This window comes from Salvia hispanica, chromosome 4 (assembly GCF_029641045.1).
Source record: "Salvia hispanica isolate PSC_SH4W2 chromosome 4, Shi_PSC_v1, whole genome shotgun sequence".
Classification (NCBI taxonomy): Eukaryota; Viridiplantae; Streptophyta; class Magnoliopsida; order Lamiales; family Lamiaceae; genus Salvia; species Salvia hispanica.
In genome coordinates, this window is record NC_142695.1 from 49,860,790 (window position 1) to 49,930,044 (window position 69,255).

General features: G+C 36.1%; 9 protein-coding genes, 1 non-coding gene and 3 pseudogenes across 15 annotated transcripts in view; 5 read left to right on the forward strand and 8 right to left on the reverse strand.

Annotated features, from left to right (window-relative positions):
• LOC125190400 (Protein kinase superfamily protein) overlaps window positions 1–1,088 on the reverse strand; it is a 4,492-nt gene extending 3,404 nt beyond the window's left edge. Inside the window, exons 1-3 of one of the 2 annotated variants that reach the window (XM_089057559.1) lie at window positions 919–1,088; window positions 130–198; window positions 1–13 (exon numbers count right to left, since the gene is read on the reverse strand). The exon at window positions 1–13 is cut by the window's left edge and continues 483 nt beyond it. The gene's annotated coding sequence lies outside the window, so the exon portion shown is untranslated. The remainder of the gene's footprint in view (window positions 14–129; window positions 199–918) is intronic. The other variant, XM_048087709.2, reaches the window with a different exon arrangement.
• Window positions 1,089–5,671: 4,583 nt separating this feature from the next.
• Window positions 5,672–5,745, reverse strand: TRNAI-UAU (transfer RNA isoleucine (anticodon UAU)). The gene has a single exon. It is a non-coding gene; the product is annotated as a tRNA-Ile (tRNA).
• A 9,211-nt stretch (window positions 5,746–14,956) lies between these two features.
• On the forward strand, window positions 14,957–15,833 carry LOC125195325 (mitogen-activated protein kinase kinase kinase 20 pseudogene; annotated as a pseudogene).
• A 2,373-nt stretch (window positions 15,834–18,206) lies between these two features.
• Window positions 18,207–19,137, forward strand: LOC125195326 (mitogen-activated protein kinase kinase kinase 20 pseudogene; annotated as a pseudogene).
• A 1,371-nt stretch (window positions 19,138–20,508) lies between these two features.
• LOC125196002 (chaperone protein dnaJ GFA2, mitochondrial-like) lies at window positions 20,509–26,652 on the forward strand. 2 transcript variants are annotated; one of them, XM_089057636.1, is made up of 18 exons: window positions 20,509–20,790; window positions 20,853–20,946; window positions 21,034–21,108; window positions 21,649–21,731; window positions 21,840–21,923; window positions 22,022–22,060; window positions 22,686–22,793; window positions 23,375–23,419; window positions 23,530–23,617; window positions 23,747–23,811; window positions 23,882–23,956; window positions 24,624–24,696; window positions 25,173–25,264; window positions 25,358–25,429; window positions 25,680–25,736; window positions 25,879–25,927; window positions 26,075–26,141; window positions 26,320–26,652. In XM_089057636.1, the coding sequence occupies exons 1-18, from the start codon at window positions 20,725–20,727 to the stop codon at window positions 26,414–26,416; spliced, it is 1,329 nt and encodes a 442-aa protein (XP_088913762.1). In that variant the 5' UTR covers window positions 20,509–20,724; the 3' UTR covers window positions 26,417–26,652. The 2 variants fall into 2 exon arrangements, with proteins under 2 accessions (XP_088913762.1, XP_047950293.2); XM_048094336.2 differs by having other exon boundaries at window positions 20,512–20,790; window positions 20,874–20,946.
• A 2,524-nt stretch (window positions 26,653–29,176) lies between these two features.
• On the forward strand, window positions 29,177–32,383 carry LOC125193112 (uncharacterized). Its single transcript, XM_048090855.2, has 7 exons — window positions 29,177–29,490; window positions 30,617–30,790; window positions 30,862–30,954; window positions 31,038–31,106; window positions 31,298–31,504; window positions 31,840–31,965; window positions 32,063–32,383. Exons 1-7 carry the CDS (start codon window positions 29,236–29,238, stop codon window positions 32,219–32,221), a joined length of 1,083 nt encoding a protein of 360 aa, XP_047946812.2. The 5' UTR covers window positions 29,177–29,235; the 3' UTR covers window positions 32,222–32,383.
• LOC125193113 (ras-related protein RGP1-like) lies at window positions 32,349–33,614 on the reverse strand. Its single transcript, XM_089070051.1, has 2 exons — window positions 33,228–33,614; window positions 32,349–32,896 (listed from the first exon to the last, which is right to left on the reverse strand). The coding sequence occupies exons 1-2, from the start codon at window positions 33,496–33,498 to the stop codon at window positions 32,442–32,444; spliced, it is 726 nt and encodes a 241-aa protein (XP_088926177.1). The 5' UTR covers window positions 33,499–33,614; the 3' UTR covers window positions 32,349–32,441.
• An 896-nt stretch (window positions 33,615–34,510) lies between these two features.
• On the reverse strand, window positions 34,511–36,601 carry LOC125193110 (transcription factor bHLH130-like). Its single transcript, XM_048090854.2, has 6 exons — window positions 36,002–36,601; window positions 35,436–35,776; window positions 35,176–35,349; window positions 35,023–35,088; window positions 34,868–34,936; window positions 34,511–34,780 (listed from the first exon to the last, which is right to left on the reverse strand). The coding sequence occupies exons 1-6, from the start codon at window positions 36,417–36,419 to the stop codon at window positions 34,721–34,723; spliced, it is 1,128 nt and encodes a 375-aa protein (XP_047946811.2). The 5' UTR covers window positions 36,420–36,601; the 3' UTR covers window positions 34,511–34,720.
• Window positions 36,602–45,522: 8,921 nt separating this feature from the next.
• LOC125192945 (SWAP (Suppressor-of-White-APricot)/surp domain-containing protein / D111/G-patch domain-containing protein) lies at window positions 45,523–51,245 on the reverse strand. 2 transcript variants are annotated; one of them, XM_048090626.2, is made up of 9 exons: window positions 51,087–51,245; window positions 49,372–49,833; window positions 48,381–48,507; window positions 47,753–47,859; window positions 47,304–47,456; window positions 46,646–46,780; window positions 46,285–46,461; window positions 45,897–46,075; window positions 45,523–45,793 (listed from the first exon to the last, which is right to left on the reverse strand). In XM_048090626.2, exons 2-9 carry the CDS (start codon window positions 49,790–49,792, stop codon window positions 45,767–45,769), a joined length of 1,326 nt encoding a protein of 441 aa, XP_047946583.2. In that variant the 5' UTR covers window positions 49,793–49,833; window positions 51,087–51,245; the 3' UTR covers window positions 45,523–45,766. The 2 variants fall into 2 exon arrangements, with proteins under 2 accessions (XP_047946583.2, XP_047946584.2); XM_048090627.2 differs by having other exon boundaries at window positions 49,372–51,235.
• A 3,300-nt stretch (window positions 51,246–54,545) lies between these two features.
• Window positions 54,546–57,732, reverse strand: LOC125193287 (protein gamma response 1-like). The gene is made up of 3 exons (XM_048091057.2): window positions 57,504–57,732; window positions 55,640–57,069; window positions 54,546–55,337 (listed from the first exon to the last, which is right to left on the reverse strand). The coding sequence occupies exons 2-3, from the start codon at window positions 57,036–57,038 to the stop codon at window positions 54,730–54,732; spliced, it is 2,007 nt and encodes a 668-aa protein (XP_047947014.2). The 5' UTR covers window positions 57,039–57,069; window positions 57,504–57,732; the 3' UTR covers window positions 54,546–54,729.
• An 846-nt stretch (window positions 57,733–58,578) lies between these two features.
• On the reverse strand, window positions 58,579–59,958 carry LOC125197306 (large ribosomal subunit protein eL31). Its single transcript, XM_048096033.2, has 2 exons — window positions 59,799–59,958; window positions 58,579–59,029 (listed from the first exon to the last, which is right to left on the reverse strand). Exons 1-2 carry the CDS (start codon window positions 59,882–59,884, stop codon window positions 58,750–58,752), a joined length of 366 nt encoding a protein of 121 aa, XP_047951990.1. The 5' UTR covers window positions 59,885–59,958; the 3' UTR covers window positions 58,579–58,749.
• Window positions 59,959–63,469: 3,511 nt separating this feature from the next.
• LOC125193839 (ABC transporter B family member 11-like) overlaps window positions 63,470–69,255 on the forward strand; it is a 6,237-nt gene continuing 451 nt past the window's right edge. Inside the window, exons 1-13 of one of the 3 annotated variants that reach the window (XM_048091753.2) lie at window positions 63,470–63,565; window positions 63,837–64,043; window positions 64,111–64,165; window positions 64,247–64,422; window positions 64,498–64,719; window positions 64,786–65,024; window positions 65,098–65,623; window positions 65,708–65,981; window positions 66,082–66,908; window positions 66,995–67,261; window positions 67,331–67,594; window positions 67,685–67,978; window positions 68,061–69,255. The exon at window positions 68,061–69,255 is cut by the window's right edge and continues 451 nt beyond it. In XM_048091753.2, the coding sequence (XP_047947710.1) occupies window positions 63,846–64,043; window positions 64,111–64,165; window positions 64,247–64,422; window positions 64,498–64,719; window positions 64,786–65,024; window positions 65,098–65,623; window positions 65,708–65,981; window positions 66,082–66,908; window positions 66,995–67,261; window positions 67,331–67,594; window positions 67,685–67,978; window positions 68,061–68,414 (3,696 nt within the window). In that variant the 5' untranslated portion in view covers window positions 63,470–63,565; window positions 63,837–63,845 and the 3' untranslated portion in view covers window positions 68,415–69,255. Of the gene's footprint in view, window positions 63,566–63,836; window positions 64,044–64,110; window positions 64,166–64,246; window positions 64,423–64,497; window positions 64,720–64,785; window positions 65,025–65,097; window positions 65,624–65,707; window positions 65,982–66,081; window positions 66,909–66,994; window positions 67,595–67,684; window positions 67,979–68,060 lie in introns of those variants that run through there. The other 2 variants (XM_048091752.2, XM_048091754.2) reach the window with 2 other exon arrangements.
• The window catches only part of LOC125193840 (zinc finger A20 and AN1 domain-containing stress-associated protein 5 pseudogene), a 790-nt pseudogene continuing 169 nt past the window's right edge, over window positions 68,635–69,255 (reverse strand).

Genomic DNA, 69,255 nt, shown 5'->3' on the forward strand with positions numbered 1-69,255 from the left:
CAAAAATTAACAGCTGCAAAGGGATATCATTATTATGAATGGGGAAATTCAGTAAAAAATCAACTCGCATTAAATATTAATTGCAGGGTAGGCACATATTTATAAGGAAAATGAGATTTCAAATACAATCTTTAGAAAAATCAGAACTTCCAGGTTGTTTTCGGAACTTAGTACTAGGAATTTCACCTCCACCTTGACCTTCACCAACCCACACATTTAAAATAATCGAGTTCAACAAACTGGACTTGAGAAAAGGAATGCCACATCAACAGAAAGGCATACACGCATATCTTAAGAACCTGATGACTCTTTCTTAACATAACGGTTCACTACACAAGGCCATCACCAATGATAAGATTCCCTAAAGTATAAATCAAATCAACATATACAAATACAACCACATCTGTGGCAGCAACGAGCATAACATGATTGCAAGCATTTGCCAAAAGCACATAAGGAATCCTCCTGACCAACAAGGCAAACCAACACATTCTGTATAAACACACAAATACATTCACTTTCCTATATTTGCAGATCTAAACATACACCCAGTTACAGAAAATATTATCTATGGATCCGCACAAATCTATACCAGCCCAAGTAGATTCTACCACCAAAACTAAACCTTGGATTCCGCAACAGGCCAAAAACTGAGAGATACATATAGCTTCCGATTCAATAATTTCCTATCTAGTCCGGCGATGAAGTTACAAACACAGTTACGCTTAGTGGGGAAAAAGAGCTACGGAGCGAGATTTCAGCTACATAGCTGCTGATTAATTTAGTACCAGGTAAAAATTGCAGTAAAAAAACACTAAACGAATAAATCCACAAGATCTAGAACGGAAATCAACTGATCACGAATAGCAGCTATACACCATTTTTTTCTTTGCTGGAAATCGTAACATCGCGATATACCTTAGCAGAGACAATTCGATCTGAAACAGTCCGATTAATTGGATGCGATGCAATCGGGGGAATGTGATTTGAGAATTCAATCAATGAATTGAGAGGTGCTATTTGTGAGTGCAGAGTGAATAGGGCGAAGATGTATACAATTTTTGTACGTATATACTATAACGTGGGGTGAAAGCGTTTACTGGTTTGTTCTTCGCTTTCGGCTGCTCCCTTTAAGCACAAATTCTTTTTACTGTTTGCTTGTTGATAAAAAAAGTTTAATCCCCAAATTAATTTTTAAAATGAGATAAATGGTAAGTACATTTTAAAATTGTTCATTAGTTTTTCTCTCTATTTAAGTAAAGAATGTATACAACTTTGAAATGACAAAACATAATGAAAAATCTTTATATTAGTACTCCCTCCGTCCCGCTTAAGATGACACGTTTTCCTTTTTAGTTTGTCCCAACTAAGACGACACATTTTCTTTTTTGGTAACTTTATCTCTCCAATACACTCAATCACTTTTTCTAACACCTATTAAATATTCATCTTTTTTTATCTCTCTACTTTAATACTTACATCCACCTTCTCTCTCCAATTAAACACTTTAACCAATAACTCATAAAATCTCGTGCCGGCTAAGCAATGTGTCATCTTAGCCAGAACAAAGGGAGTAATAAATATTAGTATGTCATTTAGCAAAATCAAGAAAGTGAATCACATAATTAACTGTCATTAGGAAGAAAGTGAACTCTATGATACACCCTCCTCCGTTCTTGAAAATATGTCATCTATTTCCATTTTCGTCATTTTCTTAAAATCTGTCATCTTTTACTTTTATCATTTTTGGTAATGGACCACACGTTCCACTACTCATTCTCACTCATATTTTATTATAAATCTAATATAGGAGTATAAAAATAGGACTTACATGCCACTAACTTTTTTTAATTCATTTTTTATTATATTTTTTAAAATTTGTACAGAGTAAAATTGTGACAAATTATTAAGGACGGAGAGGTAGAAAATATGAATGTAGTATAAATTGTACAGTATGATATACCAAAAGAAAAAAAAATTGTACAGCATAAGGCTTTCGAAACAAAAATGAAAGTAAGAGGTCTTAGGATGGGATATGTCAGGTGTAAATGATAATTAAAAATTTGATTTATGCATAATTAATCACCATTTCATTTGACTTCCCCAATTAGACTTAATTAATATGTTTCCTTTTGTATCATGTTAGTCACACACACGTTTACACTACAATCTTAATCTTTTAAATCGAAAAAAGAAATACTCCTAATGTTTAGTCCTTTGAATAATCATGTTAAACAGAAATGAGACAGGCCTTGGATAGACGCATGAATTATTACATTTTGTTTCAAAAGTAGAGAAGGTGGGCTGCGTATGAATTATCTGGCATTAGTTTGAGATATTTGTAAATGTTCCATTGCTTTTATCGAATCTTGAATTTGGATCGTTATAATATAATTATATCAATTGCTGGATTTTGTTTCTAAATAAGAGATGGGTGGCTGCATACAAATTTTCACATTGCAGTTTGATATCTACATACATAGATGATAAATTTTGTGTCACTTGAAGAGAATTTATAGATTCATTAGTTGCTACCATGTCAACATGAGAAACTTAAGTTAATTCAAATTCCACACTGAAAAGAAAAATAAAGAAAATATAAGCAAATTTAGTATGGAAATAATTATAATAATCAAATAATGGTGGAGTTATTGTTCATAAAGATCAAATAGAAAAAAGCATAGACCTCACCAATTATTTTCAAGAATAGTGAGAGATGTAACAGAGGTCAACTAGTTTTTTTCCTTAGCAAATAAGTAAAATCACATCATAAAATTTTCCCATTGTTCTGAGTGATTTATTTCACCTAATTGATACATTCATATATCTACCACTATTTATAAGTTAGCAAAAACACGGTAGGATAAATTGTTCATATTTTTGTTATTTTTATGTTATACTATTAAAATTATGAACCATTTATACTTATATATGGAGTATTATACAGTATGCATTTGTAGAGAGAGAGCTGATATACTGCATTATATTTGTGAGCAACTTTGGTGAGTAATTAGAGTGGCACAAACGTGTGTTTTCTTTGAAAGAATACTGAAAACAAAAGTAAATCAAAGTAGTACTTTTTCTTATTTTTCCGAATAAAGTCTATGAATCGTAAATTGAGGACTCTAATTAGTCAACATATCTACAATATTGTTGAAGCATTCACGTGCCCCAAAAACCCAACCTCAACCTTATTTTTTAAACTGTCATGTTAGCTTTTTTCATTTCAGCCCAACACTCAGCGATACAATCTGCCCCAATTTCACTTCTCATTCTTTGCATGGTTTTAGTAATTTAAATAATTGAAAGTTAATTGAAAGCTACATTCATTGCGAAAATAAAAAAATGAGTGTATAAATTTGGGTGTGAAAATGATAGAAATGGATGTATTTATAGATGGAATTGAAGTGTTTAAAATGATGAAATAGATAAAAAAGAAAAAGAAAAAAGAAGCTGCGCGGCGGTGGCTGCAATTGAGGACTACCAGCGGCCGGCAATTCAGCTGCGAGGGGGTGGGTAGTCGGGCGGCCGTGAGGTTCCGGGGAGATGCAGAATGCTCTAGCCTCTAAACATGTATCCAATGGAATGAATTTTTGAAAATTATGGAAATAACATATTTTGTTCATAAAGAAAGACTATGAATTTAATTTCGTAAGGTTATTTCTACATTGCGAATGATATTTGCTGAAATAAATTATAAACTGGTAACAAACCACAAAAACAAAAATGATCTAAGAGAGTTCTACTAAATAAAACATGCTTCTTTATGAAGGATCCAACAGCTCGCAACGTGTGAATTAGAAATATACATAAAACATACACATATACAGAATGCATGGAAATATCTAGGCCTAAAATCTATAGGCAGCTATAATTTTTTAAATCTATTAACATTGTTGTTAAATTTCCCAAAATTATTCCTATAAATCAATGTTTAATAATATTAATTATTTTACAATAACAAAACCTATAATTAGTTTTAAATACTATATGGTGTACACTTATTCCTGGACTGTTTCTCTAGACTCTACTTCTTTAGATAGCTCAACTTATTTCCTGATGAAATGATCAAGATTATATATATTATCTCCGTCCCTGAAAATTTATCTCATTTTTCCATTTTCGTTTGTTCCCCAAAATTTGTCCCATTTCATTTTTACCACCATTTTTGGTAGTGGACCTCATATTTCACTAACTCATTCTTACTCACATTTTATTATAAAACTAATATATAAAAGTAGGACTCATAATCCACTAACTTTTTCAACTCACTTTCCATTACATTTCTTAAAACCCGTGTCAGGTAAAAGTGGAACAAATTTTGGGGGACGGAGATAGTAATTAACAAGGCAAAAGGCTAAGTACTAGAGTACTATGGAGTAATACATTACTGATTTAATGAATTACTGTCGATATGTTTTACTGCTAATGATCTATAAATGAATTGATATTGATTTGACAACTATTATTGTATGAAGATTAATACAGAAAAATCGACATGAAAAATATGACGATGTAGTCCATATTCAGGAGTACAATTTACTCTCAATTACTGAATTACAGCTGTTGGTTGGCGTGCCATTATTATTAAGTCAACTATCTCTCTTGAAAAAGTGAGGTTTTCTGTTACTGTATTTCCTTTTTTAGTAAGTGAGGTGAGAAGTGTATGTGTTGAATCAATGGTGGATCCAGAGAAGAAGAAGAGCTTCGTCAGAATTAGTGGTAAGATCCCTTTGATCTTATCGATCTATGAAGTGAATATTAATCAAGTACTCCTACTATTTAATTAGTCCTCCTTTGGGATAGCAGCGGGGATGATGTGTTCGATCTTGTGCTGTGTAAGTGCAGCTTTGGTGGAGAGAAAGAGGCTTAACATTGTGATGTTAAACCAGATGAAGATGAGTATGTATTGCCTGGTTTTCCAGTTTGTTTTATTAGGAGGGATTGAATCCTTTTTGGATAAGAGTGTGAGTGCATACTACAAAACGATCAGTCGTCCGTATCAGTGCAAAAATACGTCGAAACCGGTTTGGGATACATGTGCAGTTGAGTTTGTTGTGGGGAAGATAATTGAGAGAGGAGGCAAGTCAAACTGGATTCAACATAGCTAGAACCGGAGTCGTCTGGACCGGTACTACTGGTTGCTGGCGGGTTTGAGTTTGCTGAATATGGTGCTGTTCGTGTTTGTGGCCTCGTGTTATAGAGACAAGAACCCAAAAGAAGATATGGCAGGCAGGGAAGCGCATGATGCGGGTGCCGCCTGATTACATGGATGTATGTAATGAAGGATGATCATTTTATTGTTGTACTCTATACAGTAGATGTATCACCAAATGTATTAGATGCTCTTTTCCAATCATAATGTCGTGTTCTTGCTTTTGTTAAGACTTGGATCGGTATAAACAACTCCTATGTTGTTTCTTAGCAGCAGTGCTCATATGTATAAGGATATTGTTCTTGAACTTTCAGTCACCATATTTTTCTGTTTAAGTCTACATTTACATTTACAATAGCTAAAGTTTGCAAAAAGAAAGAAAATATAGCATATTTAATTAGTTTGGCATTTAATTTAGTCCTACTATATATACCCAAACATACGGTCATACGGAGCTTACAAAAGTTCGGAATGGAATTAATTAAAAATTAAAAATATTGGTTAGAATGTGAAATCTGGTCCCGGCGGGGCTCGAACCCGCGACCTTCGGCTCATAAGACCAACGCTCTAACCAACTGAGCTACGGGACCATTGATATTTATGCGTTATGCATACTAATTTTGGCTATAAAAATACGTGATGTTCTGCTGCAGTTTAAATTCGATTTTTGATTATACGAGTCAAACGGCGAGATTAAGTCTACTAAGGTCATCTTCAATTATTTACCCCAAACTCAAACTCATTTTTGAGTATATATAATATCACACTAAAAAATAATTTCACTCCAACCATTTATATCAAATTTAAGATTTACATCATTTATGGGATTTTATCTCACAAAACTTTTGCAGTAACACCAAATATGATGTTATTCCTATTACTAAGAATAGGATTCATTTGTCTGGAAACATGTCAGGATTCTTAAATTATTTTCATTCATTCAAATAATCTTTTAAATTGAAAAAAATATACAAGATTGTAAAATAATGTATAAACATTAGATTGAGCATTAGCAGAATCATGAATGTTCATAGATATACTACAAGTAGATTAACTCAGGCATCACCTCTAACAATTGCATTATTCGATGAAAACAATTACTCCTATGAAATTACAAAATTGACGCAGTTAAGAAATAGGAGAAGAAAACAATGATGTTTCCCCAAAATTACAAAATTGATGCAGTTAGAAATTGAGAACAGTTTTCTGTCAAATTGATGCAGTTACAAAAATGGTGTTTTCACCGCCAACCCAATCAGGCGTAAAATGGATTAACAAATGTTTACATAGAACTTATTCATGTTTGATTGGCAGGAAAGTAAAGTTGGCAAGGAAAATGATTCCTGGGAAAATGATTCCCGGGAATATGATTCCTAATAACTTTACTTTCCAGTGTTTGGATAATATCAAAATTTTAAATTTATATTTAATTTAAACACCAAACTAAAAATATAGTTATATTTTTTTTATAAATAAAAAAAAATATTGTAAAATTTTTAATAATTTAATTATAAATACTAATAAATATATTATTATATTTATTATTACGATGAATAGTTTAAATATGGATTATCTATCATAATATATGCTAATATAATTAATGGGGAGTGTTATATTGCTAACTCAATACCTAGTTGCTAACTACAACTAAATAATAGCCATTAAATATTCAAATTAAGGACCTAGATCATCAACCACGAAATGTCAATACGATAAAAAAAAAACGTCAATAAAGCCATAGGATTAATTCCATAAAATATCAATAGGGGTATTAATGTCAATTAACTACATGTTTAGTTATAACTAACGTTTAAAAGAAATCCCAAAACGTTAAATTCATATAACATATATCAAATTAAAGATAATTTTATAAGGATTCTAACTATATCATACATGCTGCATATGTTCCGACGTCAAAATTTGAAAAAAAATTCAAAATTTTTTCAATTTTTTCGTAAAGCAGAAATGTCAACATACTATTTAAAATATGTCAATATAATACATGTAGAATGTCAATATAAGCAATGGGTTAACATTCTTAAAGCATCGTGTTGACATTCTCAAAGCATTGTGTTGATATTTCCGAAACACTATATTGACATTTTCATCTAAAACCCTAATTTGACGTTTTTTTTTATCTTTTTTTATTTTATTAATAAAAACGAAAATTACACATGACAAATTGTAGACCACACGTTTTCTAAATTCCTATGGCCTTAAATTAGTTGTAGTTAGCAATTAAGTGATGAGTTAGCAATTGATCACTCCCCTATAATTATAATTATAATTATAATTACATGGAGTATTATACTCATTTATTACAATAATAAATATAATTATTATTATACTATAATTATAATATTTACGGATATTATAATTGAATTAATTTTATAAATCAAAATTGCACTATGACTTTATTGATTAATTATTAATTTATAAAATATAATAATTATTATTTATTATATAATTTATAGTATATAATTATATTTTAATTATTAATTATTATTAAATTATTAATTACTATCATGAATTATTATAAAATATAATTATAATTATGATTAATTTAATTATAGTTATTTATTATAATGAAATTAAGTATGATTTATAATTTTAAATTGTTTTAAAATTATTGTAATTAATAATAATAATAATAATAATAATAATAATAATAATAATAATAATAATAATAATAATAATCCTATATTGCATAAATATGTAAGAATCCTAAAACTGGGAAAAAGAATACTTAAGAAAAGTTAGGATTCAGAATCCTGAAAAGTTGTACTAACTTTCCTTGTTCTCGGAATTTGATTACTTTCCGAGTTTGATTAAAAATCGAAACAAACACAGGAATTTAAAATTTAAGGAATCAGATTACTTTCCCATACAGAATCCTGGCAACCAAACATGAGGGATGAGAACAATTGCAGAGTACTGAGAGATGAGAACAATTGCAGAGCATTTTGTTTTGCCAATGGTTGACAAATCGAAGAAGGGGAAGAAAGGCACTATCAACAAAGATGATATGGCTGACGTCTTGCAAAGTTCTCAGTTTTCTACAAGAGGTGGATCAAGTCGCCAAAGTGAAGAACGTATATTTATAAAATCCTAAATCTAGGAAAAATAATACCTAGGTTTATATGAGGAAAAAGAATCCTGAAATTTATATATAACTTTCCCTAAATTTTGGAATCAGATTACTTTCCTTATTTTCTTATAATCTCACCAAACACAAGAATTTAACAATAGGGAATCATATTACTTTCCATATTTTAACCAAACACAGGAATTGAATAATTGGGAATCAGATTACTTTTCCAGCATAGAATCCGTGTCAAACAAACATGGCCTTTTATGTCAAGTCAAACCAGATCCATACCTTCCTTTTTAGGTATTATTATTCTTTTTACGAAACATATTTAAAAAAATATGAATTTAGTTATCACAATAACTTAGAAAAGAATTAGGAAAAACGTACTCCCTCCGTCTCATAAAAGATGTCACACTTGTGGGACAAACTAAAAAGGAAAGTGTGACAGAGACGGAGGGAGTACTTAAAAGATAAAATACGACCTCAATTATAGAAAAAAACAATCCTACAAAGTTAATTAAACATGAATATAACAGAATAAATCTGAATTAAAAAAATAAAAATATTAAAGGATAAACATGAACGGGGAAAAATTGCATAGAATATATTTAAATCTAAAAATCAAATAATATCATAATCCCAACAGAATTAGGTGACCTAAGAATCCTCTATAAATCGACACAACCCCATCACATTCACATCACAATATTGAAATCAGATGAAATCAGCCATGGCCGCTAAGGGTATAAATATCTTCTTCTCTCTCATCTTTCCGATCACCGTCGTCTTCGTGCTTTCTCTCGCGACTCAAACCGAGGGTATGGTGTTGGCCGAGATGGATGCTCATGCTCCACCCTTTGATTCCAAATCTTATCTTCAAAGATACGGTTATCTGGAATACGCCCGTCTTAATCTCAAAATTGGTGCTTCGGAAGAGCAGATTCTGAAATTAGCCATCAAAACGTATCAGGGAAAATTCGGGATCAGCCCTACCGGAAAATTGGACGTTGAGACGTTGTCATTGATGAAGATGCCGCGATGCGGCAATCCCGATATCTACGGTGCCGTCAACACCATGAAACATAGCCGCGTACAATTTGACGAGAACCGTTATGTGAAATCCCATATTCATCTTCATCCCACTTAAGATGATTGTTAGTAATAGTAGTAGTATTTCTTTATTTCGTGTTTGTTGTTAATTATTTCCAGTTTTGTGTCTATTCATTTTTTATACTTTTAATATCCAATTTATCAATAAATCATACAGTTTTGGCAGGTCTTAGAAACCAGCACGTTTTAAAGAGTTACGTTTGAGCTGTGCCAATAATCTCCCTATTAGGATATCTTTTGTATCTCATAATAATAAATACCGGTGCATTATATTTAATCAAAATTAATCAAAAAGTGCGTTATATTATTTTTAGTTAGTAGTAGTATTTCTTTATTTCGAGTTTATTGTTAATTATTTTTAGTTTTGTGTCCATTCATTATTTATACTTTTAATAATACCCAATTTATCAATAAATCATACAGTTTTGGCAGTCTTAGAAATCAGCATGTTTTAAAGAGTACGTTAATTGTGCTGTGCCAATAATCTCCCTATTAGGCTATTACTATTACTCTTTAGCTTTAGTTTACGATTTGATTTGATCGAATTTAATTAATTTAGTTTGTTTTAGTAGTATATCTTTTGTAGTATCTCATAATAATAAATAGAGGTGCGTTATATTTAATCAAAATTAATCAAAAAGTGCGTTATATTTTTGTATCTCAATATTTAATCAAAATTAAGAATGAAAATTAATTAATTTTATCGAGTATCTCACTCTGCTTCTCATGGTGGAAATATGGGGCATGGTGTGTGATAGAGAGAATTGATCTACTTTGTTGCTTAGTATTATTGTATAAACAGTAAAACAGGTGCAGCGGTCCTATACAGGAGTATGTATAGTACTAATAATTCTTTAATTTATGCTTTATGTTGCATTAAGAGACCTTCTTATACACAATACACATAATAAAAATTGAGTCCTACAAATAGGAGAGCCTGGAGTTGATTGGGAAGTAAGAAACTGGAATTGGAGCCGCTGAGGATTTCTTTTCATTCTTGGGCTTCTTACTGGAGATTTGCGAGCTCGTGTCAGATACACGCGAAGACGAAGGAACAAAACACCCTAGAATACTTGACAAGAAACCCATGCTTCAAACACTAACTCTGCTTGATTTATCTCTTTTTGTTGAATTATCAATACTAATGGTTGTGGAATGCGAGGCTGCTCTCTAGAATGGCTATTTATCCTTATAAGCTAAGGAGTGAATAAATGCAATGCTTGGTGAGCAAGGAATGATAATGACATTAAATTACAGAGATGGTTCCATGTGGTTTCTTTTGTTATTTTATATTTTCTTGTTATTAGATAGGCGAATAAGTGTAGGGCAAGTTTCTCAAAATTTCAACATCAGCCAGAGACGTGCTTGGAATCGCCTTGACTGCTCATTTTCTTTGACCGCTACACTTTTTACACCCGTGTGAATGTGATGCCCAAAAATATTTTACTACTACTATATTTAAATGTTAAATTATTGATACACAGTTTATATTAAATTAAAGTTAGAAAGAAATATACGTAGTATAAAAAAACAGTACACATCTAGTCTCATTATATTACTAGTGAAATGTGATCATCAATCAATTACAATGAATTGAGTATGTTGATCCAATAATGGAATAATAAACGCTTGAGATAAAAAATCTTAGGTTCAAGTCGTTATATCACAATTTCAAATTTGATAAAAAGAGACTTCTATTATCGAATGGCGGGAGGACTAGTTTCATTTTTTATTTGACCAACACATTTTTGAGGATGAGTTGTTGCGTTAAGAGGAGAAGAGAAACAAAATAGTGAGTTTCTTTCTATTATGATTTGGGCCAACTGTATTGGGCTTTCCAGTTTAATGTACTCGGTCTCAAATAAATACGCATATGCCTATATTCATATTATTTTTTACACAATTTCGGCCCATAATACGCAATCCATATATTTTGTAATTTAATTTGTTTCTAACTAATTTAGATTTGAATCTAATAAAGTATTTTAATAATAATTAACAACACTAGGAGATATTTCATCATCCAATATTTCCACAGATGGACAAACAGAATAAACGGGGACTGTTAGTCCCCTGCGAAAAGTACTGTAAAGTAAAAGCTTTTGAACAACATCATCTTCTTCAACACATCAACATGGAAATCAGAGTACATAACAGATCTGAAAAAGCTAAGGAAAAATAACATAAAAAAACACATAAAACTTAATCTACTCCTAAGATCTAAGCTCCGACTACGTAAAAAACAGAAAACTACCTCATATTCATGCATGAAACGAAACAGAAACTACTAGATCTAAACATATTAAGGACTCTTAAACATAAAACATCAGATCTAAGCAAATATAAACAGAATGAAACATTTCTAAGCTAAGACACGAAACAGAAAAGGGAAAGTGAAAACAGATCCGAAATATATGCACAAGACAGAATACCAAAGCTGGAAATGAAAACATACTTCAGATTTAACTACATCAAAACATCAGAATGTCGATAATACCAAAAGTAAACTGGAAATAAATAGAGAAAGCAGTAGATTGTTTCATCACCCCATCTCGGAGTGGAATACAAAACCGAAACTTGAAAATGCAGAAAACTAACACCAAACACCGATTAAACTAAACTAAACTAGAACTAAGTGCGTGCGGGCGAGAAATCAAGAACAAGAAAGTGAAATGAGCTCCAATTTCAACCCTATAAGAGAGCTGAGATCCCTAATCTACTCTAAGAAAGCTTTGGAGACCCCTTAAACTACTGGCTGAGGCTCCCTTGTTCATGTGTTGGACTTCCTTTATATAGAGAGACGTAGGGCTCCGATTCCTAGGGTATCATCCTCTCTAAAATGTCAATGATGCCCTTCACATTTTGTAGGTGGGGTCTCTCACTTATTCTTCCAATGCAAAACTCCAGTTGCTCCAATTGATTTCTGACTTGATTCGCTCAAAGCTGCAGTTTTCGCATTCTTTTCTTGATTCTTGCTTCCGCCCATCTGATTTGTTCTTTCTTCTGCAAATGACGGATTTCACACACACCTGGCTCAAAATTAGACGTTAGTTTATGGATTTGGGTACAGTTTTACTATGGAACGCATGCATGAAACGAGCCTCCTCAACCAACAATCAAATATTTAATTTCATTGCCTATTAGCAACATCAAAGCTTTGCATTGATCTATGTATTTCATCTCGAATGTTGTTTTTGCAGTGCAATTACAGAGTGAAATTTGATGTGCTTTCCCTTCGATCTTCGTAGCTTTCGTGTGCATAATGATTCTCTGGATTGTGCTCTCTCTCTTAAATTTCTGTTTGCGTCACTAGAGATCACATGCCAAATGTGAATGGGTTCGTGCAATTTTTTCTTATTCTTCCTAAAATTTTTGTTAGAAAAAATTTATGTGATTTTACTATGTTCGTAGTAGAAATTTAGATAATGGATAGAAAGCCGGAAAGAAAGTGACATACCTAATTTGAATGGACGAGGAATAGAGGAGGACTCCGACGAGGACATCTTATATTAGGTTGACTTTGTATTAAATTGGCTTTATTTCTATAATGAACATTCAAAATTTTATTTTATTAAATTCTCAAATGTGTGTAAAGGTATTAACTTTTATAATCGAGAATAGTTAGTGATATAAACTTTTCTACAACTAATTGTGAATTAATTTATTACACAAACTCCTACAATAAAGTGGATCAGCTGTAGTCTTGTATAAATTTTTATTTTCTTTTCAGGGATGATATCAGTTTGATATAGAATTTTTTTTTCGCTGAAAGCAGATTAAAATTGGAATTCCGATAATTAAGACATGATCAAGAAAACTTTGTTATAACTCTAAAATAGTAACGCACTTTTAGCCATTTATCCTATCTACCCTAAAGTTATAAAATCAATAAAATTGGAGGTGAAAATAGCTTCCTAAGGTTTTAAGAATCATTAAATCTAACTTTGTATTAAAATTAGATATCGATTACTTATATATTTAAATAATTTTTCCATTTACATTATGTATTCCAGAATTAATATAAACAATTATATACGTTTATTACTACTAAATACAATTATAATTTTAAACTCATATAATAATTAATTACTTCTATCAAATGTATAATTGTATATTTATCACTAAATACATTTTAAGTTTTAGACTCATATAATGATATTACTTCTTACTTCAAATAAATATTTCATAATTTGACATATATAAATTAATTAATAATTTGACATATTTAAATTAATTAAACCGTGCTATGAAATTTGACATATATAGATTAATTAATAATTTGACATATATAGTGTGATACTAGATTTGATTAAATATCGAGATACAAAAGATACAAAAATATAACGCACTTTTTGATTAATTTTGATTAAATATAATGCACCGGTATTTATTATTATGAGATACAAAAGATATCCTAATAGGGAGATTATTGGCACAGCTCAAACGTAACTCTTTAAAACGTGCTGGTTTCTAAGACCTGCCAAAACTGTATGATTTATTGATAAATTGGATATTAAAAGTATAAAAAATGAATAGACACAAAACTGGAAATAATTAACAACAAACACGAAATAAAGAAATACTACTACTATTACTAACAATCATCTTAAGTGGGATGAAGATGAATATGGGATTTCACATAACGGTTCTCGTCAAATTGTACGCGGCTATGTTTCATGGTGTTGACGGCACCGTAGATATCGGGATTGCCGCATCGCAGCATCTTCATCAATGACAACGTCTCAACGTCCAATTTTCCGGTAGGGCTGATCCCGAAATTTCCCTGATATGTTTTGATGGCTAATTTCAGAATCTGCTCTTCCGAAGCACCAATTTTGAGATTAAGACGGGCGTATTCCAGATAACCGTATCTTTGAAGATAAGATTTGAAATCAAAGGGTGGAGCATGAGCATCCATCTCGGCCAACACCATACCCTCGGTTTGAGTCGCGAGAGAAAGCACGAAAACGACGGCGATCGGAAAGATGAGAGAGAAGAAGATATTTATACTCTTAGTGGCCATGGCTGATTTCATCTGATTTCAATATTGTGATGTGAATGTGATGGGGTTGTGTCGATTTATAGAGGATTCTTAGGTCACCTAATTCTGTTAGGATTATGATATTATTTGATTTTTAGATTTAAATAGATTCTATGCAATTTTTCCCCGTTCATGTTGATTTTTTTTTTAAATTCAGAAATTCTTCTGTTATATCCATATTAAATTTTTTAGTACGTAGTTACCACTCAATTCATTATCAATTTTACTTATTTAGAATTAATTCAATTAAATGATACTATAAATTACTATATTTAAAATTTTAATTATTAAATAGGATTCATTATTATTCTATATATAATCTTAGTATCTACTTAGCAGCTAATATATTTAAAATTTAAATATGGAAAATTAAAATTTCTTAAAATATGTCGATGTAAAATCTATCGTTATCTAAATCCATATAGATGTAGCAGTTAAATTATCCAAATTCATATAGATCTAATCTACGCAGTTACTTATATATAGGAGCTGTGAGAAATCGAAACAGTTCAAAATTCTTGAATCCCAAATACTAGTGAGAGAGAGAGAGAGTTGGCGAATGGCGAAGATGTGGACTCGAGGCAAAACCCTAGGTTCTGGCGGTTTTGGGTTTGTGTCCATGGCCACAACCCACGGCCACAATTCCCATCTTCCGGCAGTTGTGGCCGTCAAATCCGCCGATATCTCGCAGTCCAAGTCCCTGTCTACGGAGAAGGAGCTTCTCCACAAATTCAAATCATGCCCCTGCATCCTCCGCTGCTTCGGCGACCAGATCACCACCGAAAACGGCCGCAACCTATACAACATCATCCTCGAATACGCCCCCGGTGGCTCCCTCGCCGACAAAGTCCTCTCCGGCAAAGGCCTCCCGGAGGAAATCGTCAGCCACCACGCCAAATCCATCGCCACCGCCCTCGTCCACATCCACAAACTCGGCTACGTGCACTGCGACGTGAAGCCGCACAACGTGCTCCTCGTGGGCGAACATTCAAAACTCGCCGATTTCGGAAGCTGCAAGAAAATAGGAGAGGCTGTTCAAGGGTTTAGGGGGACGGTGCTCTACGCGATATCAAGGCTGGACCACTCAGCGGCCGCGGATGTGTGGGCCCTGGGGTGCACCGTGCTGAACATGCTCACCGGAAGAGCGCCTTGACGGCGACGGATGTGTTGATGATGATTGGTGGCAGCGATGAGATTCCCGAGATTCCGAATGTGTTTTCGGAAGAGGCTAAGGATTTTTTGAGGAAGTGCTTTGTGAAGGATCCGGCGCGGAGAGTCTATTACGTCATCCTTTTTTGAAGATGGCCGACCGCCACCACCACGGCCACCACCTCCATTTGTCGTCAAAGCTGCATTCGCTTTTGCCGCAGTGTTTTCACGTCCCAAAAAATCCATGCCCATTGATGATTTCTTCATACTACATAGTACTAATATAGTAGTACTATTATTTTCCTTTGTACACCATTAATTATGTGGTAGGGATGGTTCGAATTTTTGTGAACCAGATTTTATCATTAATCAATAGTATATTATTGTGCTTCTACTAGATCCAGATCCAAAACACAATAGTGTAGTTTTTGTTTGCTAAAATCTTGTAAAAGAATCTGCGGATGATTAGCTAGCCCAAGTTATTGGAAAATTAGGCCTCCGATTGGTCTTAAATATATGCCTATAAATTAATTATGTTCATACAGATATAAATACATTGGGAGATTGGTACCAAGTAATTGCTTCATTTCTCAAACTCAATCAATATCAACAGATCGAGCTTGATGAATTTCATTAATTTCTGGTTTGAGGAGAAACTGCAAAAAGGCTTCGAATTTTTTTACACATTAGTTACTCTATTATAATTAACATGTGTTGTCTAAAATTGTTGAAGTTACTAATGTCAAATTGGTAGATACTTCATCTGTCCGCGAATTGGACTCCCGTTTAACCATTTTAGTCCGCAAATTAGACTTCCATTTTATTATTTTAGTCCATCCACAAATAGAAGCTCTGGTTCATTATTACTCCACTATAAATGGTACTCCATGAGCTTCCACTTTTCACTCACGTGATCATTAAAAACTAAAATATGCAAGTATGACTCATTTTAAACTAACTTTCTTCGACCCATTTTAATAGAAGTATTTTTAAAAACTTGTGTTTGAAAGAAATATGTACCTATTATTAGATAGAGATAGAGGGAGTATCACTTAGCTCAAACACGACCATGTGCATTATCACATCACATCATCATCAACCGTACTAGTACCACGACCGTACAAAAGTACTAAGTACTTATTAAGCTAATTAACTGCATATTGAATGATTAGACGTCACATGTTTTTGTTGTGCAGTGGTGTTATATCTATCACAAGATTGCGTCACGGTTCATATGATCGTGCCACTATATATGTATAGCTAGTTCAGTTATTTTCTTACACGATATAAACTGTAGTACTCCATTAACTAAGAATTGACAAGGTTAAGTCCACACATCTGACATCAGCCACAAGGTACTAGGTGTCAAGATTGTTACATAAGCCTAATTGGGAAGCTAATAAGAAAAGTTACTTAACTTATTGCATATGCCATTATTTTATCTTCTATGGCATGCAAAATGTTTCAAACCTATGGCATTAACATGTACAGTAGTTTCTTACTTATACTTATCTGCCCAAATTATATAAAATGCCAGACCCAAATCCAATATCACAAGATACATTCCATTAACAATGACAAACTAAAGTATTTCGTATATTAATTCTAAACAAGGAAGTGGCACAGAAAATTATTGTGATAGAGTAGTTTTTTTTATGAACATTGGAACCAAGCGGCGCAAAGACAACATGCACGAAAGCAAATATGGAGAGACTCGAAATCATCCCCAAATTAAACCTCATTACAAAACAAACACCACCTCTCTGTTTTGTAGAAGTGCTCCTTCGAAACCTGAAGTATTCATTTCGTGCGATGCCTTGGCTCCTCAACTATCACCCAAGTGGATATAGACTCTTCCCGGGTAGAAGCACAAGCACCCATTCAAAAGCCCAAAGCTAGAAACATCGCCTTTGTAATGTGCTGGAAGGAAAAATCTGTTACTCTCCTCACGGGGTAAAGAAGCAAGCGTGCTCAGATTCACGCGCGTTTGATCCTTCGAAGCTGGCAAAGAATTATACTTTATTATCAGCCTTAAGCTTCGCCATCAACTTAGTTTTTGGACGTTCAAAGCAACAAAATTACCCCGCAGCTCCTTCAAGGTTTGATCGCACCTATGATCAGCTTGATCACGCCTCTGATTGGACTCGTCGAGCCTCGTGACCAAATCGCCCATGGCTTGCGAATTGTTTCTTCCAACCGCTGAAGATCTCCCGATCGACATTGGATTGACACAGATTTTCGTTTGTACAAACACGCTAGCTTTGAGCTTAATTTTACTTATTTAGAATTAATTCATTAAATCATATAGTAAATAATATTTCAAATTTAGTGTACAATATATATATTTAAAATTTAAATATGGAAATTAAATAGTACTAATGGAGTATACCATAAAAATACTACTATATCAAAATAAGTATTAAATCTAATGTAAATCTAAAATATCTGTTAATCTTTCCTTTCCTAATGTAAATCTACGATATCTGTTAATCTTTCCTATGTAAATCTAAAATATGTGCTAATCTTTCCTAATGTAAATCTAAGATATCTGTTAATCCTAATCTGTAGCGGATCTATGCATGTATATATAGCCGTTGTGGGATGCTTGAGGATCCCTTAATCCAAAATTCAATACTCCTACAATAGAGAGAGCGGCGAAGATGCATTGGAAGAGAGTCAAAACCCTAGGATCTGGAGGGTTTGGCTTTGTGTCTATGGCCACAACCAGCGGCCACAATCATCTTCCGCCCGTTGTGGCCGTCAAATCTGCTGATATCACGCGCTCCAAATCTCTGTCCATGGAGAAGGACCTGCTCCACAAATTCAAATCGTGCCCCTGCATCCTCCGCTGCTTCGGCGACCAAATCACCACCGAAAACGGCCGCAACCTATACAACATCGTCCTCGAATACGCCCCCGGCGGCTCCCTCGCCGACAAAATCCACTCTGGCAAAGGCCTACCGGAGGACATCGTCAGCCACCATGCCAAATCCATCACCACCGCCCTCGTCCACATCCACAAACTCGGCTACGTGCACTGCGATGTGAAGCCGCACAACGTGCTCCTTGTGGGCGAACATACAAAACTCGCCGATTTCGGAAGCTGCAAGAAAATAGGAGAGGCTGTTCAAGGGTTTAGGGGGACGGTGCTCTACGCGGCCCCCGAGTCGATATCAAGGCTGGACTACTCTGCGGCCGTGGATGTGTGGGCGCTGGGGTGCACCGTGCTGAACATGCTCACCGGAAAAGCGCCGTGGGAGATCAGGAAAGACGCGACGACAACGGATGTGTTGATGATGATCGGTGGCAGCGATGAGATTCCCGAGATTCCGAACGTTTTTTCGGAAGAGGCGAAGGATTTTCTGAGGAAGTGCTTTGTGAAGAATCCGGCGGCAAGGTGTAGAGCGGAAAGTCTGCTCCGTCATCCTTTTTTGAAGATGGCCAACCGCCACCTCCATTTGTCGTCAAAGCTGCACTCGCTTTTGCCGCAGTGTTTCCACGTCCCAAAAATCCATGTCCATTGATGATTTTTTTATCGTTTGTACTTAGTTAGTTATGTGGCAGGGATGGTTCTAATATTTGTGAACCGGATTTTCCATTATAATCAATGAAATTCTATTTTTGTTACTATTGCTCCTACGTACATCCGATTAATTGTGGTATATATATGTGTGCACTCTATTGTGTTTCCGGCCGACGTTATTGGAAAGTTAGGTTAGATATGTTATATGCCAATACATTAATTATGTATACAGATATTAGATATACATCGGGAGTAATTCCTTAATTTCTCAAACTCAAAGACTCAATCAATATCAATAGATCGAGCTTGATGAATTTCATTAATTTTTGTTGAGGAGAAACGGTGAAGAAGCTTCGATATTTGTTATTAGTATATTGAAAACTCGTTGGTACTAATTCTTAATTAGCATGTGTCGTGTAAAATTGCTGAAGTTATTAATATCAAGTTGGTAGCCATTGGCCATCGCTTAGCTCATACACGACCATGTGCATTACACATCATCAACCGTACCACGATCGTACAAAATTATTAATCTAACTGCATATTGAATATGATCATGTGTCACATGTTTTTGTAATGCAATTTGGTGTCACGATTTGTATATGAAAGTTATTTTGCTTGCACGATTTGTAGTAATTCACCAAGAATTGACATGGTTAAGTCCACATCAGCCTCAAGGTACTAGGTGTCAAGATTGCTACATAAGCCTAGCTATAATTGGGAAGCAAAGAAGAAACACTAGTTATTTTGACGTTTTGATGTGTGGATTAGATGATAATAAGCACCATAGGACCGGCCATTATTGAATTGAGTGGTCTGAGGCTGGACTAGATGTTGAGAACAAGGTATACACGGGTCACGGGGTATGATTCTATGCTCCTTTCTTCTGCTCCCGGAAGGAAACTACCTACCTTAGCGCAGTTATTAACCGATAGGTGACTTTTATGGAGTTGCCTCTTCTCATGATAACCTAAGCTAACTGTTTTTATAAATTTTACTCAAGGTTATTTTACTTGGTTCTTATGTAGGAGTACTACTGTATTTGTATATAAGGAGCTAGTTTTACAGTACTGCTAACAAAACCTTGACTTGTTGTTAGCCTACATGCACTGCACATGTTTATATTTTGTGAAGTAGCCTTCGTGCGCTACTCTTTTATTAGCTTCTACTTATGTTTGAGGATTGATTGTGTTTGTTTTTCCATTGGAGATCAGATTTTCAACATATTCAATAGGGACATGGGTGGGGAAGATGTTAAGGAAATTATCAGTTTATGAAACAATTAACACCATACAACTTTTATCTTTCTTTCTTTGGCTGGAGCCTAGTCTAACCAAAATAATAGTACTACATGATTTTGTTCAGCTCTTATTTTTTTTGGTAATGAAAAGGTGTGCTATTAATTTGGAGTTTACTTTTATGAAAGGAGTAGAAGTAATGTCAGAAAGAAAAATTCTAAAAAAAAAAAGAAAAACCTAGTTTAATTTGGTGTTCAATTTAACCGTCACGACTCGAAGATTCCAAGAACTCAGCTGCTAATTTTCTCGTCTCTCTCACACCTTCTCCTCCACTCAGTTGATTCACCTCCAAACTTTATTAGGGTTTTGCTCCAATCGTTATTGCCTCTGCTTTCGCTACATTTACACGGCCTAACGATGGTCCGGTGCCATGGCCTCCGCCGCTCTCTTACATCCCTTCTGCGCCACAATACTTATTCAATTGTACGCTTTTATACTCTCTCTTTCTTGTGTAATTATCGCAGATATCTTTTAATTGATTGTAGCTTTGCGATTCCCTATTGAAGGGAGGATGCAGGGGCGTCGGCGCTGCACCCTGCAGTCAATCCAGGGGCCTTTTCTATTTAAATAATGGATATGGTACTTCGAAAACTCTGGATTGTAGATTGGAATTGCTTACTTTATGATTTCTCTCATTTAATTTTTGTCTTTGGTGGGATACGCCAGGCAATGGCAGGTATGTGTTAAAGCCAGGCTTTTGGAGTGATAATATAGGCGCCACACGGTCAATCCATGGAACTGGTAACCACTTACTCATTGATTTCTTTTTGTGGGGGTATGAAAGTTGCTTTTTAAAAAAAATAAATTGGAAGAAGGTTAACATTTGGATAATTAACATATTTATCATGCATTGTATCAATTTCTTTACAGGAGCTATGATTATTATCTCAGCTGAATGACTTCGAGGATGAATCATTAGAACACAAACTCAATATAATCAGAATTTTGAAAAAAAAGGAAATTTTCACTTAATTTTAGTGCATCATTATCTTAAGCTGATGACCTTTCTCCCCTTATAATGAGAAGTGTTTATTTCGGACTGAATTTGGCTAATGTGTTTAATTGGTCAACTATTGCTATTAGTAAAACATAGGACAGATTGAGGAACAAGGTTTTGTGTTTCTGTTTTCTTTTGCTCACTTACTTGGAACACAACTAGTTGTTTGTGACGTTTCTTATTTCATTAACTTCCATTTATGATCCAATCTGCTTTACAAGTGTGTAGCTAACTGGTTCTTGTTTTCTTTCCTCCTTATCTATTTTCCCTCTCCACCTTTCTAGCACATTTGTCAAGAGATTTCTATGATGTCCTTGGTGTTAATAAAAGTGCATCAGCATCCGAAATCAAAAAAGCTTATTATGGGGTATGATTCTCTCTTCTTTTCTTCTGATCCTGGAAGGAAACTGCAATCCTTATCCTTAGTGTGTTGAAAGGGTTTTGTTCAATGTTTCGTATGATGTGTCTGCAACAGCTTGCAAAGAAGTTGCATCCTGACACTAATAAAAATGACCCGGAAGCTGAAAAGAAATTTCAAGAAGTCCAGAAAGCATACGAGGTATATTTTCCTGGACCTTCAGGTTTACAAGAATTATTTCCCAACTATCTTCTGTCTTTATTGCGTTCATCTTATTTTATTTCCCTATCTTTCTGCAGGTTTTAAAGGATGATGAAAAGCGCCAACAGTATGATCAGGTTTGAAATATTTTATCTGTAATTAATTGGTTTAAGGAGATGTTAGGAATTACCGATGATCACTCACCTCCCACATAATCTTGCATATGCTTGTGCATATATGAGTCAGATAAAGGGACTTTCAACCTCAAATCCCCCAGCATATAAGTCTATAAGTTCTGGAAATTTTTAACCTCAAATCCCCCAGCATATGTTAGGAATTACCGATGATCACTCACCTCCCACATAATCTTGCATATGCTTGTGCATATATGAGTCAGATAAAGGGACTTAGCAATAATACACTAAGAAAGCATGGGATTTGATGGAATATTGATGTTTCCATGGATTTCAGCTATACTTACCTCAAATCCCCCAGCATATAAGTCTATAAGTTCTGGAATTATGTTTTGTCATTTTGTTTGTAGTGTCTTACTTTCATCTCAGAAACAGTAGACTTTCATGCATACAAATTCAAATCTTTAGTTCCTCAATTCTGCTAACAGATATAATTGCTGTATCTTTTGCAACTTTTGAAGCTCTCTTGTCATTTTCTTATAGATATTCTTTGAATAATGCATCACATTCACAATTTGGTTTTTGGGTCTTAACCATTCAGTTGGCTAATCTTCATTTTTTGTAACAGGTAGGGCATGAAGCATTTGAACGTGCTGGTACAGGTGAAGGTGGGTTTGATCCATTTGGAGGTGGTGGGGGCTTTAATCCTTTCCAGGACATATTCAGAAATGCTGATGTAAGCCTCTTTTTCATAATGCCTGGTTTCCTATGTTCCATTCCACGTATACCTTCTCCTTTTTTTGGGGTTTTACCTACCTAAACTACTAGTACTTCTGAATCACGTTCACCTATTGGCACAGATAGTACAATAAGATTGGATATTGTTGAAGTGAAATAAGAACACTTAGTTTCCCGAGAACTTAGGATAGATTATGCAATGGGTGCTTACTGATTATAATGCAGCTTTTTTTTCCCACAATGATGATTGGTACGGTGGGGAATAAAGAAACAAAGATGAGTTCACCTATTCCATGTCAAACTGTTCCTTCTACATTTAGTGCTTTTGAAGGACTAATCATAACAACCTAAACTAACTGTTTTTATAGATTTTAGTTTTCTTGTTGTGAAGGTTACATTACTTTGGTTCTCATTTTTATTTGTGGTAACCTTTTACTGATAGCAAAACACTGACTTGTTGTCAGCCTGCACTGCACATGTTTATATTTTGTGAAACAGCCTTTTTGCAATATTCTTTAGCTTCTACATATGTTCGATAATTAATGTGCGATTTTGTGTTTGGTTATTCTCGGAGATCAGATTTTCAACATATTCAATAGGGACATGGGTGGAGAAGATGTTAAGGTAATTATCAGTTTATCAAACAATAGCATCATGCAGCTTGTATCTTTTTTCCTTTCTTGCGAGGGTGAGGGATACGAATGTAGTCTAACTAATTTCAGTATTAACTTTAGGTCGCTGTTGAACTATCCTTTATGGAAGCTGTCCAAGGATGCACCAAGACACTGTCAATCATGACTGATTTAACTTGTGAAACTTGTGGTATGGTCACATTTTTCCCCTTATATATAATCAAAGTGCACATGCTATTCTTTCTTCAAAAGAAAAAAAATTGCCACATACCATTCTTCCCAAGTTCATTACTCAGAATCACATAATTTTCCATTTTAGGCGGAGCTGGTGTTCCTCCTGGAACAAGACCTGAAACTTGTAAACGCTGTAGAGGTTCTGGCATGGTGAGTACCTATATAGAATTACTTCTTGTAGTTGGAAACTTCACTTTAACATCATGGTTATCTTTCACAGATCATCTCACAAAATGGTCCTTTCACACTCCAAGCTACCTGTCCAAATTGTGGGGGAGCTGGAAAAATTGTTTCGGTATGATATTTACATTTCCAAAATGAGTTACTGTATAGTAGATAGTCGGATTTTGTTGCTTTGGGCCTTTGGGTGCACACTTTACTATGCCCTCTGAAGTTATTCATTGAATGTGACTGCATTCACTTATGCTGTGAAAAATAACATTCACTGGATAGGGTTTGTGATTGCTGGAATTTTTCCATTGGATAATGTTGCATGCCATTGTTTCCTCCTGAATTCTTTTTCTTCACAAAATCACTCTGACTATAATGCGTCTCTTGTTTTGTTCATGTAGAAGTGATAGTGTATAAAAGCTGAAAAGGTGCATCAGGATTTTGTATTACTGATTTGAGCTCAAACTTTATTGTATATGCAAAAAGTTTCAATGGCTGAACTCATATGATACATCAGTTATCTGTGAATGAAATAATAGATACATAAGTTTGTTGTGTTCTTACCACAAACCTGCATCAGACATCATTATGACAAGTTTTAGAGACTGTACTTTCAACTATCACAAGACCAATAAATCTGAGGGTCGAAATAGTTTCTGGAAGAAGTATTGCTGTTAACTAAAATAATACTCCTATTTGGACTGGAATAATTAAATGCTACTGTACTCTACTCAAATTGAAATTATGGTGGTTGGTTATTATAGTCTTACTTTTTGTCGTATCTGGAACAGGACTTCTGCAAGTCCTGCAGGGGTAAGCGAGTAGTAAAAGGGCCAAAGACAGTGAAGGTGAATATCATGGCAGGTGAGCTCAGAGAAACTCATAGTCAATACTCCAACATGTTTATTAATCTTACTGTTCTTACTTTGAGTTCTGTTTTGAAAGGACTTCCAATTGGATATTTTGATGTGCATAAATTGTGGTTTCTAAGTAATTACTGCAGATTAGGATGGATACTTATTTATTGCTTTTCCCTTGTAAACTATCTTAGTCTATTGAACTGCCATTGGTTGGGAGACATTGCAGTCTTGCTACATTAGCAACCACATAGCTATACTTCAACAAATATTTGATATCAGACATATGCTTTATTTTATCAATTTTTTGTTAGAAGCTTGAAGCTTCCTTCATGTTTAATATATTATTGTCTAATTTCTGAATTAGGGCCTTGGAAGCAATTTAATTGTTCTCTAGTTAATGAATTTTGGCTATATGATACTCACTATGATGATGAATGTAGTTACAAAATGACATGTTTCTGCATGGTTCTGTATCTACAGGAGTGGACAATAATGAAACCATTAAAGTCCCCAGAAGTGGTGGATCGGATCCTGATGGAAATCAACCGGGTGATCTTTTTATTGTACTTAAGGTGGCTTGATTTACTTGCTCAGTAGCTGATGTTGCAATTTCTTTTATGGGTTGACATTGACATACTTGTTAACCATGCTGTATTATTTACAAGGTCAAAGAAGACCCGGTGTTCCGAAGAGAAGGGGCTGATATCCATGTTGATACGGTTTTGAGCATCACTCAGGTATTACATGTCTAGTAAGTTGGAGGTTCAAGTTCCACCTTTGGATTTGATAACTTTAGATCACAATGAGTTCATAAATTGACCTTCATCCTACTTTGACTTCTTCAATGTAAGCTGTGCATTGATTAATAATCCAGTGATATACAAAAATATTAATCTCAAGAATAAGAAGCTCATGCTTTCCATGTCTTCTTTTTGAGCCTGATTTATCACTCTGGCCAAGTTGATCACATCTTGTGCTCTTTTACAGGCAATTTTGGGAGGAACGATCCAGGTTCCTACACTGTCCGGGGATGTTGTTGTTAAGGTTTGTTAGATATAGCTTATCAGTTAATTTTTTGTTTAGAAGATAATGCAATCACGATTACGTAGTGTGTGCTTGCTGTAGCGTACTCTCAACCCTTAACTGTAGTCTTATCTGATATTCACCTATCATTTCTTATGTGTAGGTTCGCCCCGGCACTCAACCTGGGCAGAAGGTGGTGCTGAGGAAAAAGGGTAGAGTTTACCTGGATATTCACAGTTTCCTTTTCTCTTCGATGTTTAGTTCTATATAATGAATGTTGAATTCATTTCTTGAACTAAGGGATATTCAACTTATTTTGTTTTCTAGGAAACTAATGTTTTGCTGATGTCTTTGTGCAGGAATTAAAGTCCGAAATTCTTTTTCGTTTGGTGATCAATATGTGCACTTCAACGTTAACATTCCAACGTAAGAAACTATGTTTCTTCTTCTTTAGTTAAAACTTTCCTTCAAAAAGTTTGTCTGCCTATATCCTGCTTAACAGACTAATAACTAACTGATGATAGTGATACTCATTGTTGTTATATTGCCTCGTCTCGAGTGTACCTTTTCCCCTTGATTTACTTCTCATGCCACCTTGTACCAGAAACCTGACACAGAGGCAGCGCCAATTGATTGAAGAGTTCGCTAAAGAAGAACAAAGAGAAGACGATAAAGGTGCGGCTGCAGGAGCATCGGGCTGAATCACATATCGCTCTGTCAGTGAAATCTAGATAGGCAGGAGGAGAGAGTGATTGAACTTTATTTCTTGGCGGAAGATACTTTTTGGCCTAGCAATTTTGGGTGTATTTGTAGTGACCATATTTATTATAGTCCCATAAATGGTAGATTTGGATTTCTTAGAGGCAGACTGTACATAAACCATATTCAAATTCAGATTCATCGACCTCAGGCTTTGTAGCAAAATGATTTAACAGTATGAGCCTTGGTTTTAGACTCTTTAGTCATTTAAAATACAATAAAAAACAAAATATGCCCACAAGTTTCTAAGTACCGATTTTATGTGTGAAGCGTTGAAAAATTGTCGTTTTGCAATAAAGGAATTATGAGCTCTAGTTTTGAGAAAATAGTGTGTAGATATTGATATACAGTAACATAATGTTTTTATTGTAAAGATTTCAATGTTGCATAATTATGATTTTAATGGTTTAACCAAGCAAAATTAAAATTTTCATTTGTGACGTGAGAGAGAATGCTAGAGAATAAGAATAACATAAATAAGATTAATTTTAGAGCATCTCCAATGGCGGACGTCGCGGAAGTACTATCCGACGTCCGCCATTGTGGAGCAAAAGGTCGGACACGCCCGTCCCATTAGCCCGTCGGATGTCCTCGGATATCCTCGCGACGTCCTACCTGACGTCCGCCATTGTGGACGGGGTCGGGCATCCGAGTTAAAATTTAAATTAATTTTTTTTAAAAAAAAAACTCTATAAATACGGCTCTATATATACGACTCGTTAAATTTCGTAAATTTGAAACATATAAATTGAATAATTGTGATTTTATTTTATTGCGGGAAGTCCTAGTGGAAAGTTCTAGTGACGTGGCAGGAGGTTTTTGTGGGAAGTCCTAGTGGAGTCCTAGTGGGAAGGGCGCCACCAGAGATGCACTTAGAGCATCTCCAATGGTAGGCTAGCGACCGGCTAGCCGAACCATTGGAGCAGGCTAGCCGATTGCGTGTGGCTGGCCGATGCGCTGGCCTCCATTGTGGTGGCCCGATCGGCCAGCGATGATTTTTAATTTTTTTTTAAAACCTATATAAACGCGATTTTAGTTTCATTTTCATTTGCACCGCTTGTTTTAACGAGTTTTCTCTCTCTCTAACTTTCTATACAAGAGCATCATCGAGCGATGAGTAACGCGGGTGGTAGCAGTGGTGGTAGTGGTGGGGATGCTGAGGAGTACGAACGGAGGATGAATGAGGCTATGAATGCCTACATGAACCGCGAGATGGAGCGGTACATGCGTAGGGTGGAACAGCAGGCGATACCTCGCCCTCCACGGGTTATCCACCGCCGAGCAGTGATTGATCGGGATCACGCCGCTGCACATCAGCGGCTGTACGACGACTACTTCTCGGAGAACCCGCGGTTTCCTGCACACATGTTCCGGCGGCGTTTTAGAATGCGCAGGGAATTGTTTATGCGTATCGTTGGCGCATTAGAGCGTCGATATCTGTGTTTCCGCTTCAGGCACGATGCGGTTGACAGACCCGACCACACCCCTATTCAAAAGTGCACGGCGGCAATCAGGCAGTTGGCCTACGGAGGCGCGGCAGACATGTGGGATGAGTACCTCCACATCGATGAGTCGACAGCCCTGGAATGTCTGAAGTATTTCTGTGAGGGCGTGATGAACGTTTTCGGTGAGCAGTACCTTCGAAGCCCTACTCCCGAAAATTGTCAGAATTTGATGCAGATGCACGGGGAGAAGCATGGGTTCCCCGGGATGTTAGGCAGCATAGACTGTATGCATTGGGAGTGGAAGAACTGTCCGACTGTCTGGAAGGGGGCCTACACGACCGGCTACAAGTCAAAGAATCCCACGATGATTCTCGAGGCCGTAGCTGATTACCGGCTGTGGATCTGGCACGCGTATTTTGGGGTAGCCGGGTCGAACAACGACCCCAACGTTCTGAACTCGTCTCCCCTCTTCAACGAGAAGTGCCAGGGCGTCGGTCCAGCCGTCTCGTTTGTGGCCAACGGCAACCGGCATGATATGGGCTACTACTTGGCGGATGGGATATACCCTAGGTGGCCTGTCTTTGTGAAGACGATGAGGCACGCAAGTGATGAAAGGAAGGCCTACTTTGCGGAACGACAGGAGTCGGCGCGCAAGGACGTGGAGCGCGCATTTGGTGTGCTCCAGTCTCGATGGGCAGCAATTAAGGGTCCAACGCGTTTGTGGGATGTCACATGCGTATCCCAAATAATGTACGCCTGCATTATCCTGCACAACATGATCGTCGAAGACGAAGGCGTACAACTGACTAGTTGGGCCAATGACGATGAAGCCGGTCCAAGCCACGGAACGGCCACCCCTAGCGTACGACGTGGGGTACCTCTCGATGAAGCCGGCCGCCTCAAGGAATTTGCCGACATGCGCCAAGTGGATGCTCATATTCAACTCCAAAAGGATATAATTGAAAAGTTGTGGGCACTGAGGACTGCACGGCGATAGTTTTTTTTCTTTATTATGTACCTTTTTAAATGTAATTTTTTTTTATCTATGTACCTTTTTAAATGCAATTAATGAATTTTCCCGTATATGTCTCGTAAATTTAATTTCATAATTTAATCGTAATTTTAATTCCGTAAATATAGTATATTTTGAATTATTTTTTTTGCGGCTGGCTTATTATGGCTGACCTAATAGCATTGGAGATGCTTTTATTATTTCCAAAAACCGCTAATAAAATGCGTAAATAATATTCCCGCCAAAGCCATTTCGTGAAATATCACTGGGAATCCGTTCCAATCCCAAGCTCTAAAACTCAGCTATGCAGATCCCGGTGATCGATCTCGCGCCCTACTTGGAATTCTCCAGTAATTCTTCTGGCGCGGAGGCCAATTCGAATCTGAAGAGTCTATGCTCGGAGGTCAGCCGAACCCTAAAAGAGACGGGGGCTCTGCTTGTTAAGGATCCGCGATGCTCCGCCGAAGACAACGATCGCTTTCTCGACATGATGGAGAAGTATTTCGAAATGCCCGATGATTTCAAGCGCCGCCAGGAGCGTCCGCACCTCCATTATCAGGTCGTTTACTTCCTGATTCACTAGTGTGTGTTTTTTACTTCAACTGATTTCGAATTGGGTATTGACAATTGGAATTAGACACTTATAGGTTTTGGATTGAAGTAGATTCTGGTGTCTCAATTAGGTTTTGTTAAGTGTTTTTGCGTTTGATGGCATTGGTATGTATGCATTTTACATCTCGGCTCCATTACCATAATCAATTGTGTTTTCTTCAACGAACATCTTTCTTTTGGGAATTTTGTCTCATCTTCAATATAAAATAAACCAAATGTATGATCAATATGGCTTGGTTTGATGATCTCTGCTGGTATTGTGGGTGGAAAAAATAGTGAATTTGATTGCTTGGAGTGGTATTAGAGTAAGTCACAAGAATTAACAGAGTAACCACATACCTCTGTATCAAAGAAGCATATTTGGACAAGTTTATTTGTTCCTTAGTGATTACTATCTGTTAATTTGTTCAAATATCATTTCTTAACCCCCTACGGAAAGTTCTTTTTTCTTTTTCTCGTTTGGCTGGGTGCTACTCAAAACTTGCATGATCACTTGTTCTCGTCCAATAAAAAATGGAGACTTTTCTAAGTTGTAGCAAAGTGTCAGTAGTTCTCTCCTAAAGTTAATTAGGTTGGCATAGGCATACATCTGTGATAAGAATTACAATTTGTGCAAAATGTAATTATGTAATTATAAATAACAGATGTTTCCTAATACTATATCATAAACATGTTATATTTTGTAGAAGCATTGTTGACCATACAACAGCTGTCATGCTACTTCCGGTATAAGTATGAAAGGACTGTAAAACAAGAGAAATCTGTGGATTTGTCAGCTAGTATTTATACATGTCTTATTTTTGTTTGAACACTTTTTTTGGTCATAGACTTACCTGCACATAACGTGTTAGTAAGTTTTTCATTGAGCTTGTGTTCTATTCTTATGTTCTTCTCTCCCTAATCCATTTTGAGTTCAATCTAGATAATGATGGGATTATTTAGTTCATATTTATGAACTTCATAATGGCTATATCTTGAATTATATTTGTTTGGAGTGACTCCCTGTAAGGTTACTTATTTGCTTCTCTCTATCAATCAATTCTAATTGCGATGTTGATGTTATGTTTACTCAGGTTGGAGTAACACCTGAAGGAGTTGAAGTACCCCGTAGTTTAGTGGATTTAGAAATGCAAGAGAAGCTAAAATCGATGCCAACAGAATCTCAGCCTTCCAGACCCGCTGGACCTGACCCTAAGTGGCGGTATATGTGGAGGGTTGGTCCACGGCCATCAAGTACCCGCTTTAAGGTCAATCTCTTAATGGTGTTCTATGACTCTTGTTTGTATGGTTCTTATGCCTATACATATTTTTTTGGCAGGAACTTAACTCTGAGCCTGTCATACCCGAAGGATTTCCTGCGTGGAAGGACACCATGGATTCATGGGGTTATAAGATGGTGTCTGCGATAGAGGTATGTGTCAGATTCCCTGTTCTTGTTTTGCATGGTTAGTACTACATTACTTACCTCTTTCATGTCATGACATTCTTTGTTAGGTTGTCGCTGAAATGGCAGCAGTTGGATTTGGCCTGCAGAAAGATGCATTCACTTCTCTTATGAATCTGGTTAACTCTTTTTAATCCTACTACTTTTTCATCTCATATATTACAAATGCATGACTACCACACTGAACATCTACTCAAATGTTGGGTGTGGTATGTGATCTTTGCTGTGTCAGGATGCAAATCTGTTGTACTTGTGTAATTTCGTTACCTCAAACATTCTTTATGTAAAAATATCCGCTTTTCATTTCCAGGGACCGCACCTACTTGCTCCAACAGGAAGCAATCTAAAACGTCATGGCCAAATAGGCACTGTATTTGCAGGGTATCATTATGACCTCAACTTTCTTACTATTCACGGTAGGAGCAGGTTCCCGGGTCTAAATATATGGCTGAGAAATGGACAAAAAATGGAAGTTAAAGTTCCTGTGGGATGTCTTCTCATTCAAACCGGAAAGCAGGTGATTTCCTAAGTATTAGCATGTCTGAAGATAAATACCTATGGTTTACATGTTTGTGGAATGTTAACTTTTTCATTTTTGTTTTGTTTAGCTAAAAGATAAGCACAATTAACTCATGCTACGAAAACCATATTGATTCACTGTTGCTGATGGGACTAATATTGTTACTGTTGAGGATGAACTTGAGAAGCATTACTATTAAACCTAATGTGTTTCTTACTTTGCTGTTTAATAGTATCTCCCAATTAGCTGAGCATTAATTTGAGGTGTGAACTTTGGATCTTTCCTAGTACTATTATTTTTCTCTAATATTCTAATGGAGTTTTGGTATGCAGATAGAATGGTTAACTGCTGGAGAATGCATAGCTGGCATGCATGAAGTTGCCGTGACTGATCGCACAATTGAAGCAATGGAAGTAGCTTCAGAGAAAAACCGCAGCCTTTGGAGAGTTTCCTCAACAGTGAGTTGATGCTCTGTGTCATTCCTGCTCTTCTGCTTTGCTACGACCTTGAAATGAAATGACTTGCTAAAATGCGTCTTTTTCTTTAATGGCCTAGCTTTTTGGGCACATAGCGTCGGATGCAATTTTGAAACCGCTAGGCCATTTTGCGGAGTCACCGCTAGCCTCCAAATACCCTCCTATGTGTGCTGGAGAGTTTGTAGAACTGGAGCTCGCAGTTATCAATCTCAAAGGAAGTAAAGAAGAGGCTTCGTAATTTGCGGCTGGAGACTGGTTGATTTATTTCCAAATAGCTGTGTGTGTTGTGTCGTTGATTACTTGAATCAATTGGTGGATTGATAATATTATCTTTTGATTTCGATGAATGAAATGAAACTTTCAAATTTCAATAAAACAAGGCCTATTATATGATTTACGAGGAAGATAATGTTACATACAGCTTTGTTACTTGAAAACTACCAAGATGAAGGATTAGACTATGATGTTCTACAACAGCTAAAGTTGGTTGCAGTAGGCACAGGTTCCTGTCCAGGAACGACAATCTTGGTACCCTGAAGTAGCGCTTCATTTCCTGCGGATTCTGCTTCGTTAGCAACGAGCGATTTCTTGCTGATGACACGATAAATCTCAGTCAGGACAGTCAGGAAAGCTTGTTCAACATTTGTTGCCTCAAGTGCTGATGTTTCCATAAAGTATAGGTTCTCCATCTCGGCGAACTCTTTAGCATCTTCAGTTGCTACATCTCTATGTGTTTCCAGGTCAGATTTGTTGCCGACGAGCATAATGACTATATTCTTATCAGCATGTCCCCGCAATTCCTCAAGCCACCTAGCCATATGGTCAAATGATTGACGGTTGGTTATATCGTAAACGAGCATTGCCCCTAAAGCTCCTCTGTAATAGGCACTGGTGACTGCCCTATATCTGATTCATTGAGCAAGTGAAAGAATCAGTAAACTGGAATCTGTAAAACTGACTTTCCTCTCTTCCTTATCATCAAAACGAATTACAAGCACAAACCATATAAACCTTGTTCTAATCTAAACAACTTCCAGTTCATTAGGGCTAATAGAAGAGAGCAAGAACTAATCAAGCTGTATGTTAAGTAGAGCAGAGCAACCTAATAATCACCTCTAGCTAGATAATTCGATGCTAGGAGATCAAAATCCTAAAATAACCTGTTGTTACACTATATTGCATAATTTGCATTAGTTATTAACTGTGTGAAAACAAAGTAGAATATATAAAAATGAATAGAGAAATAAAAGCAGTGTCCCAAATCTGGGCCTTGACAGTTTTGTGATCGATGTCAAGTGTGCGCGTCTGGAACTCAACTCCGATGGTGGACTTGGAGTCCATACTGAATTCGTTCCTTGCAAAACGCGCCAGCAGCTGCGATTTCCCAACCGCAGAATCGCCGATCAACACGGTTTTGAAGACGTAGTCGACTTTGTTGACATCGCTAGCTACAAAAGAAAATATGCACAAAAGGAAGATGATGGAAATTACGATAACTATTTCAACAACACTCATTTATTGACTCCTCTAATGCCTATTGTTTTCATTTCAAACTAGTAGTACAGTTTATTGTTCAATACTTTCAAAATCTAGTTGCTATATGGGTACTTGATTGAAATTTTCGATGTACTATATGCACTAGTATGATACACAATTGGTCGCATAAAAGTTTCATTTGATTTGGGCATACATTTAAACATTAGTTGAATACTGACTGAATTGCATGTTTGACAATGAGACTTTTAATTAAAAATGAAAGAAATATCATATGGAGTACAAAATATTATTAAAATAATTATGATTAGTAATATACTGGTTGATTACAATTAGGTACCGAGTATAATGAATGTATTAATAACAAAAATATTCCAAAATGGCAAAATTGACTTTTAATTGTGCTAATTTTTAAAGTTGGGCTGATCCTAATTCATTGGGTCTTTGATACTTTGGACTGCGGCTGGTCCTAAATTTTAATATTCCAGCTCTACTTGGGAGGATCATGCTTATATATAGATATATGGTACGTATTTTATTTGCATATACAATATACTCTTTATATTGACATGGTAGATCATACAAAAATTATTCAAATAATTCTTGTTTAAGTCAAGCAAATTATTATTATTATTTTTATCATCATCATTACTATTATTATTTTATCATAATCTTACTAAGTCTAATGCATTTTGCTAATTTGTTATCCAATAGTTCAATCCAAAGAAAACAATAATCAATTCTTTGATATGAAATTACAATTGCAGCAGGATTAGATTAGACAAGAATAAAGAATCTCCAAGGAACTTTCCATAAAAGATCACAATTATTACTGAATCTAATTCCGTATTCTATACCATCATCTTCCCATTCTTTATACATAATGATATCCCACTCCACTTCTCATTGTAATAATTCCATATTATTCTGTTTTCCTAAATAACTTGCATAACATCTAAACCTGAACTGTATATCCCAATATTATATCAACCCCAACAACTAGAACACAATCACGTAACCAACACGTACTCTCTAAAAGTCTAAGCCCCTTAAATATATATACACAAATTATTCATAAAATCAACCTACATATACAACCATTATCACAATACACTACAGATTAAATCCACATTGTAGGCTACCAAACATTGACAATGGAAATCACTCCTTCACCTACTGGCCAAAACAAGCACGTATACACGACAGCCTCGACTTAGAAGGCAAGTGGAAGAGCTAGCTTATGCTATGATTTGGGAGTTGTTTGTTTCAAGCAAACGCACTTGGCCCTCGTCTCCGTGAGTGTCTGCACAAGAAAGGAGAGAATAATGAGGGGAAGATCATGTGAATCTTGACTACTGAAAGGGACTGATCTCTTCTTCTCTTTAATTACCTCTACTTGACCTTGAAGGTCTTTAATGTATTGAACTGCCAAATCCAACATATCAGCTGTGCTTGTTTGCTGTCATAAACCAATCCACCTTAGCAAAAACATGAAACATGATGTTTTCTTTCTACATTTGGACAAGAAATTAAAGTGAAAACTACCTTGTCCATATTTGGGAAAAGATCTTGCAACTTCTTCATCTTTTCACTAATTTTGGTGCGTCTCACCTAAGATTAATTAGAAAATCATATGATTATGAATCGCGTTTACATGATTGAGCTAATGAGGCAAAGGAAGAGAACAAGAGTTTTTACCCTCTCTGCTATACTTCTTGGATGAGTGGCGCAGCCTCTTTTCGCCCTAATCTGGCAAGGAGTGGTGGTGTCCGGCTGAACTTGCATAAACTTATCCAATTCGGCCATTTCAGAAGCAGTATTAGGCAAGCTCAAATGGTGAACTAAGCCATGGCTTCTCCTTGGTTCTCCATTCTGATCAAACGGATCAACATCAGCAACGGGCCAAACACAATCACTAACATAGTAAGCTTAAAAGGATATTTTGATCGCATATATACCTGGTTTTCCAAACCATTGAAGTTGGAAAACATCTTCACAGTGTCACCACCTCGACTTCTTTTCAAGCTATTGAAAGGAGAGTCATGATTCCACGAGTCCTGAGGGAAGAGGGCGTCGAACTCTCTGGCATTAGCACTTCCCAACTGGCCATTCTCAGGGCTACGCATGCCAATGCTTTCGTTAACGTTCTCAGGTATGGTAGGCATGAACCTCGAGGATGAAGCGGATGAGAAATTAATATGACTGCTCATGCCAGCAGCTGATGATGGTGATGATGATGGAGTAGCTTTTGAATGGTTTTGAGCTCTGTACTTCTCCACCTCTCCCATCATGCCATATCCTATAAAAAGTTTGTTTCAACCAAATACTATAATTTCTTCAAAATAGTACTCCAACTGTGAAATTAATAAAAAAACATAATACTAGAATAATCATTTTTGTGAAAATAATTTCTCATTCCAACTCCCACATCTCATCCTTATCTCATTTCCCAGATCCAAAAATCAGACTAAATAGAGAGGTATGCAGAAAGTGAAGCAAGCATGAAAATGAGCAGCAAAATTACCATTGAAGAATCCAGCAGGAGAGCTGGTCTGCCTCACAAGATTGGGGCCATTATTGATCCTCGAATTAACCAAATTCTCCATCCCAACGGAATAAGATCCGACGACAGGCCGGGGCTCCGATTCGGCCTCCTGCTTCAGATGATAATGCATCTGATTCCCGCTCTTCTGGTTCGGATCACGCGGTCCATCCATCAGCGCCGACAGCAGAGCTTCCGATTCGTCGCCGCTGCTGCTGTTCTCACCAGTCGAATCCAATAGCGCCGCCAGGAACGAGCTCGGCGCCGATCGGTACCGCGCTAGCCCCTGCTGCTGCTGAAGCTGAGCTTGATTCACATACAAATCGGACCCCATCGGATTTGAGAGAAGAAAGCTGCTGTTTCTGCTCATATCTCTCGTGATCGCCTCTGAGCTAAACATAATACTAATTACTACTAATGGAAGCTCCGAGATGAGTAGATTTTGAGGGGGGTGAGGTGAATGAAAACAAGTCTGTGGAAATCTACAGGAATTTTTGCTTTCTTGCTATTTTTGTATCCATCTGAAACATGATAGAATCACAGAAATAGCAAAATTGGAAATGGCAGAGCAGAAATCATTAAATTGTTACTCCATTCATATTTATTGACCCCACATTTGTGAAGTGCCCTCGCTTTTATCTTTTATTACAAATCGATATCGTTTACCGACATCACCCGGTCGTGTATTTACTAAATAGCCCTTTCTTTATGGGCTAATATCTAAACACCACTCAAAATAATGTCATACCTAACTTCTACTCCCTCCGTCCCGGCTAAGATGACACATTCTTTAGCCGGCACGAGATTTTAGGAGTAGTTGATTAATGTCTTTAATTGGAGAGAGAAAAGATGGATGAAAATATTAAAATAGAGAGAGAAAGAAATGTGAATATTTTAATAGGGATGAGAAAAAAATGGTTGAGTGTATTAATTGGAGAGAGAAAGTTTCCAAAAAAAAGGAAATGTGTCATCTTGGTTGGGACAAACTAAAAAGGAAAACGTGTCATCTTAAGCAGGACGAAGGGAGTAGTAGGGTTAAGACTAATTAATTACGTAGGATATATATAGCCTTCAAATCTTGATCCGGGCTTGGGGATTTTATCTATTTTCTTCATTAGTCTCTTCTTTGACCTATGACCAGTGGCGGATCCAGGATTCATAAACGGAGGGGGCAAAATATATATTACTATCTCCATCCACTAAATTTGTCTCACTTTGACCCGGCACGAGTTTTGATAAATGTAACGGAAAGCGAGTTGAAAAGGTTAGTGGATTGTGTGTTCTACTTTTATATATTAGTTTTATAATAAAATGTGAGTAGGAATGAGTTAGTGGAAGATGAGGTTCACTACCAAAAATGGTAAAAGTGAAATGAGACAAATTTTGGGGGACAGATAGAAATGGAAAAATGGGACAAATTTTGGTGGACGGGGGTGGTGGTAGATTGGTTTAGGGTGAAAATGACAATTTTTTTCGATTTTCGGGGCGACCTCGGGACAAACAGTGGGGTTCCGGATAAGAAGAAATTAGTCGCACGGAGGGGGCGACCGCCCCCTCCTGCCCCTCTAGATCTGCCACTGCCTATGACGGATTCAGGAAACAGAGCCGTGGGGTCATAGATAGTGAAGAATATTGTTGACGTCGGATGGCAGGGGCGGTGCATTGGCTGTTGCTGGCAATGGTGACGATGGACGAAGAACGGAGGTGAATTCCAACCCGGGGTGAAGCTGCTGCATCGATAGCTCTAAAGCACGACCAGAAGTGGACCCCACCTTGTTTTTTCACCACTTGTTAAGTGTGGAGTGTTTGTCTTCATATATTATCGGTTAAGTTAACATCATCCAAACCTTGGAAGCATAAGAAAACTTGGCTTAGGGGAAAAGCAAATGCTTGTTTATATGCATTTAGTTGACCAATACATGTGTGGTTTGGTTTGGTTGCTCCATCATATTTTGACTGTGGAAAGGCAGTAGGCCGGTTGAATCCTGTACCGCTATACTGAATATATAAGCTAGCTCTAATCATAAATTAATGAATTTAGTTATGATATAATAAACTTTTTTGTGAGTTAATTAGAATCGTTTATTTTTAGTTTCAATTTTAAACTACACTTATTCTCTATAGTTATATTGGCAAATTAATTTTAAATTTGATGCGACAACTACACTTTTCAAGCAATGCACTATACGATATGTGTGTACACATTTTACAGTAAAATATTGTAATTTTTTAAAAGAAATAACTATTAACTATTTACCGTATAATGTACTTTCTCCGTTCCATTAAATATGCAACATTTGGGAATCGGCATGAGATTTTATGCAGAATTGTTTTGTGAGTTAATAAAGAGAGGGTAAAGTAAGAGAGATGAAAAAATAGAGATAGAATTATGTCTATTTTAGGAAACGTTTTATTTTAATTAGGACAGTCCAAAAAGAAAAAACATTTCATTTATAACGGGACGAGGGAGAGGAAGTATATTCTTAGTCAAATATACGGTGGAAAGTTAGTGGTTAAAAAAAATAACTATTAACTGAAAAATATTCTGAGTTTAAAAAGGAGAGCCTAAATATAATGGATAGATTTATGGATAGAAGTAGAACATACATGTAATAATGGTGGCTACTGGCTAGTTACCAAAAATAGGATGAATAATGTTTAGGGACAAATGAAATTAACAAATGGATAATGTTTAAAGGGAAGGAGAGAGTATCAATAAATATGAATTTAATGTGCATATATATGTAGAGATAATAAAAAGTTAAAAATACATATTACGTGTTCCAGAAATTAACTTTTATTACATACTACTGTATTAAATTCAACCCGATTAACAAATTGAAGATAAATTTGTCGTCACAGACACATTTGTTAACTGACCCAATATTTACAGATATAAGTGGTGTAATAATATTAATATTAGCTACACGCATTTGTTTAGAAGGCGGCTAATATTTTTTTTCAATCTATATTCTTTTTAATTTAGATATTTTTTCGGATAAGATGCATGTACGGAGACGAGAGGGGCTGCTCCTCGTGAAAACGATGCTCTTTTTTTTTTGTTCTCTCTGTTTATAATATCTCATAATACGTATTAATTAATTGTAATCTATTACTCCCTCTGTTCCATAGTAATAGAGTTATTTTATCATTTTAATACATTCCATAATAATAGGGTCATTTTCCTTTTTAATAAAAGTCAATACATTTTTCTAAACCTACTTTACTCTTTCTTACTTTTTTCTCTATTCATCTCTCTACCTTTTCATTTTCCACTTTATTCTCTCTTTATTTAACTTACCTAACATAATTTTTTTTAATTTCCGTGTCAAAAAGTTTCGCCTCCATTACTATAGAATGGAGGAGTTATATTTTCGTGTACTTGCTTAATAGAACAAAGTTTGTAATTACATGATCTGATGATCGACATGTCAACATCAACTCATATTACCAATTTTGACGTGCCACTTCTATAAATATTTATTGCACTCGATCTAAATATATTATGAGTCATCACATAACTCATGCATTTGCGAGAAATAAGACTTCATGATATGTTTCCGTCAAAATAAAATAAAAAAAATTCAATAAATCTGCTGGGGGACAATATATTTAAGTATCAAACGACTCAACACACCTAAATTATTGCAATAATAACAATTCAGCAGCCTTTACTCACCAAAAGTTTAGACTTCTATTATCTATTTTTATTTTATTTTAATTTTAATTTTAATAGTCAACTTCAAGGAGTCAACGGTAACCATATTTCAAAGTTTGCAACTTGCAAGGTTTGAAATTAGTATTACATTATGAAAAATGAATCTTCCGTCTATTGTTTTTTTTCGTCGGTGAAAAGTTTTTGACTTGTTATTTATTTTCCTTGTAGCAAAAAAGGTGATGCGGTCACAGCGGCCCGACAGTTTGTGAGGGGGTTCAATCAGGATACACAGCGGCCCGTTAGAGAGGAGGTCTTCAACCCACTGTCCTGACAGGAGCCCATCTCCCAAGGCCTCACACTTGTGCCTGAGAGATGGAAGCTCCCACACGCCAGTAGTGGGATTCGAACCCAACTCCTTGTAGCAATATCTGCTCTTCGGAACCAACTGCGCTAAGCCCCTGGGCAAGTTCTTTATTTTCCTTAGTTTAGGGAAAGAGAGTTGAGTTGGGAAAAAAAGTGTATATGAAATAAATCTTCAGTGAGCAAAACGACGTTGTTTAAATGACAATCATACGTATATAAGTTAAGTTAGTATGTACGCTTAATAACTAAAATGACTAATGAGATCTTATGAAATAGCGAAACCCAAAATTTTACGCAATTTGGTAGGTTGGTTAAAGTTACTGGATGAATGTTATGATAAAATATAAAGAAGCATACGTATTGCATTAATTAATTAATTAGGTCTATATTAGTAATTAAAAAAAGTCAAACCTTTGCAATTTAGAAAAATCTCTGAAATTAACAATTTAGTTATGCTTTTGTCAACTGGGCGAAATTATGGTACGTCAACTTATTAGTTGGAGATATAGGTAGTTAATCTTACAATTGTAATTTTTGATGAATTGTGCGTGTGAGTTAATGAAAATCCGAAACAAATGAGGCTTGACCCGGAAAACTAGAAATGTCAACTCCTATTAATCTATGATGCTAGAATTCATTTGCATCAACTTGTACAATCTCTAGCACATTAATCTTTATTTGACGTTATGGAGTATTATTAAAACGATCTTAAAACGTGTAATTGAAATATTGTTCTTTAATTTGTTGAAAATGGAACATTTTTAACATAATATAATGGTGTTTTAGCAGGCACGTCAAACAATTTTACTAGAAAAAAAATTAAATTTTGATATTGTAATGTTGGAGTATGGAGCTTGAAAGTTAGTAAATCAGTTTATGGTGAAAGTGTAGATTTTTGTATAATACTTATATATTTAGCCTTGATCTAATTCTTATTATGACCAGAATCAGGGTTAAAAATTCTATAGTAATTTTTAATTTAACCTCACATCGAGACATAGATACATATACTGAGATTTAGATACATAATGTACTGAACTAGATAAACAATTCATGTGTGTCTATTATGCTCAACAAATAACTTTTAAACTTGCACAATAGTTACAGACTACATTATTGTTTATTCTTCTAAATTATTTAACCATAATTCTTACTCCATTAGTTGGGCAAGACTTGGAGAGTATTTGATGTAGTCTATTTTACAGCATGCCTACAATTATGCGTCGACAATGACGGCATCCAGTGACCATCAAAATGCTTGAATAAGACTCCAGTTGAAAATTCATATGCTGCCAAAATTATGTGTTTCTTCCTGATCAAATTCAGACTTGATTGAATACAATTTTAACCAGCATTGGTGATTGGGATCAAATGAAAAAGTTAAAAAAATGTTGAGAAATGCTTGAAAATAAGACTCCAGTTGAAAATTCATATATTGCCAAAAAAATTTGTTTCTTCCTAATCAAATTCAGAGTTATAACATGATTGAATAACGATTTAACAAGCATTATAGTGAATGGGATAAAATGAAAACGTTAAAAAATTGTTGAGCAAAACATCAATTCGTATAAACAACTAGAACCAAATAAAAATGTTAAATTCATTTTGAATTTGTAGATATTTCAAATTTTGTCAAATTTTTGGATCGGTTCAGATAATCTAAAATATGAATGTTTACCCCTATACCCAACACTGTAAGCTATCCGTAAGCTATTATGCTTGATCACAAAAGAAATACGAGCAACAATAAACGACACGTTTGAAAAAATGTTTAACTTTATGTAGAAAATGAGTGAAAAAAATTAGTGAAATGTGAGTCATACGAAGTACTATTTTATACTTATTTCATAATTTTATAAGTAAAATGTGGGTGTAATAAGTTAGTGGATTGAGAATGGAGTACTTACTAAAAGTGTAAAAAAGATATATGTATCTTTAAATGACAGATAACCTAAAATGACAAAATGTGTCAGATTTCGGCGGATGGATTAAGTAATTAGCAAGGAGAGTTCGGACCGGGTTAAGGCCGTGGGGTTTAGTCGGCCATGGTTCGTCCGCGATCGAGGTGGGCACACAAAATATTTTTCTTCCTTGCAATAATAAAAAACTGAATTAACAAAGTTACGGAAACCGCCATTCAAAAGTTGTTGCCTAGGCATTAGGCAATTGAAATCAATGCATAATTAATATAAGTTGGACCATCTTTTTTTAAAAAAATTACTATAAATTAAATTGAATTAACTGATTATTGTTTTTATGATTTTGTATTTTTGGTCCTATAGTTATAGATACTATACCGATTAAATTAAGATGCTTTTGGCATGAACGTCACGAATATATATAAAGAATATGAATACGGATTAAGAAAAGGAATGTTATCGCTTATCAACATATATCCCATTGTAATATTCTTCATACAAAGCAAGAATAAGAATTTTCAGATTTAGTTTTACCATCCTATTCTGATAAGTAAGTCGGCGTAGACATTTGAATACACAATAAAGCTTAATTATGCCTGAGAATTTACACTGCATGTTATTCTTTAAATTATTCTATATCTTAGAAATAAGTTTTGTACTTTTATACAAACACAACAAGAATGGTACTTGGTGGTTAATGTGATATTGTGTAAAATAGTGTGTCGTGGGTTGCACATGAAAAACACATTTGTTTAATAGTAATAGATTTTGTTTTTATTAGTAATTCTTTACGTTTTTATTATAGTATAAATTAACTTGTTAATCTATAGTAAGATCGAACCACTTAATTATAATCGGTTGGAATCAACCATATGGATTATTGTTTGGTTGATGAGATATTTTTGTATTCATCAACACTTCACTAACTCAACGTAAAAAAATTTAATTTTGTTTTGAGTAAAAAATAGTTGTAGTAATCAAAAAATAAAATGTACTATTAAATGAAAAGTAAAAAGAAATGAATAAAAATATTATTGACTTTATTGAAAAGTCAAATATATATACTTTCTCATTTTGGCTATGTAGGTTTTTCAATATAATTAGAACTTCAATTAAGTCTGGATACGTCATTTTTCTATCAACCATTAAAGTGACTAAATAATTAAAATTTGAACCTTAAATATGCTATCCATCAAATAGTTCCATTAGACCAATATAAGCACATAGAGATGATACTATTTTTTATAATTGTAACATCAAACTTTAAAGAATGTCACTTTTTGTTTTCAGCATGCATGTTATTCAAATGTCGATTTTGCCCTCTAGAAAGTAATAGAAAAAAAGAACAATTTTATTTTGGCAATAAAGATCTCATTCTTTTTCTTAAATACAAAAAATTAAATAAAAAAGTTTATTTGAAGGTCATAAGAAGAACAAAATGAGTCTTGTCAAAAGATATGCATTCCAAAAAGGCAGAGATATATAAAAAGTCAGCTATATTACCTAAAAAGAAAAGTAAGCTATAGCAATAGCAGCATTATGAACAGTGATAATGTATTTATTTAATAAAATCATAATTGTTTTCCCTTAATTCAAATGCTATATCCATTTATATTCTTAATTCCCCAACTAGAGTTACCACTCCCACTACAAAAAAATCACTGTTTCCCGACCGAAAATAGAGAGCACCTATATGGTGCTCGGAACTATTAGTAATTAATAATATTGATATTATATGTTCAAAATAAATTTTAATATTTATGGAGAATGATCCACAAATTTTTATATATGTTGCTAAAAATATATGCATTAATAAAAGATATTGACATGTTTTAAATTGGTATTGTTCTTGAATATTTTTTTTTAATTCCTGAGCACATGCACGGTGCTCGGCATTTTCCAAGCACCTATATGGTGCTCGGAACTATTACTTAATAATATTGATATTATATGTTCAAAATAAATTTTAATATTTACGGTGAATGATTCACAAATTTTTATATATGTTGCTAAAAAAGTATTATGTATTAATAAAAAAAATAAAAAATATTGACATGTTTTAAATTGTTATTGTTCTTGAATATTTTTTTTTATAATTCCCGAGCACATACACGGTGCTCGGCATTTTGCAAGCACGTATATGGTGCTCGGAACTATTACTTAATAATACTGATATTATATGTTCAAAATAAATTTTAATATTTATGGTGAATGATCCACAAATTTTTATATATGTTGCTAAAAAAATATTACTGTATTAAGAAAAAAATAAAAATATTGACATGTTTTAAATTGTTAGTGTTCTTGAATAATTTTTTTTTTTATAATTCCCAAAGTGCTCGGAAAATACCGAGCACTTGATATGTGCTCGGAAATTTTCGAGCACAACCTGGTGCTCGAAATGAGCGAGCACACTAATTGCTCGCATAAAAGTTCCGACGAAGCAAATACCGAGCACTCTCGTGCTAGGAAAGTGCTCGGTATATCTCAATTTTCCAAGCATTTTGCCTTACATTTGGCCCTATTTTGGATCCACCAAATTATGTAAATCTTTGGCCACGTAAAAGAAATAATGAAAGCAAAGTCAGACTTGGATTTTAATGGACTTAAACATAACTATTTTAATTTCTCTAAAAATACTAAATATCCGAATAATTAAGAGTTTTGTTATAATTTAAATAAGCTTAAAATATTTCGGCGAGACGGAAAGTTGGACGACTCGAATTTCAAATGAATGAACCTCATTTTTTCTCATCTCCTAAATAATCGTAGTTGAATGCAATTATTTATTTGAGCAATTATAGATGTGATGTCCATGATTTCGTTTGTTTGTTTGTTTCTAATATCCTTTATTAGTTTGTTTCACCATCGAGTTGCCGGTGACAATCATATCCATTATGGGTCCGCGGATACTATGTTGTCTATTGTCCAAACACAAGCTTATCCATAGATACGACTTTAAATCCAAAAATTCTATGCGAACAGCCTTCAGATCGGTTCTGCCCTCTCACTTAATAATAAAATGAAATTGTGGTTTTCATATGAAATTAATCATAATCATACATAATGGGCATACTATTATATAATTTCCTTAGATGAATTGCTATTATTTGAGCGCCCTTGTATGAGTATTTATTATGTTATGGGTACTATCTCCGTCCATAAAAAATAGACAAACTTATAGATAACACATATTGTAATGCACAATTAAGTGGAAAAAAGAAAAAAAAATGTGAAAATAATATTAGTGGATTGAGAAATCTACATTATTAAAAGCATTATTAGTGTTTAAAACTTTTCATTTTTAGATACAGTCTAATTTTGATAGACAACTTAAAATAATAAAACTATTTTTTTTTATGGTAACAGTATTATAAAATCTAAACATTGCAAGATTAAAAATTATTAAGGCAAATTTCAACATTGATGCCACTTCCACATCGTTATAGAGGATCATTGCACCTAAACTAATAACATTAAAACCAGAAATCTTAAAGGAAAACCAACTGTCAATGCAAGCTTGCTATAATTTTGTTATCAGTAACATATTCGTAAGATCATAGTAAAAGAAACTCATTTTTGTAGCATTAAAAGAAAAGTACAATGGAATTTGAAAAACATTTGTAAATGTACATAATTTAACAAAATTAACTGGGTGACAAAGGAAACAGTCATGACGAACACAAAATATACAAAGATCAGAGTTGGGATATCATGGCACGAATTTGTCATCGTATTTGTTCGATACCAAGGGGAATTTTTCAACAGGAATTATCATTTATTGGAGCAGAAACTTTGATCAAGTCATCAGTAATATGCCTTCCTAGGATTGTTCTGCAAACGCAAAAGTTGCAAAAAGGAGAAGGCATTAGATACTTGTGACGACCGCGTAGATGTAGATGGGATGCAAATAATAAAGAATGCCAAGCGCACATACCAGAGGATTCGGTCTGTGACGATAGCCAAGCATCATGCGCTTCTTATACTGCTCGTAAATGTCATCATCAGGGGCCACTTCCCCAGGAGCGTGTGCACCGACACCCAAGTTATCCTTTTTCACATCTCCTGCCATAACAGGAGTTGCAATCCCACTTCTCGAGCTACCCAGGCCCTCACCTGCACACATGTTTTAAGTGTCTTAAATAATCGCAATCACTACTTCAGAGTGCAACAGTTTATACCTATAACTATCAGAGCACAATGCTGACAAACTAGGAATATATTCCCTGTTCTAGTTTCAGTGGTAATCAACACCTGATTCTATTCTCAAAAAGATTAGGTTTCATTTCAACATTTACATATACTATTCTATGATCAGCTATTACCTTCCTTCCAACCCATTTTAGATAAGAGCCGATGGCCTACATTATCAGCCTGAATTTTCATCCTATCTGCATACTCTTTGGCAACTTTCTGGGCAGCTGCATCATTACATGTTGCCAGAAACTTTTCGAGCTCCTCTGGAGGAATATAATCACCCATGTGATGACCTTTCTTTGAAGCTGCATATAAAGAACGTTACATATGAATGGGACTTAAAATTACGCCAAAACTCATACGGGCTACTAAACAAAATGGTACTACTTGACAATGAAATTAAAATGCTTATTTGCTGGCAGTTATTTTCTGGGGTTTCTGAGGGGGGAGAGGGGGAGGAAGATAGCCTTCTATATACTAAATCTCAACCTTGTAAGGATGCCGGAGGGGGCATCTCATCCTTTGAGTGTTTAGGAGGTCTAAGCTTCTCTTCTGCTGCAGCTTTCTTCATGTAGTACTCCATCATTGCTATAGGATCTGAGCCAGATGGGGCACTTGATTCACCTATCAGTAATTGCAAACACCGGATACCAAATATCATAAGCAACAGAACATGACCAAAAGTGCAGAGAGAATTAAGGGAAATCCATTTCACAATATCAATCAATGTATACACACTTCATAAATTGACCTTTTAAAATATACAAGTCTAACAAGAAAATACTTATTTTGTACTTAATCCACTAATATTTATTGAAGATCCAACAATGGACCAAAACTACACCACTTTTCTGATTTTATTTACTCATACAAGTTGCTTGATATCAGATCATTACAAAATGTTATCTTATCTATTTTATTTAAAGAAATTTATTCAATGAAAGCCCTTAAAGAATGCATCTATTAATTACTAGAACTCTTACATTGTATTCCCAATAAACTCTGAGAGCAAGTTTTTCAAAAGCTTTCTAAATCATTTGAAGCTGAACCATCGATGGAACAGAACATACAGATTTATGTTAAACTTAGATCATTACACACCTTAACCTGCTGAAAAAAAAATTAGTAAAAAAACAGAACAAGATACCATATCTTCCAATTGTTTGTGATGATTCATGGGATGATCCTTTGTGATCTGTGGTTTCATATAATGCTGAAGGTGGAATTTGATACTTAGAATGCTGATGTTGCGTTATCTGGGTACTTGGCCGACTGGCGACTTGATTGGGAGGTGCATTACCTATATCATCATGAGGGGAACGATGAAAAAGGGAAAAAATAGATATGTATGTTTGCAAATTTGTATAGTTAATGGAGTTACAGAAAGAAATCCAGCTTGGCACATCCAATTGAATATAATTGGCAAGTCACAGATGTACGTGAACAAAGATTCAAAGCTAGTACAAAACTATGCCGTTCATCAATCAGCAATATAAAGCATTAACAGAAGATCTTCTTATCCAAAAGAAATGATGGTTGTTTGGAATATGACATTTCCAACCAAAAACGAAGGTAAAAGTTTCAGCAGAAACCAACCACTTTCTGATGTCTGGGAATCTCTGGTTTGGGACAATGCATTTTCCTCTTCATTGAGTCTATATTCATAGTACTTGTAATCTGGACAACTTTCATCGAACAAAAATCTGATTGAACAAAAATAATGAAGATATTGAGGATATAAGCAAGTAAAAACTAATAACATAGTGAACTTAACCTACCCTCGAGATAAGCAGCAACTATCATCAAATAGAGGGCTATGAAACAAATTATCCAGTAATATATACTCCATGAGCCATGCATAAGCAGATGATGGACTCACAAATGTTAAAACAAATAAATACAAAGAACACTACCAACTAAAGGCTGATGTTGCTCATCAGTCTAGTAATTAATTATCAAGAAAGACATCTCATTTAAGAAATATTAGTAGATAAAAAAAATCAGCAACACATAAGTTGCGGTATCTTAGAAATTCCTGACCATTCTAGATACAGTGTCTTTTTTGAAACTACGTAATGCAAAACATTTTAAGTGAATGATACGAAAAACATAACTAAGAAAGTATTTTAGATATTACAGAAAAAACGCAGTGAGTGCAGTAATTGATCCAGCCATTTTAATTCAATAAATACAAAGAGAAAAGCCAAAGAAACTAAGTACATACTTGAAGGGAGTATCTCCAGGATTTTTCTGCTTAGTTACATGCTCAAATTGCCTTCCATTCTTGGCCACAAAACTTGCAAGCTTGTCTGCAACTTTCCTTACTGTAGGATCACTTGGAGGAGGTGGTGCTGCAATTCACTTAAATAACTGATCAATACCAAGAGCATGAACATGTGAAAATAAATTACTCTTGTAGCAGACGTGCTACATATTCCAAATCGTTCAGTGAACATCTCTTTCCGTCGAAGTTGATAGGCTTATGCATAAGCTGCATTCATCAAATAAAAAGTAATTCCAAGAATGTTTTTCCTTTATTCTACCAGCTTGCGCAGAAAATGTCAAGTTCTATAGAGAAGGACAAGGCACAAAAGCACAAGCAGCAGTTTGACACCAATTTTGCAAAATGAAGGTCTAACTTAATAGTTATAGAAAGCAATGGCACTATGACTCATTTCCTAGTAAAGAACTAAAGATGTTTCAGGCAGAGGCTGGAAGACTAGAAGGAAGGGCAAGTATCCAAGGGAAAAAAGAAGCACAATTCTGTGCAGATAAAAAAAAAGGGACTTAAGGGAATCAGCAAAGATCATAAGAAATTCGTGGCTACTCCATAAAAGTTGTAAAAGTTCTTAGGACCATGAAACATACAAAGGAAAGAAGACAGCTAACAGTTATAACTACAATGTAATGGGCACAATGAAATCACTGCTAAAAAGATCATAACTAAAGGGGCTTGAAAAAAAATATACTCTGCAATTATGAACAAGACCACTGTGAAATGGAAAATAAGGTGACAATCCACACCCATTGCTTGTACATACAGGGCATGGACAGGAAGCCATAGACCACAGATACAGTAAAAGTGAAACAGTGCAAGAAGCATATTATAATATCCTGAGAAGCTGCTTCCAGGCGGAGCCGTGACCAACAAAAAAACAAAACCCTGCTTGATTTCCTTGCCAAGTGTAAGTTAGATGAACAAAAGAAGTAATTACCAACATCAATTTGTTTAGATGACTGTTCAGAAATATCAAGCTGGCTCAACTTCTGCCGCTTTATTGGCCCATTATCTGAGGAATTTCCAGCATCATTATCATCTTCATCTCCATCTTCCTCAAACTTAACAGGGGGTGTGATGAGTTTTGATTTTTGCTTCAAGCTGAATGCAAGTTTTCCAGTTGAAGGAATTTGGTTTGGCTTCCGAGAGCCATTAGCCTTAAACTCTATGGATGTTTTACTAATAACAGTCTTTGGACTAGATGTCACAAGTGTACTAGAGCCTGATCGAGATTTATCCAATATTTCAGATTTCTTATCCTTCTCCTTCTCCTTCTCCTTCTCCTGTTGAAGCTGTCTGAACCTCTCCATGAAAGATCCATCATTAACAAATAAGCTAGGATTGGTTGCTTTATCCATTGCCTGAACACCGAGTCCGGCTCAATGCTTACAGTTAGCCACTGATTGACAAGCAAGCTCAAATTCGATTTAGTAATAGAGTTAAAAAAAATGTTATTTTGCTATCAGTTAAAAAGACAGCAGTTTAATGCTTCTAATAAGTAGTTGCACTCTTGGAAATAATAAGTAGCATAATAAACCAAAAGAAGTTGCATATCATGGTCAGCAAGAAGTAGGACCTAAAGTGATTAAAATAAGAAATTGATGAAACAAAAAATCTACGGAGTACAGTGATCAATGATAATAGTGACATATATGTATCTGTTTTCATAATTAAAAACGACGCACAATGATGGAAGGCGCAATCTGGAAAATTCTACAAGCACTGAACTAAGTTGAGAAAAGAAGAAAATACAGCGAAAACTCTATTTACTTTGAATAGATCAGACACCTAAAAAGACAATCAGTGACTGTTAAGTTATGCAACAACAGAATAAAAATTTTCCTATCATGGCAATGAGTGGTATGTGTACAAGAAATATATGAATGTGTTTCCAACACGAAGACTAGCTAAAACAAATGAAACATGCCCTACAATGTCAAAATAACCCTTCTTGAAATAACTCTATTGGTCATTGTAGCTAGAAAGTAGAAAGGAATAAGCAAATCTTCAAGGACCAAGAAGACCCTTATAGGTGCGGAAATGGCAAAGTTTAGATTTTGTTGGGGGTATTAAGTCACAATTAATTCAATGTTTTTGTAATCTCTCTTTCAGGTATCATACATTGGAGCTGTATCTTTCAATGTTTAATCAATTTCAAGAACTCATTATATATTTGTATTTTATCTAATCAAATTGATTTTGTATGCTATCATTTTTCAGGGGATGATAACAACAACTCATCCTTTTCTTCATAAAATATCTTGTTTTATCAAAAGAGTAACTCATACATTTTTAACAACAAATAGCAGGAATAAATATACTGAAAAGTACTTTCGTAAACCTAAAAGCAAGGCGAATAGGATCTGCAAAATCATAGTACTATGTTTCTATTGGATTGCAAACATACTTCTATCTACAGAAAATCTGAACAACATGAAGCCAAAGACGATACAATTGCTCCTAAAACATCATTCAACCAACAGTTGAGCTAAATCAAAATCCTTTTAACAACGAAGTATAACAATTCGCCCTCATCCCCCACCAATTTCGAAAAACGTGAATTGCGATTAACAATTAAAATAAAGGCCAAAAATGAGAAGATAAGATTCCAGAAACAGGAGCAGAATTCGGATATCACATGCTATTGAGTACCTAATGAACAATGAAGAGAAAGAGTAGCCGGAGTGCAGGCGATCGAGAGTGGAAAATTAATCGGAACCCTAATCAGAAATTGGCGGAGTCTGTATATCTGTGTATTTAGAAAGGGGCAGGGAAACCCAATTCGTCACCGGTCGAGTGGTTGAATACATCACGATTTACTATTTTAAATTTTTTATTAGTGAAATTATGTCGGTGCATCCGAGCCACCCAAAAAAGGCTCCACGGATTGGCTATTTTGCCCCTCCACTTTGTGCTTTAGGATGTCTCCAACGGCGCCCTTACCACTCGCCCGTCGGCGACGTCCGATCGGACGGGCGCCATAGTGGGCGGGAAGGGCGCCCACGCCCGTCCCGAGTGCCCCTGCGAAGGCCTCGCCCCTCCCATCGATGTCCGATCAGACGGGCGCCACCGTGACGAAGGTCGCCCGTCCCGGTCGGACGTCCGACATTTCAAATTTTTTTTTTTTTTAAAAACTCTATAAATAGGGCTCCTCCAACATCATTTCATTCACACCACTTGTGTTGACAAGTTTCTCTCTCTAACCTCTTTTTTCAATTATCTATAATGGCGAGTAGTCGTGCGGGTGGTAGTGGCGGAGGCGCTAGTGATAGTGATGGCTTTAGCGATGATGAACTGGATCTCGCTGTGCAAGCGGCGATTGATCGACGGATCCGGCAGAGGCAGCAGCGGCGGCAGCAGGCGGCGGCGGTCGTGCCTCGGCCGATCCATCGCCGACGGCATGTACCCCGGGACCACATTGCTGCACATCAGCGGTTGTATGAGGACTACTTTGCTCCATAGCCGCGTTTTGGGGATGCCTTATTCCGCCGACGTTTTAGGATGCATCGTTCTCTGTTTATGCATATCGTTGGTGCATTAGAGAGAAGGTACGAGTTTTTCAGAATAAGGGAGGATGCGGCTGGCAAACCCGGACACACGTCAATACAGAAGTGTACGGCCGCAATCAGGCAACTGGCGTACGGAGGCCCGGCCGACATGTTCGACGAGTACCTCCACATTGGGGAGTCTTCAGCCGTCGAGTGTCTGTTGGAGTTTTGCGCGGGCGTTAGAGCGATATTCGGGGATCAGTATCTTCGGCGTCCGAGCCCCGAAGACTGCCAGCGGCTGATTAATATGCACGGGTCGGTGCACGGGTTCCCTGGGATGTTGGGCAGCATCGATTGTATGCATTGGAAGTGGAGGAACTGCCCCGCCGCTTGGAAGGGGATACACACTTCCGGCTTCAAAGCCAAGCATCCCACGTTGATCCTTGAAGCTGTAGCTGACTACCGGCTATGGATATTGCATGCTTATTTTGGAGTGGCCGGGTCGAACAACGACATCAACGTCCTCCAGTCGTCGCCCCTGTTCAACGATCAGTGCAATGGCGTTGGTCCCGCCATCAGTTTCGTCGCCAACGGCAACCAGCACAGCATGGGATACTATTTGGCGGATGGGATATACCCAAACTGACCCGTCTTTGTGAAGACGATCGAGCATGCGATCGGGCCAAAGAAGTCCTACTTTGCGACCCGGCAGGAGGCAGCGCACAAGGATGTTGAGCGCGCATTTGGTGCGCTCCAGAGTCGATGGGCGATGGTGAGGGGTCCGGCACGGCAGTGGTATATTCCCAACATCGGCGACATCATGTACGCGTGTATCATTTTGCACAACATGATTGTCGAAAGTGAAGGGGACGAACTGACTCAGTGGACCAGCGAAGATGACACGGGTGCCGGTCCAAGCCACGGCGTGGCCACCGCGAATGTGAACATGGGGGTACCTCATGGAGAGGTTGAGCGGTTGCGCGCATTTGCCGACATGCGGCAAAGAAATGCCCATATTCGACTTCAGGAGGATATCATCGAAGAGGTTTGGACGCGGAGGGGTGGACACTGATGTGGTTGTTTTTTTTTCTATCTACTATGTAATTTTTTTTTCGAATGATATATGTTTTTTTTTATCGAAATATTCGTATTTCCCGTTCGTATTTGTGTCGAATTTTAATTCCGTAAATTTTAATTTAATTGTGAATTAATTTAATTGTGGGAAGGGCTAGTGGGAGGGGCGAGTGGGAAGGGCTAGTGCAGTGGGAATGACTAGTGATGTGGCAGTGGAATGAGAGGGGCTAGTGCTGACGTGGCATGGGAAGGGCGAGTGGGAGTGGGAGGGGCGCCACCGGAGACACCCTTAGATTATTCTTCGATACTTGTGATTTAAAATTATAAAATAAGATAATGATTAAATTCATAAATGGAATTGATTTGTTTGTGATTTAATGTTTAAAAGTATGCATATCATAAGTGCTAAAAATTTATATTATACAATTATACGAATGTTGGATTAATATTCAAGTTTGTGGGGAGTCTTCTCATTGCTCTAAATGTTTGTCCTTATTCCTTAAGCATATAAAGATTTTTACTTTTCGATAATTCACAATCTAAAAAAGAGTTACGCCGATGTTGAACTAGATAAACTCACATACATAGAATGTGTATTTAATGATAAGATTTAACCATGTACTAGTATTGTTTTTTATTCCTTTTTTTTTTAGTGGAAATTAAAACTATCTAATTTGTTAAGTTCAAGTGATAAGATTAAACAAGTCTTTATTGGAACAAATCTTATGATGATTTTTTACTTTTCAGCTTTTGCATTAACTCTACGGCTACTCCAAATTTGGTAAGCCACAAATTGGATTTGTGGCTTCATTTTCATTTTGTGATTTAAATTCTATATTCCCGATTACTTTGTATTTCAAATTACACGTGCAAATATTGTGATTTGTGATCATTTAACGCCGAAGTCTGATCCCCTAGTCCTAACGATTTTTCTGCAGCAACATTACAAAGGGACGACCACAAAATGTGTAAATATGATAATACAAAAATCAACATTCATACACATTATGTTTCTTATGTGGGTAGGTTGAGGAGGCACCGTTTCTCCCCAAGTTATGGGGCTATTAAGTCATATAGTAGGATATACAAAAATTAGGTTTGCAAAGGATCTCACAAATAAGTACTCCCTTCGAGAACCAATAGTTCATTATCTAATGGATCTTTCCGTTCTAATACTCTATCCAAAAGTTATCAGTATTTATCAACTTTGTTCCTGTCTAACAGAACATTATTGGATCAAATGACAAAGACATTGTTAAGAAAAAGATTGTTTTTCCCAGATGAAATGAAAATTGGATTCATGTAACAAGAGAAAGATTTCCCATTCCTTAGCCGGAAAGATATGCGGCTATGAAAGAGGGATTAAGTGCCCGCAAAAGATGTCACACTTGTGGGATACCACAAGATTTTAGGAGGTTTTGTTTTGTGTGTTAAATAGAAAGAGAAAATATAAATTATAGTATAATATTTAGATTAATGTGAGAAAACTTTTTCCAAAAATGAAAATGTGACATCTTTAGTGGGACAAACTAAAAAAATGTGAGATATCTTTTATGTAACGGAAAGAGTAGTACAGTACATGATAAAAATTAGGAATGATAACAGTTTCTATCATTGTGTGTAGGTGTTCTACAATTCTTACTTGGTGGCCACTGCTCAGTTTTAAGTGGCAACTCAAGCTTCTTATTTGTTAGTTCACATTTGTATGCAAATTCAGTATTTAACTCAGAAAACTACATTTCAGATTCAAATCCGATATTCCAAAATCCTTCAGGAGTCGAAGGAGGAGCATACCTATATCGATGCCTAGATGCTCCATTGCGGTGTTCACAGCGGCTGCTTTCCTTATCAGTACCAGGGAGAACAGCATCATAGAATTTCTTGCATTGTTTGCATTCAAAACCTTTCAGATTTTCGCGATCAGATTTCTTTCGCACTGGTTCCACGTACTTAAAACCTGACGTTCCAGCTCTCGGAGGCGACTTGTGCACCTTATTTGATTTAGCATCAGCACCAATGTCCTGTGTTTGATCATCAGAGTCATCAAGGTGACTGCTAACCACATTCAGCTTAGTAGAATCTGGACTAGCCACCTTCATGGCCTTCCCTAAATTATCTCTAACATTCTCCAGAGGAGTATCAAGGAAATCATCATGGGGATCAGGTCCCACACGGCTCTGATGAGACCTTGTGTCCCTCCATAGAGAATGAGGGCGTTTCATACCAACTGAGGGACAAGGTTTTGAACTACTCGGGCGCTTTGGAGCAATGAGAATACGAGAAGTTGTAGGAGCGGCGGGACTGGTCCTCTGAACCGGTACAGCCTCCTTTTTGTCGATATCTGAAGAAGCGGTGAAATGAAAATAAGAAGCTGCATTCTAAATGAATATATTATGCTAACCACAATTTGTGTGCAAATTTTGAGTTCAAAAGAAGAAAAGGGAAGATTAAAGGATACTAATTTTGCAAGCTATTAATGTAGTGTGATGGAATGGAGGCTATTTTTTCAAGACAATGATCAGGCTATGCTCAAGGACGCAGCTAAGCAAACCAGGATTGTTTTACAGAATGACCAATTACATCTGATAATCAAGCTGAAAAAATGAAATGTGATAAGAAAAAATACACAAATATAGAGCTTACCATATGATGGCCCTGGAGTCTGCTTGTGTCCCATCACTTCATTTTCACCTTCAAGAGGTAGCATAGTTTCTTCAGTAAGATTGCATTTTTCGCGGAGACTTAGGTGCTGAGACTTCAGACTCTTATATTTATCAATACCAGCTTGCACTTTCATCTTTTCAGAATACAATTCAGAATCTTTTGCTTCAATCTGTTGCAACAGCTTCCTGCGCAGCTCCTTCCCATCCAAACACTCTCTTGTTGTCTTAGAGAGATCTTCCTGAAGCTTATCAACTCTTTCTCCTAAGAGTTTCTGTTTATCCAGAAGCCTTTTCTTCTCCTCCTGAAGCAATTCCAATGCTTGCCCTCTCTTGACTATTTCTAGATTGGAAGACTCAGTTTGTCTTAGTAACTGATCTTGCACTTTACTGACCTTCTCGAGTTCAGAAGTCTTTTGTTCAAGTTCCTTTTGGATTTCATTAACACGATCAACCAAACACGTTACTTTTGATGCAAGAAGCCTATTCTCCTTCTCTTTGTCATTCAATGCTTGTTCATTATCCATTATTTCTGCAGCTTGAAACTCAATCTTCTTAAGCAAATTCCCTTGCAATTCCTTCCCCTTTTCAACTTCTTCAGTCTTCTCTCTGAGTTCAGACAGCAGCTCATTAATTTTACTCTCCATTTTTTCAAGTTTGCAATGGAGTCTGTTAGTTTTCTCTTCATACTCCTTCAATTGGTTTTCTTTCTGCAGAACTGAAGACGATTTCGATTGATTCACCTGGAGGAGCTTATGTTGCAACTCCATTGTATCATCAAGTTCCTTAGACTTCTTGGTTAGGTCTTGCTGCAGGCCCTCGGTATCAAGCTCCAACTTCTTTTGCATTTTCAGACGCATTTTATTTTTCTCTTCAAGCTCCTGTATTGTCTTTTCAAAGCTATGCACGAGGAATGATTTTGATTCGAGAAGCTTCTGCAGATTTTGTTGAACCTCCCTCCTTTCATTTGCTTCTAGTGTTTGCTGATTCAACTCTTCCTGGAGTTCATTAAAGCGGTTACGGGACTCATTCTCCCTGTTGGCAAGTTGTGCCTTCTCCATCTCGAGCAATCTATTATTTTCAAGAAGCTGCTGGTTTTGACACTGGAGCTTCTTAATCTGGAGCAGCAGGTCTTTTTCCTTTTCTTTGTATGCATCTTCTGCAGCTTCCCTTGCTTCTGAATATATCATATCAAGGCTTTGAGTATTCAACTGAAACTTGGGAAATAGTTGACTGCAGAAGATGTATTCTATCTGAGAAATCCTATCTTTGGTTTCCTGTATCGTAGCAACCAGAATGGTACTGAGCCCAGAAACATATTTTTGATCAGAATGAAAAGCAGGATGCCCTGGGTTGGGAGACTTTTGCAGATGGCATTCCATTTTCAGCAGATGTGACTAATAAACTGGCCACCTATGATAACAACTACAAAATATGAGTTCCTTTCTCACGCATGAACACTGAAATAGCACGAACATGTATAGAGTAAAGGGCAGCCATGTTTTGGTTGTTTCAATCCTATAAATACATGTATAACCTAGATTTTTTTTCTCAGTCATTTCTTTTCACCACTTACTTTCATCAATAAACATGCATAAATCCCAGTCAAATTCAGAAACATCGCAGAGCTTCCACCAACATACACAAAATCTATTAGTCAATTAAAAAAACCTAACAATTTCGACATGAGGATTCAATATCTCACAAATCTTATTGTTCCAATTTTTAGATCTACAAGTTCCGATTCAGGAAAAATGAGCAAAATTGCAGATCTCACTACAAAATCCGACAAAGAGTGGACTGATACGGGAGGAAGAAGATACAACATCGGTGAAAAAGAAGTTGACCTGGCGAGCAACTATGATTAAGGCTTGATGTTTGTTGACAGCTGAGACTGAGAAAGCGCGGCGAGCACAAGGCCACGGAGGCAGCGGCGGGGAACTGTCGTGCTGTTCGGTCGGCTGAGAATAACGAAGAAAAGAGGGCTGAGACAGCGGTAGTGGTGGTAGATTGGTGAATTTGGCCGGAAATTTCGAGAAGGAATGAAAAGAGAGGGAGATGAAGAGTATGAAGGACGCATGAGATGGCTTAGGCGGGAAATTATTTATTCAATTAATTTTTTATTTATTCATTGGGCCCAGATTTGGTTTATTATTTTGTTGGGCTTTTCGAAGATATGCGGGATAAAATTTTTTCAATTTCTCATGTTTCGCCGGAGAAGGATAAGTCACCAGTCACCACCGTCATTTTCTTGTACTATTAGGGGTATTCGGTTTGCAAGATAGTATCCGCGATTAAATTTGTAATGTGTTTGGTTCATGAGATTCAACCACACAACTCAATGCCAGATGAATAATCATGCAATAATTAGTCATAGCTAACCCCCTGTGACTAAAATAATCACACAACTCAATCCTAGATTGTATCTTGCTATTATTTTATCTTGGAAACCGAACACTACCTAGCTCTATCAATCTAGTGCAGCGAGTTAGTGGGGTAGAAAACATCACTTTTATCGACATTTTTAAGCTTGCTGCGTTAGTTGTGTGGGAAACATCACTTCATCGACTTTATTAAGCTCGGTCCGGTGGTGGGATCAGTACTGTAAACATCACTTCATCGACTTTATTAAGCTCGGTCCGGTGGTGGGATCAGTACTGTATGGATACGGATTCCAGAAGATGGAACGAAGAAAGATTAGTTTCTTTAGAATACTTGCCTAATTATTCTAATTTATAGACTGAAAGTTTAGTCATCGTAATGTTGAATATTCTAATCAATAGACAAGAATCAAGATAGTCCGAGCCGTCATAATCACAAGGGCAATTAGCAGTGTGCAGGGGAAGTGCACAATGTAATGTTTTAATGGGATCTTATGATTCTTAAGAAGTTTGTCAACATAACAAACAGATAGCCAACACAAACAAAAAACACAGTGAATGCATTCCAAATGTCGCACAAATGTAGCCCAAAACATTCCAAATGTCATACAAATGTAGCACAAAACAGATTGAATTGATTAAGAGTCAAACATAAAGATCCTAGAGTAAGGCAAAATTGAAACATAGCAAGTGCCTATATCATAAAAAAAGTTTACTCTTCCTCCTCAATGACTGAGGTGCCCAATCCCTTCAAGCCCCCTTCTGGAATTTCGGCAACAGTCACCAAAGAGTAGAGCTCCTCCTTGGCATCCTCGTCATCGTTCCTCTTTCTAGCAATTCGGACACGAATCCTTCTCGGAACACTGCGGATGCCACGGCTCCAGATATGCTTGTTCAGCTTGACATCAACTCTCACATCTGTAGTTCCCATGGCTTTCTGGGCAAACTTTCTGATTTCCTTAATAGCATTTGGAGCCTTCTTCTTGAAGGTGCTGTGCACCGAATACATAACCAAGTCAATCATAGTGTAGGTAAACAATAAGGCACACAATTAAGAACATAAGTATGATATCGCAAATGGAAAAAATCTGAAAACACTGTAAAAACATATATTCAAACCAAATCACAAGCAAACAAATCTGCACCAACAATCAAATCAAGTGAACACAGTTCTAATTTCTAGTGACTGCTGGGATTTCAAAGAAAAAGCAAGGCAGCAAAAGTTCACAGCCATGTTTTCAGAGAGGAGCAATAGTGATACAAGTATCTTCCTATACATTAAAGAATCAGTATAATTCTAAAATTGCATCGAAATTGCAGATTGATGCAAGCTAACTATGTTAAGGTTGATCCAACTGTTTACACCACATTGGTATAAGAACAATAAAGATATATGCTTGAAATCCTGATGTTATTTGATATGTGTAAATCTTTCAATTTTATGTGAGGCATTAACAACTCAAGCTTCTATATTACAGTTTCACACAGCAGGACTTGATGCTAGAATTAAAATTTTCTACGAATACTTTTAGGGATAAAACAAGAGACTCTATATGAACCAGATCCAAAATCGAACAAAAGGGATTACATAGCCACATAAACTCCAAAAAATCTCAAATCTTCGACAGATCAGTTCACAGCCCGAAGCCCGGCAATCGAAATACACATCGAATAGAGAGATTACGAAAGCAACAATTTAATCCAGTAATCTTACAAAATCAATATCAAATTAAAGTTTATAGCGTATGAGAGAGAGAGTACCATCCGTGGAGGCGCTTGTGGAGGTTGATGGTGTACTCCCTGGAGACGACCTCCTCCTTCCTCACCTTGCTACCTTTCTCCACCATTTTGGATTTGGCTGCTGCTGCCTGTAAACCGCACTGCTTTTGCTTCCCTGGAGATTAGGATGGTGGAGAAACCCTAATTTGATTGAACACGGTTTATATAGAACACCAAATACCCAAATATAAAGAAGCCCACTTCGAATAAACTTGTAAATTTAACCTACTAGATTAATAGGCCCAATATTAACATCTTCAATGGGCCTATCTTGAATCACGTATATAAATTGATAATTTCATTAATCAAATTGATGTTTTTTAGTTTTTATTTTGGCAATTTATTTTTTAATAAGAAGAATGCTCAAACAATGTCAAATAGATAAGCAATTTGTTTTTAGTAAAACATATAAAGGTTGAGTTTAAGTGACAACCAACAAAAGCCAAATAGATCCTAGCACAACGTGAATCACAACCACTATAGACTATACAAACCTAGGTGGCAATCAACATACCGGGATTCATGGTCTCATAGTTTCCCATCTCTTTTGAAGTCTCTAATCTCGTTCAATTCCTAGTATCGCTTAAGTTATCAATCACTAATCCCTACAACAATGAGAACTTAGGACACCAACCTCTAGTCCAATTACTCTGGCATGAAAATAAATGTTTCTTCTACGTCGCTCTATTACTCCATCCGTATCTTGTTAATTGAATCGTTTTTCTATTTTGAAAAGTTTCAAGATTATTGAGTCATTTCTAGTAACACTACTCAGTTTTACTTTATTATCTCTTCATCTCTCTTACTTTATTCACCATACCATCCATTTTAACACACTATTCTTAATCTTCATGTTTAAAAGAAATGTCTCAATTAAAAAAAAGAAATGTCTCAATTAAAAAAAACGGAAGGAAATATTGTCTTATTGTAAATATGAAATATAAACCATATTATCACGTAGAACGAACGTAGAGCGTGAAAGTCTTCTCCAAAATGTTCCTGGTACAATTCTTATTAGACTTTTTTAGCATAGAATTTGACCAATTTAGGAAGCACGCAAATAGAAATATTCTAATACTCCTCCTGTCTTTGCAAAACACAAACGTGTCATCTTCAATTTTTGATGTAATATTATTTATACAATATTAATAGAAAAATGTGATTTATGTTTTTTTTCATATTTTTTTTGTCATTGCCAAAATTCCACAGTATTTCTATACTGCACAATAAAAATATTACTCCCTTCGTTGCATAAAATATGTACACTTATTTCCATTTGTTCCAACAAAATATGCGGATTTTTATTTATGAAATATTGTCCTCAACTCATTATCCATATACATCAATTTATTTACAACTCATATCATTATGACTCATAATTACAAACCATTAAACACTAATAATAACAATGTGGGTCTCACTATCCAGTGTCCACTAACATTACTTTGACTACCCTTCTTCTTATCTTTTTTTTACCAATTGTGCATTATTTCTCGTGTCAATTCAAATGCGCATATTTTTATGTGTCACATAAACTTTTTAATTAATTGGGACATTACAATATTCTCTTCGTCTCATAACATGTGACACATTTTTTGGGCACAAATATTTGGTAGTGATGTATAGTGGTTAAATGAAGAGGAAATAAAGTAGGAGTAAGAAAAAATAGAGAGAAAAAATAAAAGAGAGGAAAAAATAAGAAAGAGGATAGAGCGTTATTTTTTCCATAAAAAAAATATCTCAGTTATGGAGGGAGTGCTATAAAGAGGTGCATACCAAAGTTTCCATAATCATGGTCGAACGAAATAAAATAGGTCCAAAGCTAATAAATTATGGAAATTTAATTTATCCTCCCTTTGCTTTATCTTCCCCTTTTTTTTATCAGTTTTATCTTTAGACTAAAGCTACTTTTATACTAGGACAAATTTGTTTATTTTATTTCCTAAATTTCGATCTACGCAAGAATTAATCATATATATGTTCTTTTTTACATTTTTTTTCACTTATTTATATATTTAGTTTTTAATTTTAAAAATTATTTTAACGGTGTGTGGCATGAATTGCATATCTGATGTGTAAAAATACGATCTTTATATGTCACTCAATATTATGATTAAGATTTGATTGCAAAGTTGTCTGTCTTTAGCTGAAAAAACTTACTATACCTATTCTCAATCAGTGAGCTTCCTTTCATTTTCAATTTTTGAGATAATCATATCATTAATTTCCAATTAATAAATTACAAAAACAGAACTTCAAATAATTTGTCCACGTAGTAATCAAAAATCAAACCACCCCATATTAATATATCCACATAAAATAGAACTACGGTAAATTAAAAAAGGGCTAGTCATATTCTTGATTTGGAAATGTTGTCTGAATCTACACCTGTTAGTAAAAATAGATAAAATAAAATAGAGGACTAATAGCAATTTAAATTATAAAGTTTGGAAATTTTAGTTTGTCCCATGAGCTTTGAAATTGAACTACTAAATCACGAAGTTTTAATTTTCTTCAATTGTCTCATCCATGCACAAAATGTCATCTTTTGGCTATATTCAAAACGACGTGTTTCATCAATATAAATAATTTTTCTTTTATATTCCTTTATTTTCTCATTTCTCTTCTTATATTATACTACTATTGAATTGTCATTCTTAGCATCACAAAAAGATGTCGATTTGTGCATGGATGGGAGAATTAAGAAAAAAAAAATGAAACTTTATGGTTTAATATTTTAGTTTCAAAATTCATAGGACAAATCATAATTTAACCAAACTTCATAATTTGACCAGGTACACGAACATAGTAAAATTGAGAGTCATTTTCATAAGTCACAAGTAATTGTAATTGGCTCGCCAGAATTATCTAATTATTAATAGCTTATATGAGTTATATGCATGTGATCACTACTTTTGATTAAATTATATACTCCATATCATACAACACCTATTAATGCATATAGATATAGTGTCAACCATTTTATTAAAATCTGTATTGTCCATATAGTATTAACTTCTGTAAATGTTATTTGTAATTATTCAAACCAAATCATTGCATGTGTTTTCCTAGTTTTAACCTATTCATAATAATGTTATGTCTATCTGAAATACTATAGTATATCATCTTTTATCTCTACCTCGGACTCCACTAACTCTGAAGCTAGTCAACGATATTGAAATATCATAGTACTCATAATTATTGCTCATCGCAATAATATATAAGCAATCACATGCAAAAATATGAATGAAAATAACATAGTTGAAAACAAGTACAGAAATGCAGGCTAGATTGTAGATACGTTGTCATTGAGATACTACAAATCCTTTTAGTCAAAGCTTTTGAAAAAGACAATATCACGCGATTGATCATGTTACGAATTAACTGCTGAATTATTAATTTTATAAGTATATAAATAAATTACAACAAAATAATCTGAATTGTAAATTTAAAATCTCTTTAAACACATGCACTCGATTCAAGAAGTAGTCAAACTAGGAAGGATGTAACGACGTGGTAGGAAATTAATGGGATACATGTCGACTCCTCTTATATCTAAAGAAATTAAAGTATTTGATTGGTGCAGTCAAAGATATTGAAATCATCTTACTTAATCAATAATTGCTCCTCCCAATAATATATATATATACACAATCACATGCAAAATTCGTGTGAAAAGCAAAATCGTTGAAAACAAGTATATAATGCAAGAAGCCATTCCTTAATGCTAACCTTGAATTGTGAAATTTGTAAGAAACTTTACTTGCTTTTTCTCTTGTTTCTGATATTTGAGCATCTTTATTGTTTTAGTCATTTATATGATCCCTACTTTATTAAGTGGAAATATCATAACTCTGATTTGCTTGATTTATAGTACTAGTATTAAATTGTTCTGTGTTGAACCGATTCAAATGAACGTTGCAATATCTCAACTCTTAGAAATTAATCTAACTAAGAACTTTTTTTAGCAGAAGAATAGCTGCAGTATGATACTAATTAAGTTATAATGGTGATTGGCAGTTGAAAAGGATGGCAAATATGGAGAGTGCTCCGTCTTCATCGATATTCTCAGTTGCCGATTCTACAGACAAAGTTCTGATGTTGGTAGGCACAGTTGGTGCCATTGGCCATGGACTGTCAGTGCCTCTCATGGCTCTGATTTTTGGAAGCTTAGTGAATGCTTTCGAGCAATCTCATACGAAGAACACCGTGCCAATGGTGTCTGAGGTATGTTCCACCTCACCACTTTCTCACATTTCAATTTTGCATCTCATCACATTGGATCAAACCACAGGTTTCACTTGAATTTGTGTACTTGGCTCTCGGGTGTGGACTTGCTTCTTTTCTTCGTAAGTAATTGAAAGCTCGTGTCATATAATCGAGTTCATATTTTTGCTTTTGTACTACAAATCAACACTTGATTTTTACAGAAGTGTCGTGTTGGACGATCACTGGGGAGAGGCAGTCTTCTCGAATTAGGAGGCTATATTTGCAGGCTGTACTGCGACAAGATATTGCTTACTTTGATGAGAAAGTAAGCACCGGAGAAATAATTGAAAAGATGTCTAGTGATACAAATCTTATTCACGATGCCATTGGAGAGAAGGTGAGAGGGTATTCATTCCTCTTTCTGTTTCTTAATGATGTTTATGATTGTGTCTCATTGATTGTGTAAGCATAGGCGGGGAAGTTTGTCCAAGTTGTAACGACGTTACTTGGAGGCTTTGTGGTTGCCTTTGCAAAAGGGTGGCTTCTTGCACTAGTCATGTTTTCAGCACTTCCTTTGACAGTCGTGTCCTCTGTCGTCGTCTACTCTCTCAGTTTCAAGATGAATTCTCAGGCTCAGAAAGCGCGCAATGATGCTGCCAACGTAGTGCATCAAACAATCGGCTGTATCAGAACTGTGAGTGAATATAATAGTTTTGGTACGAAACAATATTGAGATATAATGGTTTTGAACTGTGTTTAGGTTGCATCATTCAATGGTGAGAAACAAGCTGTGGCTAGCTACAAGAAGTTTCTTGCTAGCTCCTACAAATTCGACATGTTTGCAGTTTTGAGTGGCGGATCAGAATTCGGATTCCACATGTTTACCATGTTCTGCACTTATGCTATGGCTGTTTGGTTTGGTGCCAAAATGATCATACATAATGGTTATACTGGAGGGGAAGTGTATACAGTGCTCCTCACAATGATAATGGGATCTTCGTAAGTTTCTTCTCGAGTTCTAGTCGATAATCCAACTTTTGTCTTGACAGCTCCGGAACTTTTCTTTTTGCAGTTCTCTGGGCCATGTGTTGCGTCCACTAGCTGCATTTGCAGCAGGCAAAGCAGCAGCTTTAAGTATGTTTGAGACGATAAATAGGACACCGAGCATTGATGCGTATGACACAAGAGGAAAAATATTGAACGACATTCGTGGAGACATAGAGTTGAAGTTTGTCACTTTCAGCTATCCGACAAGACCAAAAGAGCTAATATTAGATTCGTTTTCTCTGTTTATTCCCAATGGAACGACTGTAGCTTTGGTCGGGCAGAGTGGAAGCGGGAAGTCTACTATTATTAGTCTAATAGAGCGGTTTTATGATCCAGTTTCGGGTGAGGTATTGATTGATGGAACTGATCTACGAGAATTCAAGCTCAAGTGGATTAGATCAAAGATAGGCCTAGTTAGCCAGGAGCCACTACTTTTCAATGCCAGCATCAAGGAAAATATCGCGTATGGCAAAGACGAAGCGACTTCAGACCAGATTAGAGCAGCAGCAGAGTTGGCAAACGCAAAAGATTTCATTGATAAGCTTCCTCAGGCATTTTTCTATTTAATTTTCCATGATCATCATCACCTTATATGTAGAATTGTAATTTCCTTACATTTTCTTCCCTTTTTCTAGGGGATGGATACCGTGGTTGGGGAGCGTGGCGTGCAGCTTTCTGGTGGTCAGAAACAAAGAGTTGCAATAGCTAGAGCAATCATAAAGGATCCCAGAATTCTACTTCTAGATGAGGCAACGAGCGCGCTAGATGCAGACTCTGAAAGAGTCGTACAAGAGGCGTTGGAAAAAGTCATGATGAATCGAACGACTGTCATTGTTGCACATCGCTTGAGCACTATTAGAAATGCTAATTTAATTGTTGTTCTTCACCAAGGAAAACTGGCTGAGAAAGGTAAACACACCTTCGTGATTCGTTCTTGTTGGTTGAATTTAAAATCTTTGTGAAAATTGCTGGTATCTTTTAATCAGTTGTTAATGATTTCAACTTTCAGGTACACATGCCGAACTACTCAAGGATCCTCGCGGGATGTATTCTACTCTGATACGCTCTCAAGACGTAAACAACAAATTGGAGCAAAACATTGATGACAGATACATAACAGGTGCCACAAAATATGGCTTAGAGAGTTCGCGATCATTGGGAATGGGAAGCAACAGCCCTGGTTCATTGTCAATTAGTTCCTCGAAAACTGCATTTGATGTTAAGTCCTCCTTCTCTACTGATACATCAGAATACCATCCGGAAGTCTCACTTTATCGCCTTGCTCATCTCAACAAGCCAGAGGCACTAGTGCTAATAGCAGGAGCTGTAGTTGCTGTCATAACTGGGGCAATACTGCCCGTTTTTGGCTTACTAACCGCTATCATGATCAAGACATTTTTCGAGTTGCCTGATAAAATGAGGAAGGATTCAGAATTCTGGGCTTTGATGTTTCTCATTCTTGGAATAGTAGCACTGGTTGCATATTCATTAAGGTCATACTTGTTTGGCGTGGCTGGGAATAAGCTGATTAAGCGAATCAGAGAAATGTGCTTCGAGAAGCTGGTTAGCATGGAGATAGAATGGTTTGATATGGCTAAGAACTCCAGCGGCGTGATCAGTGCAAGGCTCTCGACTGATGCAGCTATGATCCGTGCTCTCGTTGGAGATGCATTGGCGCAGATTGTGCAAGAAATCGCCTCACTTCTAGTTGGGTTCGCTATAGCTTTTGAAGCATGTTGGCAGTTGGCACTTATAGTTGGTGCAATGATGCCTCTCTTAGGACTTAACACCTATGTACAGATGAAGTCTGCAAAAGGATTCATCAAGGAAGCAAAGGTAGCCAAATCAATAATTTCAAATTTCAATTTTAACCGGATCAAAGATTCTTTGCTTATAGAGATTTTTATATCTTTCTATTGTAGTTGATGAATGAGAAAGCGAGTCAAGTAGCGAACGATGCTGTTGGTAATATGAGAACGGTAGCTTCGTTTTGTGCTCAAGAAAAGATCATGGAGATTTACAAGGAGAAATGTGAAGGGCCAGCTTCAAGTGGGACAAAATCAGGATTAATTGGTGGAATTGGATTTGGTTCATCTATGTGCTTTCTATACTTGGTTTATGCAGGCAGCTTCTATGCAGGTGCTCGGCTCGTTGAGGATGGGAAAACGACCACGGCTAATGTATTTTGTGTACGTTTACATGGCTCTGTCTCATTACATTGCGCTCATTTGCATAATGTAGTTCTTGCAAACACGCAGGTTTTCTTCGTTCTATCAATGGTGGCCACAGCAATATCCACTTGGAGTGCCATGGCTCCGGATTCAGGCAAAGCAAAGGCTGCAGCCGCCTCCATATTTGCCATTCTTGATGGCAAATCCAAGCTTGATCCTAGAGACGAGTCAGGGATCACTCTCGAAAATATTGACGGAGAAATTGAATTCAGACATGTTTACTTCAGCTATCCAAGTAGGCCAGACATTCAGATTTTAAATGATCTTTCTTTGACGGTCAGCAGTCGCAAGGTGGTTGTTTTACCACAATTCAACTTAAGCATAGATACTTTGTTGTTTTGGTTTCAAATATGGTAACTTGTAATTTTTTAATGAGTTCAGATAGTTGGTCTAGTTGGGGAGAGTGGAAGTGGTAAATCAACTGTGATCTCATTGCTCCAAAGATTTTATGAATATGACTCTGGTCACATCACACTTGATGGGATTGAGATACATAAGCTCCAGCTGAAATGGCTAAGGCAGCAGATGGGGCTGGTGAACCAAGAGCCGGTCTTGTTCAACGACACAATCAGAGCAAACATCGCTTATGGCAAAGGAGAGTCCCCGACCGAGGCTGAGATCATAGCTGCAGCAAAATCAGCCAATGCACATGAATTTATCAGTGGGCTGAACCGGGTCAGTATTCTTGAAAAACTAGGAACTTTTTCTTATTTTAGTAGACATTATTAGTGCTTGAACATGTTGCAAAAAAATACAGGGATACGACACGGTAGTAGGAGAGAGAGGGGTTCAGCTATCGGGCGGGCAGAAGCAGCGCGTGGCAATTGCAAGAGCGATAATCAAGAAGCCCAAGATACTTCTACTAGATGAGGCAACGAGCGCGTTGGATGCAGAGTCCGAGAAGATAGTTCAAGAGGCTCTGGATAGAGTGATGGTGAATAGAAGCACAATTGTAGTAGCACATAGGCTATCTACAATCAGGGGAGCAGACTCCATTGCGGTGTTCAAGAATGGATGCATTGTGGAGAAAGGAAATCACCAAAGCTTGATCAATATCAAAGATGGCTATTACTCCTCTCTTGTAAAACTTCACCATGCTGCATTGCCTTAAAAATCATTTTCTTGGGTGTAAGAAATTCTTTTCCTATGTCTGTAGATTGTTCACTTGCGCATTAATTTGTTCACCCTATTTCTTGTGCCACAGTTTAGATTTTTCGAAGATGTCAATAAGAAAATTAACGGGCCCCGCTTTCCAAGTGACATCCAACTTGCACGAATTATTAATGGGCCCCACCGTATTCAGATTATCCACTGACAAATTTCAATACAACTTTCCAAGTAAAATAACTTGATTGCAATCTTTCCACTGAAACAAAGAATAAATCTGCATACAAACAAATTTAGAAATTAATCAGCACACACAGCAACGCACGGCGCATATAATGATTTCACAGTAATTTCCGTTTCTATTTTTTAAATAAAAAACGAAAAGTAAAAGTTGAATTTCCCATCGTTTCGCCCTAATTCTTCCGGTGATTCCTTCACCGTAGCATCGATCTTCATATGCTAAGCATGTGGCGAAATTGATCTGATTGGTATTTCCCTTTCCCTTTGCTTCAAACATCAGATTTTAACGATTTTTGCGGCTTTGACCACCGGATTCCCCCTCGCGATCGCTTCCCGGCCGGCCGATTTGTAATCATAGCTGCAGTCGTGCCGATCGGAGTATCGATGATCGGCGCAGAAAAGGTCTCCGCACCGGCATCGGAATCCGGTCAGACCTACCTTCTTCCGACAACCGGAGCACCGATTAACTTCTCTCTTCATCGGAATCGCAGCTACGGAGGTCTCTCTCTTCAGATCTCGGCTCGCCGCAGCAGAAGCGAGCCTCCTCTCCGGCAGAAACGAGCTAGATCTGAAGGATTTCTCCAACAAAACGTGATTCAACGGCT

Excerpts from the sequence above, each read along its gene's own strand:
- LOC125196002 (XM_089057636.1), top strand. The coding sequence starts at position 20,725 with ATGGTCCGGTGCCATGGCCTCCGCCGCTCTCTTACATCCCTTCTGCGC. Across the intron at positions 20,791-20,852 it reads GCCACAATACTTATTCAATT|CTTTGCGATTCCCTATTGAA; the intron begins GTACGCTTTTAT and ends AATTGATTGTAG. Across the intron at positions 21,924-22,021 it reads AAGTCCAGAAAGCATACGAG|GTTTTAAAGGATGATGAAAA; the intron begins GTATATTTTCCT and ends ATCTTTCTGCAG.
- LOC125193112 (XM_048090855.2), top strand. The coding sequence starts at position 29,236 with ATGCAGATCCCGGTGATCGATCTCGCGCCCTACTTGGAATTCTCCAGT. Across the intron at positions 30,791-30,861 it reads CATCAAGTACCCGCTTTAAG|GAACTTAACTCTGAGCCTGT; the intron begins GTCAATCTCTTA and ends TTTTTTTGGCAG. Across the intron at positions 30,955-31,037 it reads AGATGGTGTCTGCGATAGAG|GTTGTCGCTGAAATGGCAGC; the intron begins GTATGTGTCAGA and ends ATTCTTTGTTAG.
- LOC125193113 (XM_089070051.1), bottom strand. The coding sequence starts at position 33,498 with ATGAGTGTTGTTGAAATAGTTATCGTAATTTCCATCATCTTCCTTTTG. Across the intron at positions 32,897-33,227 it reads GATTTGGGACACTGCTTTTA|GAATCAGATATAGGGCAGTC; the intron begins TTTCTCTATTCA and ends CACTTGCTCAAT.
- LOC125193110 (XM_048090854.2), bottom strand. The coding sequence starts at position 36,419 with ATGTTTAGCTCAGAGGCGATCACGAGAGATATGAGCAGAAACAGCAGC. Across the intron at positions 34,937-35,022 it reads TTTTCCCAAATATGGACAAG|CAAACAAGCACAGCTGATAT; the intron begins GTAGTTTTCACT and ends GGTTTATGACAG. Across the intron at positions 34,781-34,867 it reads ACCTTCAAGGTCAAGTAGAG|ACACTCACGGAGACGAGGGC; the intron begins GTAATTAAAGAG and ends TTTCTTGTGCAG.
- LOC125192945 (XM_048090626.2), bottom strand. The coding sequence starts at position 49,792 with ATGGATAAAGCAACCAATCCTAGCTTATTTGTTAATGATGGATCTTTC. Across the intron at positions 47,860-48,380 it reads CCTGGAGATACTCCCTTCAA|ATTTTTGTTCGATGAAAGTT; the intron begins GTATGTACTTAG and ends TTGTTCAATCAG. Across the intron at positions 46,781-47,303 it reads ACAAACAATTGGAAGATATG|GTGAATCAAGTGCCCCATCT; the intron begins GTATCTTGTTCT and ends AATTACTGATAG.
- LOC125193287 (XM_048091057.2), bottom strand. The coding sequence starts at position 57,038 with ATGGAATGCCATCTGCAAAAGTCTCCCAACCCAGGGCATCCTGCTTTT. Across the intron at positions 55,338-55,639 it reads GACTCCAGGGCCATCATATG|ATATCGACAAAAAGGAGGCT; the intron begins GTAAGCTCTATA and ends CCGCTTCTTCAG.
- LOC125197306 (XM_048096033.2), bottom strand. The coding sequence starts at position 59,884 with ATGGTGGAGAAAGGTAGCAAGGTGAGGAAGGAGGAGGTCGTCTCCAGG. Across the intron at positions 59,030-59,798 it reads CACAAGCGCCTCCACGGATG|CACCTTCAAGAAGAAGGCTC; the intron begins GTACTCTCTCTC and ends TTCGGTGCACAG.